General features: G+C 39.2%; 2 protein-coding genes across 5 annotated transcripts in view; both read right to left on the reverse strand.

Moving 5' to 3' along the window:
• Window positions 1-2304: 2304 nt before the first annotated feature.
• Window positions 2305-37568, reverse strand: LOC114026014 (tripartite motif-containing protein 14-like). Of its 3 annotated transcripts, none has more exons than XM_027839586.1 (6): window positions 37210-37568; window positions 30727-30822; window positions 18754-18987; window positions 12578-12740; window positions 10713-10805; window positions 2305-4243 (listed from the first exon to the last, which is right to left on the reverse strand). In XM_027839586.1, the coding sequence occupies exons 1-6, from the start codon at window positions 37564-37566 to the stop codon at window positions 3708-3710; spliced, it is 1479 nt and encodes a 492-aa protein (XP_027695387.1). In that variant the 5' UTR covers window positions 37567-37568; the 3' UTR covers window positions 2305-3707. The 3 variants fall into 3 exon arrangements, with proteins under 3 accessions (XP_027695387.1, XP_027695389.1, XP_027695390.1); XM_027839589.1 differs by having other exon boundaries at window positions 4088-4243; window positions 10708-10805; XM_027839588.1 differs by lacking the exon at window positions 18754-18987.
• Window positions 37569-43866: 6298 nt separating this feature from the next.
• Window positions 43867-72089, reverse strand: part of LOC114025981 (coronin-2A-like) — a 159734-nt gene continuing 131511 nt past the window's right edge. For both annotated transcript variants that reach the window (XM_027839532.1, XM_027839531.1), the window contains exons 6-12: window positions 71344-71460; window positions 63586-63690; window positions 62266-62362; window positions 53192-53304; window positions 50030-50120; window positions 47351-47628; window positions 43867-45932 (exon numbers count right to left, since the gene is read on the reverse strand). In XM_027839532.1, coding sequence (XP_027695333.1) covers window positions 45801-45932; window positions 47351-47628; window positions 50030-50120; window positions 53192-53304; window positions 62266-62362; window positions 63586-63690; window positions 71344-71460 — 933 coding nt within the window. In that variant the 3' untranslated portion in view covers window positions 43867-45800. The remainder of the gene's footprint in view (window positions 45933-47350; window positions 47629-50029; window positions 50121-53191; window positions 53305-62265; window positions 62363-63585; window positions 63691-71343; window positions 71461-72089) is intronic.

Here is a 72089-nt window from a genome sequence, read left to right on the forward strand (position 1 = left end):
GTGTTTATATAAAATCGAAAAGCTTTTACACAAACAAAATCAGTGCAATTAGAATTAGAAGAGAAATAGTTAACTGGGAAAAATATCTTGTTTCTCTGATAAAATAAAAGTCCAAACCTATCTAATTACAGGACAAGCATATCAGCTCAAAAAGAAAGCGAAGTCAGATGAGTTTCTCTGATAAAAGTATGGTGTCAAGGATACATAGGAAACTGATTCAAATTTATAAGAACAAGAATCATTTGTCAATAGACAAATGGTAAAAGGTTATAAATAGGCAGTTCTCAAAAGAACGAAAACAAGCTGTCAACAACCATATGAAAAAATGTATCAAATAACTAATAAGAGAAATGTAAATTAAAACCCTGGGGTTCCACCATACTCTTATCAGATGGGCAAAGATGACCAAAAAAGGAAACAAACTATTGTTGGAGGGCACATGGGAGATGGAAGATTAAGCACACCAATGAACCATTGTTGGAGCTGTGAACTGGTTTAGCTGTTGTAGAAAGCAACTTAAAAACCATAGCAAAAAAAAACCCATTAAATGGTGCCTATGCTTTGATTCAGCAATACGACTATTAGGCCTGTTCTTCAAAAAGATAAAAGAGGGTGCCAAGATCCCCACACCAAGACCACCCTCTCTTTTTGCTATTAGGAGACACCCTGTTTTCCAGAGCTAAGTCCCAGCAAACAAGCTTTGCCCTGAGCTTGGCATAACAACAACCCTTTGCTCTTGCCCTTTGGATGAACTCAGCTGCACCAAAATCCCAGAATTGTTTCACACCAGCACCAAGTGGTCTCTGAGCTCGGACAAGTACCTGCAGTACCCACATCCTGGTCATTAAGCCCTGCCATGAATCAAACTTGTCTCATTGTTGCTGTTACCCCTCATTGTCAGGGCTACAGCTTACTGAGTGGTCCGTAGCATATGTGTGGAGATTTGCCCACACCAAAGTGGGTCTTCTACTACAGGAGGGCCTGATACATGTGTCTAGTTTCCCTCTTCCAATGGAATAAAGAAAGCTTTTTGTTTGTGACCATTGTTAATTCTTTGACTTTATTTTGTTTTCTTTCTATTTGATTTTTCTGAGTTAACTGTGGTTGTAATAACCTGTGAGAGTTCTTTGATATTTTTAGCGTTAATAGCAGTTGTAAAACCCCTGTGACTCTTGGTTATTTGTTTTCAGGGCTGACAAGAGAAGGAACTCATATGTAAAAAATATTCATAGTGGCACTTTTGGTAGCAACAACAAACTTGAAACAAAGTGGGTACTCACCAGTTAGGTAATGACTGAACAAATTATGGTATGTGAATATAATGGAATATTATTGGACTGTAAGAAATGGTGAAAGGGATGGATTCAGATGATGATAACAGCTAGTTATGGAATGATACAGAGTGAAATGAGCAAAGCCTTGAGAACAATTTATACAATAACTACAACATTGTAAAGAAAAATAACTTTTAAAAGATTTAAATGCTCTGACCAATGCAGTGACCACACATTAGTCCACAGGCCAGAGAACAAAGCATGCTCCCCTTAGTGGAAGGAGGTACCCTAAAGTCTCCTGTGAAATTAGTTGTTACATTTGGGGACATCTTCCAGGATCTGAAGGGCTGATTCTCATCAACCGTGAACACTTAATCCTCTTTTGGGAGCCCCACATGTGTTTGGTGCTCATCTGACTTCGCTTTCTTTTTGAGCTGATATGCTTGTCCTGTAATTAGATGGGTTTGGACTTTTATTTGAAATGCCCTGTTAATGTGGAGAAAAATAGAGAATTCTACATTCTGTAGGGGACCTGTGGAGAAATTTTGTCTAGGCCTTTATTTGACTTGCTCTGTACACTGGTACGTGATCCACTGGGCAAACCGTTATCCCAACTGGGATTGTCCTATGTGGAAGAATTTTCACCCAAAGTGGTTTGGTTTCTCACTTGGGTGTGTGTGTGTGCATGTATGTATAGCGACCCATAGATTAGGAATCTAATCCCTACTAGGAGCGCTCCACATACTCTGGTTGCTAATTTGGGATTAGACTTTTCCTCTGAGAAGGAAAGCTCGCCTTTTCCTTTTCTTTTCTTTATTTTGTTTAGTTGTTTCAGTTTTTTCATTTTATTTGTGTTTTTCTTTCTTTTTTTTTTTGTATTGAGACAGGCTCTTTCTTGTAAGTGCTTGGCAGATGGCGAAACCTGCAATTTGGGCATCTTATATGGAGCTCTACAGTAACCTTAAGCCCCATGTGTGCAACTTCTCCACTTCAGAAAACTAAGGAAGATGACACATTAGGTTTCAAGACATAAGAAAGAATCATTTGCTTTATTGAATCAGGTCTTGCCATTTATTTGCCCAGGTCGGGAGTCCTGAATGAGTAAAGGTCAAAAGCCATTAAGTCCCTTATAGAAACTGTGCATCACAATAAAAAAAAATCGGTACACCTGCTTTCCTACGGGAGGGTTTCTTCTTAATTTTCCCTGATTCGCTCATCAGCTTGGCAGATCCCAGCATCCCTGATTAGAATGACCCATACCCAAGAGTCCTTTAACCTAGGACTAGTTACATTTTAGACTCTCTGTTTAGTTTCTAGTCTATAGTTACATAAACTACTGATAGTCCTGGTACAATATCATATTTCTGGTGTCTCCTTTTATCTACATAAGCAATTTGGTCAGCTGAATAAAAATCAGCATAAAGCAGCGAGATATCCATTCCAGGACCAAGGTTAAGCTAAGTACTCTGCACCCTAGGTCTAATAATTCAGGACTTCTTAAACTTTTTCCACTCAAGATCCCTTTAGCACTTCTTAAATTGTGGGTCAAAATCCCATATGGGGTTGGTACCCACAGTTTAGGAAACACATTATGGATTCAATATGCTGGGCCTAATCTCTTTTAATCCTTTTTCTTTGTTTTATCCCCTAACATTTCTACCAAGCATTAGCATTACCACCTAGTATAATAACATTACTGATAATGTTAGTAATATTTCTATTAGTTAGTTATAATAAATATTACTACCTAGCATTATCATTACTACCTAGTATAATAACATTACTAGTAATGTTAATGCTAATTGTTATTAGTATTACTACTATTTAATAGTAATAAACATTACTGCCTAGCATCCCTAGAGTTACTACCCTACTTGACATACCCATATGCCTATATAGCCTGGTTCCCTAAAGCAATGGCTTCAAACTTCATGTTTGTTATAAACATATCACAAAATCTATTTGTAACAATCCTACTCAAATCTTTTCTTTTCTTCCCGGAGACTTGTTCATCTGATTATATGTTTGATTGGACAAAAGGATGAAGGGTAGTAAAGAGTTGAAAAACAGCCAGTGGGTTTGAGGTACCTATTCTCAGGAAAGCACAGGGGATAGAATGCTGAACTTGGAGTTAGGAAGACCTGGCCTCAAATTTCTCCTCTAACACTTTAGCTGTGTGACCATGAGGAAGTCACTGGGTCTCAATTTCCTCATCTGTAAAATGGGGTAATGATATTGAGAGTCTCTGCCTCATAGGGTTCAAATGAAATAATGTTTACATAAACCACTTTGCAAACTTTAAAGTGTACAAATGCTAATGATCATTTTTATTGTTATCATCATAGCACCAGCCATATGTCTGCAAAGAGAGTCCCCTCCTGTATCCTTTATCCTTACACTGGGACCAATCATTTCCTGGGATTAGCGGGGGCCCTAGGGCAGTTTACGTATGGTTATTGATCCTTCCCATAGCCTCAGTGCTGGATAAAGTGGCTCTTGGAACCTTGAGTAAAATGTGTGTAAGTGTGTCACACCACATGTCATATCATAAAAAGAGAGAATTCCAGCCTCGTAATCCAGGAAAATTCCAATCCTTTCAGGATCATGATCTATTGGTATTCGTGTTCTTTCTCCATTATGAAATGCCCAGTATTCCATATCAAATCTTTTTAAACACCAAGATTCTCTATTAAACCCCAAACGACTAGCTTCAGAATTTCCTTTGCGTCCAATGGAAGAATAAGCCACCCCTATCCACCATCCTATCCCAGACTTGAGTAAGTCCACCTCCCAGTAATGACTCCCAGAGAAGAAAGAGTCCCGGCTCAGCACCTGCCACAGTTTATCAAACCTCTGGGGATTAAATAATTGAATCTTGCCAATCAAAACACAGGTCACAGTCAAACGGTCATCAGACAATCGCAGCCGGGAATGCATAGTGTCTGGTTCCAGGGTTGGGATTCTGGCATCTGTTTAAAAGACAACGCCCCAACAAATCATCCGTTCCTTCCAAAATACAGCAAAGCAACAATAACAACAACAACAACAACAACGACAAAATACCTGAATAATCAGAAATATTCCTAAAAGGATGTTCTGCTTAATTGTAAATTAATCTGATACTTGGTTTTGCTTCAAGCTGTGCTGAAAGCTTTTCTAAATTCTAGCAAGTTTTTTATGCTTCTGTTTTTTGTCAGTATATGAGAAAAATTTGTCTCTTCCTTCAATGAGTGAGAATCTTGAAATCATTACAGACATCATCATGAAGGGCTATGATCATTAAATGGGACTGTAGATGTAAATGGTATAGAAGTTGCTAGTCATCTTGCTTCCTACTCCTTACCTCCCCATCCCAGAGTACTTATACTATGCTTAGTGTTGGGTCTTACATATTGGGACATTAATAAGCTGGAGAGCACCCAGAAAAGGGATACTAGGACATTGAAAGTTCTTGTGATCATGTTAGATGAGGATTATTTGAAGGAACTAGAGGTATTTAACCTGAGAAGAAAAGCCTTGAGGATTGGAGGTGGGTGTGGGTAGGTAGGACGTTTAAAAGTCAATCCCATAGAAGATACTTTAGACTTGTGATGCTTGGCTCCAGAGGGCAGAACTAGGAATATAAGAGTAGGTTTTGAGCTGGAAGGGACCTCATGAATCTCTGGTTCAACCCTCTCATTTTAGAGATGAGGAAACTGAGGTCAGATTTGAACCCACATGCTCTGACTTCAGGGCCCATAATCCATCTACTTCACCAAGCTGTCTCTTCTTAACTGGTGAAAACTGTCAAAGCAAATTTAGGATCGATGTAAAGAAACATTTCCAACAGTTAGAGTGATCAAGAAATTGAATAGGGTGCTTTGGGAGGTAGTTGGGTTTCTTCTGGTTTATGGATGACCACTTTGAACAGATTTTCATGGAGGAGACACTTGGCCAGATACTAATTAGACTAGCTGGACTTTGAGGTTCTTTCCAACTCTGAGATTCTGCAAAATGAGAACAGACTAAAAAGACAAGTTTGGAAAGATGAAGGCTACATAGGAGGATATGAGGTTTCTTAATTCATAAATGTTATTCACCAAATCTTGGAATCATAGCCCAGAAGCAAAGATTCCTCTTCAAGCTAGGAAGAGATAAATTTAGAACACATAAAGGGAACCCTAACTTTATAGAACAAGTGTTCATTTATGGAATTTACTACACCAAGAGGTGGTGGTAAGAGCTGGGAAAAATATACAAAAAAAGTTTCAAAAGAAGGTGTTTGGAAAACTCAAACTCATGGAAAATCCATTCTAAGAGAAATAAGCATATTTAGGGATACCCCTAACTTCTTCAAGTTGACAATATTACATCACTTTATGTTTTTTTTTTTCCTAGACTGGATTTCATTTGATCGTCTCAACATCCTTGTGAGTTTACAGGATTCCTCCTCTTCCTCCTCACTATTATTATTAGGCTTGGAATTATGACTTCATTATTTCAGGAAACTCCATTGACTATTTTGCAACTTATTGTCTTAGAGAGTTGTTTGGTGGCGCTGAGAAGTTAAATGACTTGTCTAGGATCACATGATGTAGCAGAAGTAAGGCCTGACCTAAGCTCTTCCTAACTCTATCCACCATGTCCCAATGCCTCTTAAAGTGGTTATTACCATCCTCATTTTACAGTTTAAGAAACTGAGAATCAGTGAGGTTAAGTGAATTGACGAAGGTCACATAGGTAGATTTGGGACTCAAACTGAATTCTTCTGACTCCCATACTAGGCCTCTTTCTACTATACATACTGCTATCAGGGAGAAAAATAATGCTCTCTTTTTTGAGGGAGATTTCTTTCTTTCTTTCCTTCTCTTTCTTTTCTTTCTTTCTCTCTTTCTTTTCTAGAACTATATTTCATTGGCATAACAAACCTCTGCCAAGAAAATTCTTCCTAAGTTCAGATGGGCTTCTGCATTGCATTTATAGTCACGATGAGTTGCCTGTAGCATTGAAAGGTTAAGGGACTTGCCCAGGATCACACAGTCAATATATGCCAAAGGCAGGACTTTGAATCCAGGTCTTCATTACTCCACAACTGGCTCTCTAACCACACCACCACACTGCCCCTAATAATATCCTTTTATGGTTGTCCCTTGGTGTCACTGTGAGAGGTAGAATCTTGAGCTGGATGAGCCATGGATCTGACTCAGTGTATCATTTTTAAGGTTCTTAAAATATTAACCTGGGTATGTGTATCCTCTTAAGCAATTTTTCATACTTCATAAAAAGCAATTCAAAACATTCTGTCTCTGTCAGAGCTATGAAGATATATCTTCTCTTCCCTATGTCACTTATGAACTCTTCTCTTCAACTCCCTCCTACTTGGGAAAGACTGCATTAGTTCAAAGAATGAGTTCCTGCTTATCTTTCTCCTCCTTTTGATATCATCACACTCTGTAGGTACTCAGATACTTTTACGTGGAAGGCCTTCAGAAACTTGTAATGATTAACTGGAGCATGCATGAAGTTATATTTAAGTTCACTCACACTAATACCACCCCAAAGTGGATAACACAATGACATGGCAGAAAGAGCACTGGAAAGTGAATCTGGACACTTGAATTTAAGTCTTACTTCTGCCATTTGCTTATAGGATAACCTCAGGCAAATTCCTTGGCCTAAATTTCAGTCTCCTCATCAAATGAACTAGATCTCTAAGGTCCTTTATAGTTCTAATAATTATGATTCTATCCAGCATCCACATTTAGGCATCCATCCCCTGACTCTCACCCCATTTCAACCTATGTCAGTACGTTAAAAACTGGGCTAATATATCCTTTATTATTGTCATTTCATCATGTGGGCCAGAGTAATTACTAAGGATCATTTTATCTATTTCCTATGATGTCTTCGGAGAGATTTATGGCTTTTCTTGGGGCATGATTTGTATCTGTGCCCTGTGTATACTGTTTTTTGGAGGTAGAACTGGACCAATGATTTCATCAGTAGAGGGATTTTCCCCACAAGAAAATACACTCTACTAATGATAAGATTCTTCATCTTCCTTCTCTTTATTATTTTGAGGCCTGGACTTATGATTTCATTAGTTCAGAGAACTCCTGGTGGGGAAATTCTCTCTACCAATGCACATCAACTCTTATGCAATGTAAAGTACTGAGAAGTTAAGTGATTTGTTTTGGGTCACGTAACCAGTAAAGGTCAGAGGTCATCCTAACTCCCAGGCTGGCCCTCTATCTAGTGCTGCCCATTTGTAGTACAGGTACATAATGTTGTGCTGCCCATATATAGTATAGGAACATAAAAGGAAGGATTGTTATTGTTGCTAGATCTCCCTGTTTGTCTCAGGCTCTATGATACAAGGATGAAGTTGCAGGTTCTCTCAAACAGTAACCTTGGTAGGTACTCACAAGGGATATAAGAAATTACCTTAGGCCAAACAAGTATTGATAGATCTGTGACCTGCCTTTCTATAATAAGTGGTCAGGGGGACTGAATCTGAACATTATACAGTATTACCACATTCTCTTTCTCTGGGCGACTCAGCCCTGCTCTATGGATTTATTCTTACAAGACAGACTTGTTCAGTGATTATACCTAGTGTCCTTTACAATGATAGTATAACAAAGGATAGACAGAGGTATTGAAGAGCATAGCTGCAATCTGCCCTGTGAGGCTAAGCAGGAGAAATGTAATCCCTCTTCTACATGGCAGTCAATGCTTCAAATACTCAACAGCTATCAAAAGCTAAACTGCTAATCATTCCTCTGCCATATTGGTCTCTTTCTTCCATTAGTGAGTTGTTCCTTGGGGGCTTCATTTTGTGATGGGTCCAGGCCAGCCATGCTCCATTCCCCTCCTAATTGTGGTTCTGACTATTTGAACTTTGCCCCCATCTTTCTCCCCTCCCCTTGTGGGGTACCTTCTTCCTCCTACTCCCCACTTTCTTTTCAGTTCCCTTTTATGTGTTATCTTCACTAGAATGGAAGCTCCCTGAGAACAGGAATGGTCTTTCTTTTTGCTTATACTATATTCACATCTCCAGTGCCTGGCATGTAGTACTGTATTTCTTTCCTTTTTTAAATTTTTTTTTATTTTTTGGTGAGGCAATTGGGGTTAAGTGACTTGCTGAGGGTCACACAGCTAGTAAGTGTCAAATGTCTAGTCTGAGGTTGGATTTGAACTCAGGTCCTCCTGAGTATTTCACCACATAATCATCGCCACTTAATAATAGTCAAACCCTGTTTTTCCAGTCCAAAAACTGGTTTATAACCTTTTATCGTGTAATTGTCACATGGTATAATTTTGTTTGTCACGCCGCTTAACATTGTCACGTTGGGCAGACTCTTAAGGAGTCTAAACATGAGTAAGCAGTGGTTAGATTATAAGAATATAAACAGTGGCTAGATTTTAGGAATCTGAGCAGTGGCTAGATTATAAGAATCCCAGCTGTCACGCCGCTTAAGAGGTAAACAGAGCAGTAATGTATTCACCAGAGACATATGGATATGCATTTATCTCTTGCCCATTGTGAGCCCCACGCCTAGAATTCTCAGTGCAGGCTCATTGTCAGTATATTTCTGAAAGCCAGCTCACGTGGTTTGTTTAGAATGCTGCAGTACTAACGGTATTGTCACTTAACCTTGCTGTAGACGCCAAGGGAAGCAGGCAAAGCTGCCATGAGTAAGTCATGTGATATGGTAAGACTTGCATCTTTCCTCAGTAGCCAAACTGTACAGCTCATCTGCCAATGATGCAGTTTAGTAATAAATGATTTTTAAGTAATACTGGCACAATTTTTAAAAGCTTCACATAATGGTTGCACCCCACTTTTTTAAAAAATTGGCATAAAATCTGTGACGATCATGCGGTGAAATGTGTAAGTACTTGATAAGTGCTTGTGGCCTTGTTGTTTTACCAAAGCCTTTTCTTTTCCAGGTAAAAAATCCTCAGTTCATCAATTACTCTACTCTTGACCAGGCTCCAGAATCATAGAACTGTGTTTAGAAGGGAACTAAGAGTCCAAATTCTACCTGAAGCAACCCATAACCCATGAGGAAATATCCAACTAGTGGTCATACTGTGTCTGATTCTCATTTGAATGCCTCTAGTAACCTGTTATCTCCCTTGAGGCAGCTCATTTTGTTTCTGGACAAGTTCTCATTCTTAGAGATTTCCTTTACAGTATATTGACCTGAAAAATGCCTTCCTGTAATTTCTGTCGATTGTTCCCATTCTGCCATCTGTGGCCAAGCAAACTTAATGGCATCCTTCTTCCATATGATAACTCTTCAAATATTGAAGATGGCCATCATGCCGCTTCTTTGTCTTTCCTCTTTGCCTTCTTTTTTTGTCATGTCTTTTCTCTTCCAAGCTAAACTGGGGGGAGGGGGGGTGTTCTTTAGCCTGATGTCTCTCACCATGCTATCTCTTACCCCAAATGAGAAAAAGTATGAAATAGTGGAAAGAATACAATTCATTAATGAAAAGGTGTTTAAATCCTGGGCCTGACACACAGACACACACAGACACACACAGACACACACACACACACACACACACACACACACACATAGAGACAACCACTATTTTTATTCTCACTTTACAGATGAGGAATGGGAGCCTGCAAGAAGTTAAATGACTTGCCTAGGAGCAAAAAAAAATTAGGTATCTGAGGTGGGATCTGAACCTAGGTTTTCATACCTCCAAGTCTAGTGTTCATTTCTCTATGAGGCTTCCTTTCAGTCACGTAGCCTTTATTAGACTTTGGTCTCTTTATCTATGAAATGAGTTGGAATAGATAATCTATAATCTTAGAATACTATGAGATCAATTTTTCCAACTAACATATATGTACTATAATTTTGAATCATTCTTTATCTGGTTGCTGACCTATGAACATGATGCAGCTTATCAGTGTCTCCTCCAAACTGTGACCCTTAGAACTGGACACTTTCAGATGTGTTCTCCCCAGGGGAAAGTGGAATGAAATCATATCCCATATTCTAGACACTATGCTTCTATTTATACAGATTTCATTAGTTTTTTGGGGCTATTAGGCAGCACCACTAATTCAGATAGTACTTGATGTCCACCAAAAATACTTGGTGATCTTACATGGACTATTTTCACTCTCATCCTGTGCCTGCACAGTTGATTTTTAGAGCCTAAGTGCAGGACTTTGCATTTATCACTGCTAAATTTCATCTCAGACTTTAAAAATCCTTTGGGGCAGGGGTGTTGTGGTTCAACATTGTTGGACTTTACATGACTGACATTGATTGTAATGCTTTAAAATGCAACTAATATACTTTGTTTCGACAGGGAAAACATTTAAAAATAGTAAAAGGATACTCTGTCTCAATTTGTATGTACAAATAGAGTCATAGATTTATGCTAGTCTTACCATATTCTATGTTCCTTTATATACTAATGTTACCTTACATTTTAAGAAGAGTGAACGCTCAGGTGTGGGTGTTGTTTTCAGCAATGTACCAGGTTTTGACTGGGAAGATACAGAAAGCTGGCTGCAGGTATCTAGAAGAAATTGCAAGACACTTTTGTTATGTATCCAGAAAAACAACTCACCTGTTCTAGGTAGTTTGTAGTGGATTTGATTTTTTTTCTGATGTAAATTTTAACTTCACTGTATTATGGGTGACTGAGGAGGAAGTTAGGATGAGAAGAAATATTTACTGGTCCCAATACATGAAGGTAGTCTCAGTCTGTACCAGATGAAAGGTAGAGAGAGACTATTCTAGTCAAAAAGGAAGTCTTGGAAACTGGAACAAGAAGGAGTTAGGTAGGGCTGACAGTTCCTAAGAAATTCAAGTGCAAAAGAGTGTTTGGGCACATACAAAATAGCAAGATGCTGGGCATAGTGTTTTAGAGATGAGGTAGGGTCAGATAACAAGCTTTTGTTACAGGCAAATAAATTTAGGATCAATGGTATGAGTTAAGTCAGTGGTACCTGGGCCGTACTGATGCATGCTTTTGCACCTGATCAAGAAGAAATTACAAAAACAGGTGGTACAATCTCTCTTCTTTTCTCCTCTCCTTTCTTCTCCCTTGCTTTCCCCTCTCCACCCCCACCCCGTCTCTTTTCCTTTTCCTCTCTCTCCTCTCCTTCCCCATCTCTTCTCCTCTTCTTCCTCATCTCCTCTCCTCTCCTTTAGCATCTCCTTTCTTCTCTTCTCCTCTTCATTCTCCTATGTTCTACCATTTTCTTTCCTCTTCTTTTTTGTTTTTCTTTCCTCTCCCCTTCTCTTTCCTTTCCTTCTTTCCTCCCCTCCCCTCTCTGCCTCCTCTCCTCTTTCCTTCCTTTGTTCCTCCTTCACTCCTTTACTTACTATGTGTAGAACATTGTTAATTTTATTGAATACTCCAAAAGTACTTGGAACAGATCTATTTTTGCTTTTGAGTGTCTTATTGTTATATTATTTATTCTTCTGGAGACTTCTCACTTTCTTTTACCTCTCCCTCAAATGTTTATGTATTGTGTGCCTTTTATTTCTTCTTTCTTTATTCATTGTTTCAGTTGTCTTTTTCATTTTTCTGTCAAGTACTTTTCCCCAGGAGGATTTATTTAATTTCCCTTCGGGTTTTATCTTGTTGTTCTTTTACTTTGCTCACTAAAACCATTTCCAACAAACCAGAGAAAGAGCTGATCCCTAGTATACCAGATCCTTGCCCACTATTGGTGTTTCATAGGTTTATAAATACCAGAAGAATGTAAACCCCTTAAGGGCAGCATCTCTTTTCATTTTTGTCTGTATATCCCTGGTGTCACTTTATCAATACTTGTCAAACCAAATTGAATTTTAAAAGTAGAAGAAACCTAGATAACTAAATATTCTCTTTGCTCCAATTATCTAAACATTTCTACTTATGAAGGAGTATTAGTATTAGTATTTCCTTCTTTGGTAGGCCTCCATAAATGATCACTGAATGAATGAGCCACTGAGTGAGAAAGACAGGGAAAACAGCATGAGTAGGAACAAAGAGGATGGTAAGCAAAATAGTTGGGCTAGAGAAGAGGATTTCTTTAGAGGAGCAGTAGTCCGAATAAAGACAGTATGGGACCAGATTCTGAAGGGCCTTGAGTCAAGGTCAAGGGATATGAACTTTACCTTGTAAGTCTTTGAAATCACTGAACTTTTTTTTTGAGCAAAAGAATATCATGATGGAAAGCATTTTAGGAAGATTAGTTTGGCAGATTTATCTGGGCTAAAGAGACCTGGTGTGAGTCAGAAAGCAAAAGCATCCTGCATTGTCTGCAAAGAAATTAGGTTAAGTAAAAAATTACTTACCTTCTTTAAGGCGGACATCCAATGGCATCTGCAGAGTGGTAAAAACAGCTGTTGCTAAGTTCCTGTAATAGGTCTTAGCATGCTCAAACTTGACAGGTATTGGATGGAATAATTCTGTAGGAATCATCTGCTGCATCATTTCCTTTTCTGATGCTGTATATTCCTAAAGGTAACAAAATTGATTTTATGTTTGGTTTAAACAAATCTGTGAAAGGGGAAAGAATGTCACTGCCCTTTTTATGCCCACTTATAAAAAACTCAGAAGTCTATTCCCTCCACTGACTTTTAGGCTATTTAGCTTGGATTCCCTCCACTGAAGTCCTACTCTGGTGCCTCATAGTGGTATGGAAGTGATGTGGAAGTGACCCTATGTTCTAGAAAGCTATTCTAGGAGACCATTAGCATTGATAGGTCCTTCTAAGCTGGAAAGGCTTTGAGTAAGGGTACAGAATGTCTATCATTCAAATAGCAGTCTAGCTAAGTGTGATGAGGCTCCTTAATCTGTCAATAAACAAGCATTTATTAAGAGCTTACCATTCACCAGGTACTATACGAAATACTGGGTATACAAAGCCAAAATAAACAAAAACATTCCCTTCCCTCAAGGAGCTTACATTTTAAAGGGGGAGACAATATGTATAAATCAGAGTATTAAAAAAAATAGGAGTAGATAGAGTATAACTTTAGGAGGGGTTGGCAATACCAACTGGGGGAAGGGGGAAGAGGAGGGTCTAGGAAAGGCCTCCTAGAAGAAATGGTGCTAGAGGTAAGTCTTAAAGAAAGCCAAAGATTCCATGACTCGTAAGTTAGGAAGGCAGCATTCCATGCTAATGAGTATTTCTATAATGACAACTCTCAGAGATCCTCTACTAAAATGCAAAAGAGTTACTATCTGTGTCAATGAAGAGGCAGTGTCAGGTAATGGATAGAGTGCTAGAGTAGGAGACAGGCAATCTTGGGTTCAAATCCTGCCTTTGACACTTACTAGATGTAAGACCAAGGACAAGTTAACTAACCTCTATTTCTATATCTGTAAAATGGGAATAATAAAACTTTCAGTACTTACCACACAGAGCTGCTGAAAAGCTCAAATAAGATAAACTATGTAAAACTCTTTGTAAACCTTAAAGCTTTATCTAAATGTCAGCTACAGGAGCACTTACACCAAAGAAAGAAAAAGTCCTTGAAGCATTAGCTTGAAAATATTAGCATATGCCTACAAACAATATATTTTTTATACATGGCTACTTATATATTATATTTACATTTGTAAATATAATTGTATAATATTTATAAATATATTTATATTATGCTGTTTATATATGTCATATTTTTAACATAATAAAATTTATTTTTCCAAAATGCTCAATTTTACTGAAAAAAGTCTAGTCAAGGGCTCACATTTTTATAGTACTTTAAAGTTTATGAAACATTTTTCTTATAGCAACTCTATGAGAAATTGCCAATAACACTATCCCTATTTGAAAGATGAGGGATCTGAGGCCTAGAGAAAAGGAGTAACTTGCCCAGGGTCACAAGCTGACCTCAAGGTCAGCTCCGTTCCCAGCATATCATGTAGCTTGACAAAATGATAACTGAAAGGAATTAAAAAAATGAGAAAATAAGATGTATTAAGATAGCGTATAATCTACCTGCAACTATACACTTTCTGGCAGCTTGAAGAAAGGAAGTCTTGTCTATTCTGACCTGGAAAAACCACATTAATAATACTACATTCAGATCAGGACACAACATGATAAGAGGACCACTAATGAACTAGAGAACATCCAGAGAAGGGGCCTCAGAATAGTCAAAACCATGCCATGGCCAACAAACATTAATTTAGCATCTACCATACACTGTGCTAAGTACTAAGAATGATAGAATAACACCTAATCTGGTCTTGAGGAGAGTTCAGTCTGATGGAAAGGGATGACAACAATATAAACATAAAATTAGAATGTAATATTATATATGATATATCCATCTCTATAACTCTCTATCTATGAAATGTATAACATAAGGAGCAGTTGTGGGAATTGATCAAGTTTAGACCAGAGAAGATAATGAAAGGTTGTCAACTATCTTAAAGGCTGTCATATGGAAGAGGAAATTTGAGATACTCTGCTTATCCCCATAAGGGATAACTAGGACTAATTTTGACTCAATATAAAGAAGACTAATGGCTGTCCCCAAATGGAATGACAGACCTTTTGAGCTACTAAACCCTATATTACCAGAATTGTTCAAGCACAGGGTGCATGCCCACTTGAGAGTGTTGGTGTTGAGGGAGATTCCTATGTTGAATGAGAGGCCCAGTGAGATGACCTCAAAGGTTCCTTTTTTAAGGAAGGGCACTGTTGGAATATTAGAAGGATTTCCTAAAGATGGTCCTCCAGATATTCCATGTTGCAGATGATGCTCCCCTTTCAGCCCTAAATCTATGATCCTAGGATATATTTATTGAATCAAGCTCTTGAACACTGTAGGGTCTCTTAAATGAGATTCATAATCATTCCAGAGAGTTCAGCTTAATTATTCACACAGGAAAAATCAAGTGCATGAAGAATGACCAAGTGGATGGACAAGTTATCTGTCCATCAGTGCATATGTCTTGGATAGACACCGTGGACAAACAATCAGCAAGGCTCAGATCTGAAGAGCAAAGTGGGCAACACTGCCTTTGGGGTATGAAGCAATAACCTTTAATGACCCCAAGCTTCTCCCTGAGACAAAAGCCAATCTTTTTTTTTTCTTTTTGATGAGGCAATTTGGGGTTAAGTGACTTGCCCAGGGTCACTCAGCTAGTAAGTGTCAAATATCTGAGGTCAGATTTGAATTCAGGTCCTCCTGACTCCAAGGCCACAGCTCTATCCACTGTGGCACCTACCTGCCCCCCATCTTTTTAATAATGATATTCTTCAGGTGATTTTATATGGCTATGAAATACTACAGTGTCCAAAGAATTACAGTTGTAGGTCACCCAAAGGATAATGAAAAAGTACATGGTGGGTGTGAGTGGACTATAATATATTACCAATGAGGAGCTGCTGGAAGAAGTCATGATATCATTAAAGATATCATAGCTTTAGCCAGAATACCAAGGCTAGGGAAAGTGGGAAGCATGTGACTGAACTGGAGAAATGGCTTTCTTTCTTTTTTTTAATATAGTTGGAGCTCTTTGATTCAAAATTGATTTAACACTTAAAAAGAATAAAAAGTTTTTTCCCATTTGTCTAAAATTTGGCATAGATCTAGGAATATAGAAAAGTTATTAATTTTTTTCCCAACCCTTGGCAAGGCTAAGGTAATACACTATCAAGACTCTTAATGAGGAGAAAGTTTATTTTACAGAATATGACCTGAGTAGACTAAAAGTAGCAGAAAAGATTTAAGGACCCAGAAGTGTTCTGTGTTCTCTGTTTGATTTTTCTTCCTGGTGGGCAGAGGAAAAAGTGACACGACACCTATCTCTTTTTTTCTATCTGTATTTTCCAGTTTGTCTGTCTGTCTTTTCCTGTTTGTCTGTCGGTCTGTTTCTTTGGTCTGAAGCTAAGAAGCCTATGTGGTCTCATGTTAACTTAGGTCCCACTGGATACAGTATTGGCAATCTAATTCCATCCCATTTACAAAAATGCTAGCCTATCTATATTGTATCCTTAGGGGTTTTGTTGGTATTTTTTTTGTCCTGACCAATGATTTAATTGCTGTTGGGAACTTTGTGAGGAAGCTCTTGCTATCAATATAAGTCACTGGGGTCATCCACTTTGCAACTGACAGTCTTATAGAGTTGTCTGGGACAATGACTAGTTAAGTGACATGCCTAAGGTCACACAATCAGTGTCAGAGGCGGACCTTAAACCTAGGTCTTCCTGATTATGAGGTCAACTCTTTATACCTCATGCTTCTCATCTTTAGAGTTTCTGTTAAGAAATGTATTCTCAATTTGTAGAAGTTGTATTGTATAGATTTACATCTTTCTACTGAACTAGAAAACTATCTGAAAGTTTAAGTGCTAGATCCTTATGTGCACAAACTTTATGAGGTGGTGCAGTAGATAGAACACAGGAAATGGAGTCAGGAAGACCTGAGTTCTAATCTAGCCTCAGATACTTCCTAGCTGTGTGACCCTGAGCAAGTCACTTAACGCTGTTTGCCTCAGTTTCCTCATCCGCAAAATGTGCTGGAGAAGGAAATGGCAAACCACTCCAGTATCTTGGCCACGAAAACCCTAAATGGGGCCTTGAAGAGTGAGATACAACTGAACCGACTCAACAACATCAATCATCCTTAACTATTTCTTTCCAGTTCTTTTGAGAAAACCGGTCTTTGCTTCTTAACAGTTTCTAGAAATTTTTCTCCAGTGTACCTTGATATAGCAGGAGGGACAGAAGAGAGAGGAAACATAAGCATCAGGGTATAGTACATAGAAAACTGGCCTCAAAGCTAGGAAGACCTATGTTCAAATTCCTCCTCTGACACATACTGGCTGTGTGACTCTGGGCAAGTTGCTTAACCTCTAAGTACTCTAGGCAACTGAGATTAAAAATTGTGGAGAAAGTTTTGACCAGCACTGGTGATTTCACTGGGATAGGAAACTCTGGGCAAGGATACTCCCTCCACAGATGTAGATTAGCAACTGTTCTGCCATTTATAGTCTCTGAGAGTTGCCTGGGGCACTAAAGGGTTGCCCAGAGTCACACAGCTGGAAAGCGTCAGGGGCAGGTTTTGAACCCACATCCTCTTGACCCTGTGGTTAGCTCTCTATTCAGAACTCCATGCTGCACTACACATTCTTGTTGTTTAGTTGTTTCGGACATGTCCAACTCTTCATGACCCCATTTAGGGTTTTCTTGGCAAAGGTTCTGAAGTGATTTTACCACTGCCTTCTCCAGCTCATTTTACACATGAGGAAACTGAGGCAAACAGGGTGAAGTGACTTGCCCAGGGTCACACAGCTAGTAAGCTAGTAAGTCTGAAGTTGGATTTGAATTCAGGAAGATGAGTCTTTCCTATTTCAAGCCTAGTGCTCTATCCACTTCGCCACCTAGCTTCCTTGCACTACATATAGTAAGTGATACTATGTTTATTGAATTGAATGCTAGTTTGTGTAGCAGGCAATAAGTGTTTGTTGAAGTGAATTCGAGTTTGACTATACTAAACCAATTTTTTTTTACTTTTGGGTTTATCACCCCTGGATGAAGTTACTACAGACATTATAGACCTATGGAACTGTGAAAATAGACCCTGGAGATAGACAGATAACAACTACCAGGAGGTCTTTCTATCACCCTACTCCCTATTACTGCAAGTATAATTGAAAGTGATTCCATCATGCTGTCCTCACCACTATGGGGATGAAAAGAGGCTGATGAATTAAAATAAATGTACATTTGGAACAATTCTCTAGAAATTCTACCTTTGTGTGCACAGACATAGCAATAAGGCCAGAAAGGAGAGAAAATGTGAGTATGTATGCATGCTTTTAATAATTATTCACAATCCATTGACTCATTAATTTTTGGATTGTCTGTCTACTTTTAAGATAAACTATGCAGGGTATATGCTTATCTGTATGGGTAGATTAAATGCTACTTTTTTGTTCTGCTCCTTAAATTTTGTATGTTACGATTTCCTAAATACACTCCAGCAATGCAAAGGGGGGCAATTCGGTGACGCAGTGGATAGAAGACTGGGCTTCGAGTCAGGAAGATCTGAGTTCAAATCCAGCCTCAGAAACTTCCTTGCTGTGTGACCTTAACCTCTGTTTGCCACTGGAGAAAGAAATGATAAACCACTTCACTATTTTTGATGAGAAAATCCATAGACAGAGGTCCACAGAGTCATGAAGAGTAGGACACAACTGAAATGACTGAACAACAGCAAGGTGAAAAGTTCTGTCTTTTTACAATGTCTGGACCAATCTAAGCTTCCTTAGCAAATGATACTCTCCATTGTAAATGAAGTCTTATGCTGTATCCCAAACAACCCCATTTTCTCATTGTGGAGCAGAATCTGTGATTGAACTTGTGTGCACCAACACATGAATTGAGAAGAAAAAAAAGCAAAAAAGATATGGCTCTTCACGTACTTCAAATGCCACATATATATAGACACTAATCACCATGAACTAAGATTAGTGGTTGATGACTTCAGTGTAAGAAGTCTCTTGTTACCTGTAGCAACCGAATAGGATCTTGCTGTTGGTGTATTCTTTGGATCTTCCTGGAAAGGTTGTCTATGATGTTAATTCGTTCTTGACACAATTCCATTTGCTCATTATATGTTCTAAATGCCTGTTGGGTGTTTTTATCAACTAATTTCTTTGCAGCCATTTCCTCTTCATCAAGCAATAAACGCAGTTCAGTAAATTTTCCTGTTAGCCAGATTTTGGTAGCTTCAGAATGTTCCTAAAAATAAAATGATTTAAAAAAAATTCCAACTGATCATCCATTCCTCAATTATGTGTGTGTTGGGATAGGGATGGGGGAAGGGGTGTCGGGGGGAGTGAGATGGTAAATACTCCTCTGAAACATGGAGAATAAGAATATTCCCTGAGCCATTAAGTTCCCTTCTTTTAAAGAAAAGTATTTTCCCAATTACAAGTAAAGACAATTTTAAACATTAATTTTTTTTTAATTTAAAGTTCCAAATTCTCTCTCTCACTCCCTTCCTCACCTCTCCCCTCACTGAGACAGTGAACATTTTGATATAGGTTATACAGGTGCAATCATGCAAAACATATTTCCGTATTAGTCACATTGTGAAAGACATAGACCAAAAAAAGAACCATGAAAAAATAAAGTGAAAATAGTATGCTTTTATCAGAATTCAGACTCCACCAGTTCTTTCTCTGGAGGTGGATAGCATTTTTCATCATGAGTCCTTTGGGATTGTCTTGGACCACTGTGTTGCTGAGAACAGCTAGGTCATTTACAGTTGATCATCATACAATGTTGTTACTGTGTGGATATTCTCCTGGTTCTGCTTACTTCACTTTGTTTGTGGAGCTCTTTCCAGTTTTTCTGAAATCATCCTGTTCATCATTTCTTATAGCACAAAAGTATTCCATACCACAACTTGTTCAGCCATTCTTCAACTAATGGCTATCCCCTCAATGTACAATTCTTTGCCACCAGAAAAGAGCTGCTATAAATATTTTTGCACAAATAGGTCATTTTTCCCCCCTTCTTAAAAAATCTGTTTGGTAGTTGTGTTGCTGGATCAAAGAGTATGCACAGTTTAAAGCCCTTTGGGCATAATTCCAAATTGCTCTCCAGAATGGTTGGATCAGTTCACAACTCAACCAACAATGCATTAATGTCCCAATTTTCCCACACCTCCTCCAACATTTATCATTTTTATTTTCTGTCATTTTAGCCAATCTGATAGGTGTAAGGTGGTACCTCAGAGTTGTTTTAATTTGCATTTCTCTATTCAATAGTGATTTAGAGCATTTTTTCTTATGACTATAGATAGCTTTGATTTCTTCATCTGAAAACTGCCTGTTTATATCCTTTGACCATTTATCAACTGGGGAATGACTTGTACTCTTATAAATTTGACTCAGTTCTCTCTATATTTGAGAAATGAGGCCTTTATCAGAGATACTTGCTATAACAATTATTTTCCAGCTGTCTGCTTTCCTTCTTATTTTGGTTGCATTGGTTTTGTTCATGCAAAACCTTTTAAATTTGATATAATCAAAATTAGCCATTTTACATCTTGTAATGCTCTCCATCTCCTGCTTGGTTGTAAATTCTTCCCTTCTTCATAGATCTGACAGGTAAACTATTCCTTGCTCTCCTAATTTGTTTATGGTATCAACTATTTACATCTAAATCATGTACTCATTTTGATTTTATCTTCGTATACAGTGTAAGATGTTGGTCTTTACCTAGTTTCTTCCATAATGCTTTCCACAAATTCCCTTCTTAACAGGTGGCAAAGCAACCTCTATGGTCAGAAGGGTGGTAGAGATTCCCTTCTCAAGGGAAACAATTTCATCAGAGAGGGCCCAGACTACCTGGAGAACTGATCTACAATTACTTCTTTGAATCCCTCACTCTCCTTGACCTGCTATTCTTGTTGCACTAATTTTCAGCTCTGAACATTTCCTACCTTCCCCTTCCCAGTCTCATTTCTGGCTCCTGGACTTCTAAACCATGCTGTCTCATATTAGAACTTCCCCAGTGCCTGGGGCCTCTTCATCCTGGAAGACTCAACTATCCCTGTGGCCTTCTAAACATGGAGCACCCCACTCTATAAGACCTTCCCCCTTCTCCCATTGGTGAGTGCCTCCAGCAGCCTCCATTTTGTGGAGGTGCCCAGACTCATCTTTATTCCCCTTCTGGTTCTTTTCAGGTACCCTTTTCCTCCCCCTTCCCCTTTTCAGCTTCCTTTTGTGTGCTGTCTTCCCCCATTAGAATGTAAGCTCCTTGAAGGCAGGGACTATTTTTCTTTTTGCTTGTATTTGTTTCCTTAGTGCTTGCACAGTGCCTGGCATATTGGTATTGTTTAGTCATTTCAGTTTTGTCTGACTCTTTGTGACCCCATTTGGAGTTTTCTTGGCAAAAATACTACAGTGATTTGCCATTTCTTTCCCAGCCCATTTTACAGATGAGGAGCTGAGGCAAATCACCACCACAATCAGCAGTAGCAGATTCCTTTTATTCCCCTTCTGGTTCTGTTCAGGTACCTTTTTCCTTCCCTCCTCCCTTTTCAGCTCTCTTTTGTGTGATGTCTTACCATTGAGAGCAGGGACTATCTTTTTGCTTGCATTTTTATCCTTAGTACTTAGCACAGTGCCTGACAAATAGCAAGCCTTTAATAAATGCTTTCTTCCTCTTCTCCCTGCCTGCCTTCCTACTTGTCTAGTCTTGCTCCTAGGCTGCTCAGCCCCCAAATCAGGCCAATTTCATCCAAATTTATGCTTCACCTTTTCTGATGGGTTCTCATTGCTTCTTAGCAATCCTTTTATCCTACACTTAATGGTTTCCTATCTCATTTTGCACAGTGAATCTTCCTAAACTTTTCACTTCTCTTCAAATCTCAGCCCCTTTCTCTTCCCTATAACAATAGCTTATTACTTCACCTGTGTATATTACTGAGAAAAGTGAAGTCATCTTTTATGAACAACCTAATGATGCTGCCTTCAAACCTGAAAACTTCTCAAGGTCCTTCCTTCCTTCCTTCCTGTCTGAGAGTTAAGAGGTGTCTCTATTTCTGCTTAAGGATAACTATCCCATCTGTTCTAATGATGCTATCCCCTATCACACTCCTCTAGGATCTTGTTCTTTCAAGCATTTCTTATGAATTTTCAATTTCTCCCTTTCTAGTGACTCTTTCCTCTTCTGACCCCTCTGTGTTCAGATCTTCTCAATTCTCTTAAAAATATCTTTGGGCATTATGAACTTCACAAACATTCACAAATGTGAACATTTCCACATATAAAGAACAGAGAAAAGAGGATTGTATATAGAACAGTGTATCTCTATTTCCTACAGCTTTTAAAAGTATATAGTAAAGTAAATGCAGTAGTACCCACACTGTCCTGCTTTCTGAGTCCCCCTTGAAATGTCCTTCTGCTCTCTTCTGTTCATTTTCAATTTTCATCAATGACTTGATTTTTCCTATTCTTTTTTTTTTCAACATCATCATCTCTCTCTCCCCCCACAAAAAAATTGAAAGTTCTTCTTTGTAACAAATAGGTAGTCAACCAAAACAAATTCCCACATTGGTCATGTCGGAAAATGTAAGTCCTATCCTGTCACTATGTCCACCACCTCTCTACCAAGATTTGGGAAACATGTTTCCTCATCAGTCTTCTGGACTTGTGATTGATCATTGATTCATGTTCTTAAGACTTTCAAAGTTGTTTTCCTATACAATATTGTAATAATTGAATAAATTGTTCTACTGTTTCTACTCATTTAACTATACCTCAGTTCACACTAGTCTTCTCAAGTTTCTCTGAATCTACCCTTTGGTCGTCTTATGGCACAACAGTATTCCATTATAACCATATGTTGCAATTTGCCCAGCCATTCCTCATTTGATGGGTACACATTTGGTTTCTAGTTCTTTACTATAATAAGAGTGCTACTACAAATTCTTCTTATTTCTAAGAATAACTTCATTGATGCTTCTTATCCCACTGAGCTAACTGTAACCTCTCTCATTGCCAAACATCTTTAAAAAGTAGCCCAAATCTGGTGTCTCTGTTGCTTAGCTCCTGCTTACTTTCTAACCCCTTGCAATCTGGCTTCCTTTGCTAAAATTACTCCCTCACAATTCAGTAATGGGCTCTTTATTATAAAACCCAATGGTCTTTTTTTAGAATTATCCTTGATTTTCTTGCAGCATTTGACCTGCTACCTATCCCCTCTACTGCCATACCTTCCATTTCCTTGGCTTCTGCAATCCCTTTGCTCCTTTTGTACCTCTCAGACCACTTTTTTGTTTTTTTTTGCTGGTTCTTTTGGTTTATATCTGTAATTCCATTGGTGTAGGCAAATCCTTGTGAGGATCCTTCCTCTACCCAATGCAGATAAGTAACTGTTCTGCAATTTAGTTTAAGAGTTGCCTGTCAGCAACAGTGAGAAATAAAGTAGCTTGTCCAGGGTCAGAGGTAAAACTTGAATCCAAGTTTTCTTGACTCTGAGATAAGCTTTCTATCCACTAAGACATGCTGCCATTTTACTGGCTCATATTCTTCCAAAATTCTTCCACAAAGGACTTAACCAATGTAAAAAGTGAGTGGGTAGGGGGGGTTTCCTCTTAATTTTTTTTAGATATTACATATCTAAAGTCTTCTGAAATATATAGACTATCCATCTATTATCCATAGCTCTCCCAGCATGATGTTAACCTCCTTTGGTCATGTATCTCTTAGATGAAATCCTTTATACTTTTTCTTACACCTAAGTCATCATTGACAAAACACTGCAACTTATTTATGTCCACAACATGTCTCTTAGGTGCCCTGAATGTGATCTACCGTTGCTTGTCCTGGGAACATTAGTCAGCCCTTATTACTCTGTATCATTATCTAACCTTTTCACATGTTCCAAAGTATTTTCTGTTGCCTTTAAGAATTTCTTACACTGTAATACTGTAATATGCATTGCTTACTTGTGTAATCTTATCCCACTTAATTATAAGTTTATTGAAGTCAAGGACCACATCTTATTTATCTTTGTATTGTTTCCTCCTCAATGCCCACCTTGCTCTTCTCCATGTCCCCCAGTTCCTATCAGTGGTTAATGCAATGCACAGTGCATACTAGGCAGTTAATATGTGTTTGTCAAATGAATGGATGAAAGGCTTGTCTTCTTTCTTCAACTACATCATGTACTTCTAGAAGATAAGGATTGTAAATTTTCCCCCTCATTTCTTGTGTATACTTCCTTAGTATCAACGTTGGTGCTATGACTATAGGTGTTCAAAAAATCCTCATTGAATAAAAGAATACATGAATGAATGAATAATAGAAGAAAGTTTTAATGCCTATACTTGTTTGCCTTGAGGTTGTCCAGATCCATTCCTAGGGAAGAGGGCTTCCTAGTGCAAGAGATTCAGACTCTTAATTGCTGGTGGTTCTTAAAAAGAAGTCCTCTCTGATAGAAATCTATCTTCCAATTCAGAAAAGGTAAGTGGACTTTCCCTCCTCTGCCCCCCCCCCCCATGAAAGGGAGGCCATCAAAATCAAGCTAATTGCTGTGTAGCATAATCCTTGGCCCTATTGAATCCTCTCTTATGTTCTGCTATGTGCATGGAAATGTTCTTTTTTTTTCTTTCATCATTTTGTATTTAGATTCAAGATGAATAACAAAATTTAAAAAAACAATAAAAAAGAAAGACATGAACAAGAATCACATGGGATAAGAAGATATGGATGGATTATGATTGGCATTGATGAGGAAGCACCCACAACTAGGAGATCATAGATTTGTGGAAGGATCAGATTTAGAATTCAGTTCAATATTCTGTTTTGTGCATGTCTTTTTGGACCCTAACTCTGTCATCGATCATTTCAGTCTCCTAGTTTCATGTCATCTGCAAATTAAATAGATATGGCACCTATGTCATTATATAGGGATAGGGACTGAATGTGTGATTTCATTGGTATGAGTGAGCTCCCAGGTGAAAAAGCTCTTTTTATTAATGAAGGTCAGCGCCTCCTCTGAAACCTCCAGTCTTAGAGAGTTGCCTAGAACACTGAGAGCTTAGGTAACTTTCTGGAGTCACAGAGACAATATGTATCACAGGCAGGACTTGAACCCAGGTTTTCCTGATGTTAAAGCCAGTTCTCTATCCATAGTCAATAATAAGCATCAGAGGTGGGATTTGAATACAGGCCCTCTGACTCTGGAGCCAGTGCTTTTTCCACTGTAGTACTAACAAGAGACAAATTTATATAAAGTACTTTGCAAATATTAAACCTTTATACATAACACTTCTGATTATTATTTATCTCAGTTACTGATAGAAATGTTGAAGAGAACAGAGTGGAGGTTAGAGTATTAAGGCTATTGTTAAAACCTCCATAGAGATTGAAATTAATTCATTAATCAATATTCTTTGAATACAACCATTCTACAAGCTTTAAATCCATCCAAGTATAACCTCATACAGCCCACATTTCTCTGGCTTTTCCATAAAGATATTATAATAGACTATAAAATTCCTTTTTTTCTTTGTGAGGTGATTGGGGTTAAGTGACTTGCCCAGAGTCACACAGCTAGTAAATGTTATGTGTCTGAGTCAGGATTTGAACTAAGGTTCTCTTGACTCCAGGGCCAGTGCTCTATCCACTACGTCATCTAACTGCCCCTTACCAGATTCTTTTTTTAAAAAAAAATCCAAGTAACAGCACATCTGTGTCATTTCATTGATTGGTAGTACCTCATCAAAAAAAAAAAAGAAGGGTGGTTTGGCACTTTCTTTATGAATCCATGCTTGGGTCCTGCCCCTGCTATTTCTCCTTCATGTCAGGAATAGTTATGGGGGCAGCCAGGCAGGTGACTCAGTTACTTGAGTTACCCTCCATGAGGGGTTAGTTAAGTCTACAATCTGTTCTCAGTATCGAATAATAAAAGCAATATACTTATTAACACATGGAGCCTTAAATCAATAGAAACTATCCAAAGGCCAGAGGAACTTTGGGAGAGGCTAGCAGAGAGTTTATTCACAAAGCAGCAAGTCCAGGAGCTAAGTCTTTGATAGTCAACAGGAAGATTTGCAGAGCAGGTTCAAAGGGCCAGGTTAATTGATTTCAATAGCCTTTGACTTGGTCCTTTTTGCTATACTGTCCACACGGTCCTACCTCCCATCACTTGCCTGATGAGTAACATCTCTCAATGGAGGCAGAAAGAAAGCTGACTTCTAGGGTGTCACTGTTTACAAGAGCTTGTAAACCATCCTCTTGATAATAGAACTTTGCTAAGAATTGATATCAAGCTCATTGATCTATAGTCTCTGGAATTGACCTTCATTTTCTTTTTGAAAACTGGGACTTCTATTCACCTCTAGGGCTGTTAACACCTCTTATGTTCTCCAAGATAGCGTCTCAGAATCACACTCACAAATGTTTCCAGAACTTTGGAATGAGGGTAGTGTGGTGTGGTGGAAAAAATATTGGATCTGGAATCCCAGGACCTATATTTGAACCCCAGCTTTGCCATTTTCTACCTATGTAAGCTTGGACAAATTACTTATTTTTTCTGGACTTCAGTTTCCTCATCTGTAAAATTAGAAGGTTATGACCTCAAGTTCCTTCCTGTCCTTAATCTGTTATTGTTCATCCTTTCTTTTTTTTTTGGTGAGGCAATTGGATTAAGTGACTTGGCCAAGGTCATATAGTCAAGTGTCTGAGGCCAAATTTGAACTCAGGTCCTCCTGATTCCAAGGCCAGAGCTCTATCCACTGTGCCACCTACCTGCCCCTTGTCCTTTGCTCTTGAAAAGGACCAACAACATCAGGAGGGTGATGTCTTGACTTGCAAGTGAACTGGATTTAAATGAGGCAAGGCTGTGCAAAGTCACCAGTCTCATTCTCTCCTTCAGGGTCATCAGAGTACAGTGGCAAGACATAGGTGAGGCAGACTGGCTCTTAATTTATGATCTTATTATAATACATACCTCACTTCTCAAGCACTGGGTTTATATGGATTAGATTCAACCCTGGAGTACTTCACAAATCACTCTATTTGGCTTGTGCCCCACACCTAGGGTCTCCTTTACAAACATCAGAACTTGACTTGTTTTGTTCTCACCCAGGAAACATCAGAATATGTGTAGGTTTCTTTGTGTGTAGGTTTCTAAAGAAAAGGTTAAAGAGTCCCTAACTTCCATATAAATGCAGCATCTTATAATAATTCATATAAAGAATGAGCTTTATTTAACTGGATATATATATATCTATAATTATATATATATATACATATCTTCTATCTAAAACACAAAGTACTTACAGATAAATCCATGAATAATCAAAACAACTTGACTTCCTTTTCTAATTGGCACTCTTCTTTCCGAAGCATCCATATATTCCCATAGACTTATAGTAGCATCCTAAAGTTGAGGGGAAAGCACTGAGGGTGGAGGGAGGGGCAGAACACTGACCCCTTATCACCTTGATCTGCACAATATACTTATAACTCACAATACTAGTAAAGGGTGTGTTTGCTCCTCTGTATCATGGATCTGTCTCTCCCTGCTCTTTCCTCTTTGTTCTAGAGCTCCTCTATTTGGCCCAGAAATTTGATATCTTCCTGGAATTTCTTCTCTTTTACATATAAGCCTTGGTTCAAGAATTCTTCATTATTGTGAACTGATCCAAACATTCTGAAGAACAACTTAGAGCTATGCCCAAAGGGCTATAAAACTGTTCATACCCTTTGACCCAGCAATACCACTACTAAGTCTACATCCCAAAGAGATCAAAGAAAAGGGAAGAGAACTTATATACAAAAATATTTTGGCAGCTCTTTTTTTAGTGGCAAAGAATTGGAAATGAGGGGATGTTCATCAACTGGGGAATGTCTGAACAAGTTGTGGTATATGATTGTGGTGTAATACTATTGTGCTGTAAGAAATGACAAAGAGAATGGCTTCAGAAAAACCTGGGAAGATTTATATGAGCTGATGCAAAGTGAAGTGAGATGAATTAGGAGAACATTGTACAGAGTAACAGCAATATTGTAGTGATAATCGACTGTGAGAGACTTATCTACTCTGTTCAATACAATGATCCATGATAGTTTCAGAGGACTAAAAATGAAAAATGCTCTCCACCTCCAGAGAGAGAACTGATGAACTCTGAGTACAGACTGAAGCATATTTTTTCACTTTTTCTTGCTTTTTTTTCAACACTGCTAATGTGAAAATGTGTTTTTCAAGACTTTGTGAGTATCACGGGAATCAAACTTCTTGCCTTCTTGATGGCTAGGGAAGGGGGCAGAGGGAAGGAGAGAATTGGGAACTGAAAATAAAAATTATGAAAAACAAAGGATTTTGCATTGTCTAGGACCTGCTCCTCTAGAAAGCATTGTCAGAAACTCCTTTTTGTCCACAAAGCTTTGATTTGGTAATTTCTCTTTCCCTCTTCTTTAGTCTCCATGACTACCTCTGTCAGTTGCCATCTTTGAGGCTACATGTTACATGTTCTCTTCTCTCCTTCCCTCCCATCCCTGCTCTCCTGGACTCACATCTTTTCTCCTTTCTTCAGGTCATTTGATTCCCCAGAGAGGCCTTACAGAAGAATAGACTTTCTTATTAGGTAATTGAGTCCAAATCTTTTATGTGTAGCCTCCATACTCTCTGCATTTGTCAGCTGTGGTTCTTTTTGTCTCTGATGCATGATCAGTTTGCTAATTGTTTTTTCTTTTCTTTTTTTTAAAATGTCTTTATTATATGGAATGGCTCTCTGGGAGAGGTGAGGTGGAAAACACGACAGAAAATTTAGGTAATATAAAAACAAAAGATAGCAATAACTCAAAAAAAACTTGCTCCTCCTCACCAAATTCCTGAAGCATTTTTGTTGTATTGGCATCTTTTTAATTCGATAGGTTTGAAATGAGTCATCTTTGATTCTTCCGTCTTCTTCATCTTCCCCCTCCCCCCCAATTAGGCATCAAGTCCCTTTCTATCTTTTACATCTCTCTCACGTCCTGCCAAGGGCTTGATCTAGGCCCTTATCACCTCTCTCTTGGACTATATTGTAATAGCTTCTTAATTTTGATGTATATATGAGAAAGACTTCATTTGTGAACTCTTAAAATTGCATTTCCCTCTTCCAAGTCAAATGTTATCTTGCAGTCTCACAAATTGTTAGAGCTGGAAAGAACTTTGGAGATCAAGGATCACAGATCTGGAGTCAGAAGGAACCTCAGATACCATCTAATCTAATCTCCTCATTTTATAATGAGGAAGCTCAGGCCTAGATAGAGTATCTTGCATTAGTAAAAAGAGGCAGGAAATCACTATGTCAATGAAATCACAGGTTCAGACCCTATCTACCTACCTACCTATCTAACTATCTATCTAACTATCTACCTATATCCTATCTACTCCCCCATCTCCATGTCTCCATGTCTCTATCTACACACACACACACACACACACACACACACACACACACACATCTATCCCTATAGAAATGTCAGCTGGTGTCACCTCCTCACTTAAAAACCTTCAATAGCTCCTTTTGTTGTCGAGTAGTTTCAATCATGTCTAAGTCTTCATGACCCCATTTTTGCATTTTCTTGGCAAAGATACTAGAGTGGTTTGCCATGTGCTTCTCCACCTCATTTTACAGACAAGGAAACTGAGGCAAACAGGGATAAGTCCTTGCCTAGGGTCAAGAAGCTAGTAAATGTCTGAGGCTGGATTTGAACCCAGGAACATGAGCCTTCCTGATTCTAAGCCCCAGTGCTCCATATACCACCTAGCTGCCTTTCAATAGCTTCTTACTGTCTACCAGACAAAATTCAAATTCCTTAGATAGACATTAAAAGCTCTTTAGAATAATAAACATTTATATAATTCTCTAATGTTCATAATGTACTTTATACACATCTAATTTGAGCCTCACAAGAATACTATGGGATAGGTACTAGGCAGCTTGCCTATTGTGCAGCTAGAAAGTATAAAAGGCAGGTTTGGACCCCTGCTTTTCCTGACTCCATCCTTTCCAACTCTGCACCATGTGATCTTTCACAATGAGTCTCTATTAACTTTTCTAGTCTTATTTCCTGCTTGTCTCTTTCACATATACTGTGGCTAAATTGAATTACTGTGTTGCCTAATTGAATTACTATGTTGCCTAATTTCTTGGAATGTCCTCCCCAATCCCTTGCCTTCCTTCTGCCATTACTTCTTATACTAGTACATGACATACTACAGATTGCAAAATTTTCTAAGGATTAGGGTATGAATAGGGATTAGATCTGTGATTTATGTAGTATGAGGAGCTCCTGGGTGAGAAAAGTCGCTCTACCAATGCAGGTTGGCATCTTCTCTGCTAGATTCTCATAAAGAGTTGCCTAGTTCATTGAGGGTTTAAGTGAGTTATCCAACACCACTATGTCTGGTGTAGGATCCGGGCCAGGTCTCCATCCATGCTGCCTCTCTTTTGATGACGATACAATAAAATATACAAGCCTAAATATATACAAAATACAGGACATAATTAAATATTTAAGAATTCATAAGGCACATGAGAGTCTTGTAGTAAGTAGATTAGGTTATCATTATGAACATTAATTATCACTGCACCACGGTAATACAAGTTTCTACCATGGTGGATACAAGTTTCCATATGTTATTTACTTATGCTTCCTGACTTCCATCTGGTGAGCTTCAAAGAGTGCTTCATCTTGGGATAAGAATCTATGCAAACATACGTTTGAACAGGGGTGGAAGGGTTGACAAAATTGAATTTTTGACAATATTATTTTTTCTCCTTGGTGGCAACCGTTTAGCATCAGATCTGTTTTAAACAAACTGACGCCCAAACGGAACCATATTTCTGTGCCCAGACTAGAAGAATATTATCTTTCTTTAAGATAAGTCCTGTGGTTGCTGCCTCGAAGCATCTGTACAACAGTCAGTAAAAAAAAAAAAAAAAAAAAAAGGGCTTTCTCTTACCTCAAGCTCATTAGCAGCCTTATTTACTTTGTTGATGTTGCTGGCTTCCTGTTTCTTCTTCAGGGCTAGCTGCTTCAAACACTTTTGGATGTCTTTCTGTGTAAGATGTTTGAGAAAAACCACATTAGCACTCCTGAAACTTCAGAACTCTTCTGCCCTCTTACCAAAGCTTGCGCTGCTTGAGTGACAGAGTCTATGATTATCTCTGTCATTCCATCATAGGATCCGAGGTAAAAGAAATTTCAGAGACCACTGAGCCTAACCCTCTCATTGTACAGATGAGCAGACTGAAGCCTAGAGAGGTTGAATAACTTTCCTGGGGTCACACAGCTAGTAAATGTCTGAGAAAGACTTTGAATTTAAAGTCTTCCTGATTCCAAGTCAGCGCTCTGCCCGACTGCCTAAAATTTTAGTGAAGACTCTGGTCGTGTTCTTTCCAGATGACTTTGGCCTTTTCTATGGTTATCCTTCCCCATATCTTCATCCTTCCTATTCTTTAGTCTCCTTCTCTCAGCCCACTGTTCTCTTAATTTGAGAAATGCTGCCAAAATATCTTAGCCCAGGGGTGGGGAACCTGCAGCCTAGAGGCCACATGTGGCCCTCTAGGTTCTCAAGTGCAGCCCTTTGGCTGAATCCAAACTTAATAGAACAAAGGGGATTCAGTCAAAGGGCTGCACTTGAGACTCTAGAGGGCCACATGTGGCCTCAAGACCACAGGCTCCTCACCCCTGTCTTAGCCCATTGTTTTTACCACATCCTGTTTCTCTCCTCTAGCTTCTTTCTTCTCTCCCCGCCAGCTTTCAGACCAATCTTCACTGCCTGATTGCTTTTCTTTCCTTCTTCTCTGCCAAATCAAAATGAAGTGGACACTTTTATACAGTTCTCTTTTGCACAATATTCTATATTTTCTTACACATTTCACCCTCTACTTTCTTATTGCTAGGACTCTCATTCCAGCTATCATATACAATCTCCTTCTTCAATGTCCTAAATTTTCATCTTCTCTATGAAGCATTTGTTCTTATCTAAAGGGGAGCAATATGATGGATAATCCCCAATCACCTTCATAATTGCTATAATTCACAGACCCACTTAGGACTTAGGAGAAATCCTGTAGCCCAGAAAGATAATAGTAGCCACTGTAAAATACTAGCTGCCACACATAGAGAACAGTAGTTAGTGTCAGTTGCTGGTACATAGACCAGTGGTCACTACCCATCCATGTACAATACAGGGAAAAATAACTGCCACCACTCCATAGCTAATCTCCTACTCCTATCCCCCAGAAATTTTGTTGCTATTCCTCAGATGAGTTGAGATACCTGGGATCATCATTATTATAAACTGCTAGATCAAAAGGAGCAATGTGTAAGCAAAGAATTTTGGAGAGGTACAGAAGGAAGGTTTCGCCTTCTATATAGCAGTGAAAGGTGAAATTTTGAACTGTACATTTGTTAGTTCAACAAATATTTAAGGTCTATGATATGCACTGTACTGTAATACTTACTAACATTTACATGGTGCTTTGCACATATGATCATCACAACCCTGTGAGGTATTGGAGGACATATAGGCATTGTTATCTCCAATTTATAAATATGTATATTGAGCTCAGAAAGATTATGTGACTAGTTCATTGACACAAAGCTTGAAAACATAAGAGATAGGATTTGAATATGTCTCTCCTGATTTTAAATTTAGTATCCTTTCTACTATTTAATGCTGCTTTGAGTTCTGCCAAAATGAAAGTTTTATAATTTAAAAAAAATCTGTTAAGTGCCTACTGTATATTAAAATACTGTGCTAGACAATTAGCTCCACAGGAATAAAGTTTACATATACATGACAACCAATATTGCAACTGTTACATGTGGGTACTTTATGTGTGACTACAGAAGTATAGGCAGTAAGGTTCAGTAGACAGTGGTGGATTTCAGAGGACCTGGGTTTACATCTCACCCTGACCGTTTACAACCTTTGTGATCTTGGGCAAACCAATTAATTTTTTTGAGCCTCAGTTTTCTTCATCTGTAAATTGAGGGATTTGGACAAGATGATCTCTAAGGTTCCATCCAGCCCTAAGCCATGGTCTTAAGTTCAGAAATTGCGTAGTGATTTAAAACTTAGAATCTTCAAACTTAAAAAAAAATTTTTTCTTTGAAACTGTATGAAGGCAATGCTCCTTTTGTTCTCAGGGATGAAATGTGGAGCAACCTTTTGTGTAAACAATTCCTAACAATGAAAGGTGTTCCAGAGTAAAAAGGGCTGCCTTTGGTGGTGGTGAATTTCCCATCATTGGAGGTTTTCAAAGAGGAGGCAGGCTGATCATTTTTTAGGGGATATTTTAGAAGATCTCTTCCACCTCAGTGATTTTGTTGTTCTAAAATCACATCAACCAATCAATAAGAAAAGCATTTATGAAGCACATATTATATTCTGAGTATTGTTCTAGGAACTGGGAATACAAAGACAAAAATGAAACAGCTCCTGCCTTCAGAGAGCTTATATTCTATCGAGGGGAAAGAACATATGTATACATATGTATGTATGTATGTATACATATAAGCAAATACAAAATATATACAAAGTAATTACCAGGTAGGGTGGTAGGTAGTGCAGTGGATAGAGTTCGGCCTGGAGTCAGGAAGGCTCATCTTCCTGAGTTCAAATCCGGCCTCAGACACTTACTAGCTGTGTGCCTCTGGGCAAGTCACTTGACCCTGTTTGCCCTCAGTTTCCTCATCTGTAAAATGAGCTGGAGAAGGAAATGGCAAACCACTCCAGTACCTGGACCCCCAAATGGGGTCACAAAGAGTCAGACACTACTGAATATGATTCTACAACAACAAAAATTACCAGGTAGTTTTGGCAGGAACTGGGGAGACACTTGCTGGATAGGTTCAATATTGCAAATTAAGCTGTAATACTGCAATGAATCTAAAAGATCTTACTGATGTTGGCATTCCTTCCACTGGTGCAGATTGCAGCCCATCCAGACTTTCCCGTGAAGTGATTCTTGTTCAAGTTCTCCCCTTGTTCCTCTCTGTGCTTGAGGACTTCCTTCAGGTTATTTTAGATTTCACAAATATCATAAGATCAGAGATTTCAAGCTAGAAGGCACATTAGAGGTCATCTAGTCTCATTCCCTCATTTTACAAACCAGGAAAGTGAGGCGTAGAAGGGTTAAGTAAGTTGTCTGACGTCACACAGGAAGCATGTGGTAGAGTCAGGGTTTGAATCCATGTTCTCTTACTCCAAACACAGGACTCTTTGTGCCAGACCACCACATTCTTGCTGTACAGCTGTTTCCCCCTCACTTTCACTATGTACCGCTCCTCCCTCTCCTTTGCCTTTCATTTCCTCGATAATACCACTTCATCTACTTCTTGCATGTAAGTCATTGTTAGAAATATGCTGTAGCCAACTAGTGTTCACCTTAAACCTCTCCCTCAACCTTCCTGCCACTCTCAACCCCGTATTTTCAGAGTGTACACTGGGAACTGTGGAGATCACAAGGAATTATAAGGCATAATATTTACTCCCTACCCCCAAGCAACTCACAGTCTAGTTAGGAATGCAAAATTACTATACATGAAACAGTAGAATAAAAGCCCACTGAAGGCAGATTGTTTCATTTTTATTTTTACATATCCTGTGTCTGGGGCAGCTAGGTGGCATAGTGGATAGAGTGCAGGGCCTGGAATCAGGAAGACTAATCTTCCTGAGTTCAAATTTGGCCTCAGACACTTACTTAGCTGTGTGATCCTGGGCAAGTCACTTAACCTGTTTGTCTCAGTTTCCTCATCTGTAAAATGAGCTGGAGAAGGAAATGGCAAACCACTCCAGTATCTTTGCCCAGAAAACTCCAAATGAAGTCATGAAGAGTTGTACATGACTGAAAAAATGACTGAACAACCGAACTCTGTACCTAGCACTACATGGACTTAATAAGTATTTGTTGAATTGAACTGACTTATAAAGTAATGGAAGAACTATATCCCAGGTTACTGAATTGCTGAGTGTCTGTGATCTCTGAAAGACTATGGAGAAGAGGAGAGATAGGATAGAATTGGAAAAGGGACAACTCTGTCTTGATATTCTCCCCCTCCTTCTCCCCCAAAGGAAGAGTCTGCAAACTGTAAGCCAGTGATTTTGATTTCGATTCCTGACAATCAATCAATCATTCAGCATTTATTAAGAACTTCTTAGGTGCAAGCATAATGTATTTTTAATAATGTATTATTAAAGCACTTCTAGGGTTATATCCCAAAGAGATCACACAAAAGGGAAAAGGACCTACATGGACAAAAATATTCATAGCAGCTCTTTTTGTGGTGGCAAAGAGTTGGAAATTGAGAGGATGCCCATCAATTGGGGAATGGCTGAGCAAGTTGTGGCGTATGAATGTAATGGAATACTATTGCGCTATAAGAAACGATGAACAGGCTGACTTCAGAAAAATCTGGAAAGACTTGTATGGTCTGAGTGAAGTGAGCAGAACTAAGAGAACGTTGTACACAATAACAGCCACGTTGTGTGATGACTAATATTGATAAACTTAACCCTTCCTGGCAATACAAGGGTCTAAGACATCTCCAGAGGCCTTGTGATGGAAAATGCTATCCATATCCAAAGAAGGAACTATGGAAGTCGAATTGCTATTTTTTTTTCTCTTCTGTTGAGTTTTGTTTCCTCTTTCTGATGGTTCCTCATATTGGTTTTAATTTTTACTTACAACATCACTAATGTGAAAATATGTTTAATATGAATGTAAATGCATAGCCTATGTCAGATTGTGCACCATCTTGGGGAAGGTGGTGGGGAGGAAAGGGGAGAAAAAATTTTAAACTCAAAAGCATATGGAAGTGATTATTGATAAATCAAAAAAATTAATAAAAAAAAGAAAAAAAAGAAAAAAAAAGAAGCAAGACTTAAACCCCACCCCCCAAAAATAATGTATTATTAAAGGAGTGGTTAGTGACTATCTAGAAAAAAAAGCAGCCATCACAAAGATTGCTATTGTGATGCAATAGTAGAAAGGGGATGGATTTGAAGTCAGTGGATTTGGAGTGACTTTGGGCAAATCATTCCCCCTCCCTTAACCTTGGTTTCCTCATCTGTAAAATGAAGATGCTGGACTAGATGACCTCTAATGGGCATTCCAGCTCTAAATTGATGATCTTATGTATATAAACCAAGGGCTATGTGACACAGTGGAGATTCCAAAATAGGATGGAAATCATTGGGGGAGGGGAGGGCTGAGTCATTGCCCAGGGCTTCATAGAGCCTTTAAGATTTGGGCAGAGCTTTGGAGGATGCTCCAAACATCCTCCAAAACAACATTTTACTGAGTTAGGCTGGGTGTAGGAAATTATCTTTGTAGCAAGCAAGAGGCTGGGGACAGGAGTGGGGGAAGGGGGTAAATATTACTACTCCCTCCTTGCTCCTCCAAAAAAAGATAGCATGTCCCAAAAATCTCTTCGCTGCCCTAGAGTTTAAATACCATTTAGACAAGTTGATGGTGTACTCTGGCACAGGCAGGTTTAGTTGGTGTGTGTCCTGGCAACCTTACAAAGATTGGGAAATAATAAGAGTTGCTTCCTGTACCCAACTGTCTCTACACCTGCCTCCATGTCTTTCTTTGTACATGGTGCCCTTTATTTCTTGGAATGCTTTCCCTTCCCATCCCTGCCTTTTGGAATCCAAATTTCTTTCCCTTCAACTCCCAGCTCATTTGGGGTAGGGTTCACTCTGATCTCTCCAGTTGTAGTACTCTCCTCCTCAAATTTCTTTGGATTTAATTTATTATGTACATTTTGTATTTACTTATCCCTCACTTTCTCTCTCCCTTTTGCCCTCACTGTGAAATGTATGTCCTTTAGGGACAAGTACTGTTTTCTTCATTTGTTTTTTTTTTTTTTTTTGTCTTCATGTCTTCCTAGCACTGTGTCTGATGCACTAGGGCCTGTTGAAATGAATTAAGCTCACACTTATGCAGCGTTTTTGAAGGTTTACAAAGCACTTCCCTCTCAATGAGGCAGGTAGTGTAAGTATGATTATCCCCATTTCACAGATGAGGGGAAACTGAGAATCACAAGGGTTAAGTGGCTTGAGCAAGGTCACACAGTTAGTAAGTATCAGAGTCTGCATTCAAATCCTAGTTTCCTGACTTCAAAACCAGCATTGATTTCACTGCCCCACACTGATTTAACAAAGCCAGAAGGAATTTTCCCATCATACAGAATGACTAGTTTCCCACCACCTTCGATTTCTCACCCAACAGAAATATTCTTGGCAGGAGGACCATTTGGAGCTATCCAAAAAGGGCAGGGGAGAGTGGGGTAAAGGGAAGGAGTTTCTTCCATTCCCAGACTTGCAGTAGGAAAAAAGGGGAAGACGCAGTTGGTGACCTGTGACCTCGCCGCTCTGGGGAACTTGTCTGCCCCCTTCTTCCCCTACGGGGCCCCATCCAGCTCCGCTTACCTGCTTGAAGCTCACTTCCTCGTGGACAAAGCGCACGGGATGGCCTCGGTGCGAACCCACCAGTGGACACAGGGCGCACACACAGCGTCTGCAGCGGCTGCAGAACAGCTCGACCGTCCGGTTGCGGTGCTCTGAACATAACCAAATGGGCGCCAGCTCGGGCCCCGCGCGCCCCTGGTCCTCCTCTTCAGCGGCGGCTGCTGCTGCTCGGTCCTCTGCATCTTCTGGGCGCCCGCAACAGCCCCCGGGCTTTCGCTGCTCCTCATGCTGTGCGGTATTTCTCACTTCCCGGGCCTCGAAGATTTCCCAGGGTACCGGGTCCGCCGCAGCTGCTGCCGAAGGAGCAGCCATAGCCATCTGCCCCGGGGAGGAGCAAAACGAGGAAACGAAACTTTTGCAACCGCAAAACCTCGTTATATCAGAGCAAAGGGCGGAGGAGAGAGGCAGGAGCCAGACTTGCAGATCTTTGAAGGCTGCTTAACCTTTTTTTTTCTCTTCATTTTTTTTTTTAAGGCAATTGGGGTTAAGTGACTTGCCCAAGGTCACGCAGCTAGTAAGTGTCAAGTGTTTGGTCTGAGATCGGATTTGAACTCAGGTCCTCCAGACTTCACGGCCGGTGTTCTATCCATTGTGCCATCTAGCTGCCACGCTGCTTAAGCTTTAAACTTTTCTTTCCTTCTTATCTTTCCTTCCTTCCTTCCTTCTTTTCTCTTTTTCTTTCTTCCTTCTTTCCTTCCTTCTCTTTTTTCTTAAAGTAGAACTAATAGTTCTATTTTTTGAATTTTAATATTTTATTTTCCCAATTACATGTAAAAACTACTGTTTAACCTTCCTCTTTTAAAAATTTGAGTTCCAAATTCTCTCCTACCCTCCCTCCTCCATCGTTGAGAAGGCAAGCAGTTTGATAAAGGTTATACATGTGCAGTCATGCAAAACATATTTCCATATTAGTCATGTTGTGAAAGAAAACACAGACAAAAAAACCCACAAGAAAAATAAAGTAAAAACACACACACACACACACATACACACCAGTATGTTTCTATCTGCATTCAGACTCCATCAGTTCTTTCTCTGGAGGTGGGTAGTATTTTTCATCATAGGTCCTTCAGAATTGTCTTGGATCTTTGTATTGCTGAGAATAGCTGTCATTCACAGTTGATTATTCTACTACAACGTTCTCCTAGTTCTGCTCACTTCACTTTGTATCAGTTCACGTAAGTCTTTCCAGGTTTTTCTGAGAGCATTCTGCTCATAATTTCTTATAGCACAATAGCATTCCGTCGCAATCATATATCACAACTTGTTCAGCTATTCCCCAGTCAATAGGCATACCCTCAATTTCCAATTCTTGGCCACCACAAGAAGTAAGCTATGTTTTCTATTTGTAGGTATATGAAGACTCATTATTATAGCTCAGATAAATAGATGGGAGGAAGCCACACCTCAAATCTATATGGCTTGGAGTCTCACTATCCAAGTCCAATTCAGTTGAATAAATATTCATTTAGCATCTACTCTGGATAAGGAAGATGCTGCTGTCCTAGGTGCTGTAAGCTCTGAAAACAAATGACCAAAAATTCACAGAAGTTATGCAACCACTGCCAACTCACACACACACACACATACATACATATACACCTGTACCAGAGAGCTCACACAGATTATCACAACCCCAGTTAACTCTGAAAATATCAAAGAGCCCACTTAGATTATCATAACCACAGTAACTCTAAGAAGCAAAATAAAATAAAAACAAAACCAAAGAGCTAACAGTAGTCTTAAGCAAAAAGCTTTCTTTATTCCATTGGAGGAAGGAAACTAGACACATGTGCTGGAATCTCCTCTAGTAGGAGACCCACTTTAGAGCAAATCTCAGTACATATAGTGTTTCCTAAGTGAGGTGTAGCCCTGACAATGAAAGATGACAACAACAATGAGACAAGTTTGATTCATAGCAGGGTTTCATGACCAGAACATGGGTCTTGCAGGTGCTTGTCTGAACTCAGGGATCACCTGGTGCTGGTGTGAAACAATTCTGGGATTTTGCTGTGACTCAGTTCATATACAGGGTGAGTGCCAAAGGTTGTTGTTACACCAACCTAAGGGTACAGCTTTCTTGCTGGGCCTTAGCTCTGGAAAATGGGGTGTCTCCTAATAGTAAAAAGAGAGGAGTAAAAAGAGAGGGGTGATCTTAGCATGGGGATTCTGACAGTGCTGAGGAGAGGAAGATGGAAAAAGACACTTTTCCTTGTTTAGAAGGAGCTTTCATTCTATTGTCCCCCACCCCCACTCCAGTCCTACAGAGCTAAGCAGGGTAAGGAAGGAGAGAGCCCTTCTCCCATTGGAGCAGGAACCAGGGCCACAGAGCTGATTGGCACCTGTCTTAAGTCTTGGAAGACAAAAATTCAGAGAGAGGGAGCTGAGGAGGGACTTCATATTTGGACCTTGTGGTTGGCTGAGGTGAAAAGGAAGGTTAAGATGATTGAAGATGTTGATGAACTGTGAGGCCTGGATGTTTGAAAGAATATCAGCATTTTTATTGAAGTCCCCCAGTATGAAGGCAGCAGTAGAAGACAGTCAGCCAAGTACTGAATTCCTTGAGAAATGAGGGAGAATGACTGAGATGCCCATAAATGATGGCAATAAGGATTTAGATGGGGTGATATAGACAGAGTGAATCTCAAACGATGAGATATTTGAAGAATGATGGGGATGGAGAGAAGGATAAGAAATGGCAGTTAGGTGAGAGAAGTATGTTGACTCCTCCTGGCCACATGTCTTCAGGTGAATGGGAGAAGGAACACAGCCCTAGAGAGAGGAAGTTCTTTCTAGGTTATTTTTGTTGTTGTTCAGTTGTGATTGACTCTTCATAACCCAATTTGAGGTTCTTCTGGAAAAGATACTGGAGGGCTTACCATTTCCTTTTCCAGTTCATTTTATAGATGAGGAAACTGAGGCAAACAGGGTTAAGTGACTTGCTCTGGGTCATAAAGCTATTAAGTGTCTGAGGTCACATTTGAACTCAGGTCTTCCTGATTCTGGGTCTGGTGCTCTATCCACTGCACCATCTAGCTGCCCTACAGGTTATTTTTTAGAATAATCATAATGATAACCATAATGGAATACTTAAAAAGAGCCATATTTTTTGAAAATCGGCATTTAAAAAATCCCTTCACTAATGAAGATCATAGCCTTTCTTCACGTTAGTAGTTTCATGAGTTGCTGTCTCCCTCCATCCCCCACTCACATTCATCATTTAGTAGCTAGCTTTCCATTGATGAGCCTCCACACATTTAGCTTGACAGGTCCTTGCTCAAAAGACACAGTCCATTTCTGGGGTCATACTCGAAGCTTTTGTAGCTTGGTAAGACTGCCAAAAGCTTGCACCCTACTAGCACAGACTTTGAGAACAGGGTCAATTTCATTTCATACTGAGATACTAAAGTAGGATGTTAGTAGGGATATGTGTGTGTGTGTGTGTGTGTGTGTGTGTGTGTGTGTACTGCATCTGTGATTACATTGACATAAGGAACTCTTGGTTGGGAAAATCCCTCCATTAATACAGATCAACAATTCATTTGTAACTTATAGTATTACAGTTGCCTGGGGGACCTGAAAGATTAAATGATTTACTCATTGTCACACAGCTAGTATGCATCAAAGTTGGTACTTGAATTCCGGTCTTCCTGATTCCAAAGGCAGTCCCTATTCCCTAGGCCCTGCCTCCAAAAAACTGAGGAGTTAAATGATTTTCCTAGAGTCATTGAGCCAGTGTGAGTCAGATACAGGACTTGAATTCAGCCAGGTTTTCTTAACACTAAGGCCAGCTCTCTATCCCCTATGCCAGGCTGCTTAGCGGATAACATATGGCATAGTTACATCATGATCTTGGTCATTCACCTTTAGATATACTTTAGTTTGTCAATATCTTCTTTTAAACATGTGGTACCCAGAGCTGAACAAATGTGATTTTCCCTGGGCAGTTTTGCCTGAGAGACCTGACATGATAGGGACATGCTTTTGGGGAAAGGATGGGGGGGGTAGTATGCTTCCTTTCTACTTCAACTGTTTCCCTCTTTCCCTTTCACTCTGTAGTCCACTGGATCTGCTGTGCCTTCCTCCTAGGCTTTGCTTTTTCTTTAAAGCCAAACGTAGTGATATGTATGAGGTTAATGAATGAATGAATGAATAAAACATTTACCAAGTGCTTGTTATGTGCAAAGCACATGCTAAGAACTGGAGATACATATGGAAGATTTCATCTGTAAGTCAGATGGAAAAGTCTCATGGTCCTTAGGAGGTGGGGCAGCTAGATTGCACAGTGGATAGTGCACCAGGCCTGGAGTCAGAAAGACCTGAGTTCAAATCTGACCTCAGACACTTCCTAGCTGTGTGATCCTGGGCAAGTCACTTAACCTCGTTTGCCTCAGTTTCATCCTTGGTAAATAGGCCGGAGAAGGGAATAGCAAACCACTCCACAATATTTGCCAAGAAAATGCCAAAAGGGATCATGAAGAGTTGGACACAAGTGAAATGACTCAACAATAACCTTAGGATGCAACAGCAAAGCAGATATTAATACCTCTTCTTTAATGTCATTTTCATTTATAAAACAATATCAGTTTCTGAGGTGCAACTATTTGACAATGCCAAGGACTTTGAGGCAAGCACTTGCTTTCTTTTTGATGAGGCAATTGGGTTAAGTGACTTGCCTGGGGTCACACAGCTAGCAAGTGTCAAGTGTCTGAGGTCAGATTTGAGCTCAGGTCCTCCTGACTCCAAGGCTAGAGCTCCACCCACTGCACCACTTAGCTGCCCAGAGGAACTTTCTTTTTGGGTCTTTAGTAGCTGTGGTTGTAACACCTACAGGAATAGCTGCAGAGGTGGCCATCCACAGAGGTAACCTTTCTCCTAGTGTGACTGTCTTCTGACTGCTATTCCCCTAGTCCTCTGGGCCACAGCCACTGCCAGGATACCCTCCTCACAACTGCATTTGCTCCAGCCTCAATAACTCCAAGCTATGGTTCTGCCAGTGAAGGAGATTTTGGGTAAGAAACCTATTAAGACAATGCTTTCTGTGAAGCATGAAAACTTACTAGAGATTCTGGGGGAAAACCACTTTTGAGCCACATTCCTCTCCTTGAGTGTGAATCACAGGGAAAATTGCCCGTCTACTTCACAAAAGCCTTCTCCAAGAAAATCTTCTACCAAATCGTTTCCCTGGAACATTTCTTTTGCAAATGTAACTAGGTTTCCAACTAAGCCTGAAGTGTTTTTGCAGGTTGTTTGTGAGAGGGACAAAGGAGGCTGACTACCTCACTGCATACTGTGTAAGGGATTTACTGAGTTGGAGCCAGATATTCTTCTGGGAGAGACACATGTGGTTCCAGAAGCTCTTTGGGAGAGATAAAAGGAGAGAGAAGCTACAGATATGTAGTGGGAGTTGGCTCCTCAAAATATCGGTGCTTTCAAACTTACTTCCCTGGAGACTGCTAGAATAGACCTCCTTGGAGAGAAGAGTCTTGTCTCTAGGATGAGCTGAGACATTTTTCTCACTCTCAGATGAGAAGCTCATTCATTCACTTTTGTGTTGTTGCTGTTGTTTTTTCTGATCTACTATTCTAATCTTCAGAGAATCTTCAATTTCTGGTTGCTGTTTTGCTTGAATAAGTGGTTTTGCTCTCTATTTGTTCTTTGTGTAACCAGTGTTTGGAGGGAAGAAGCTAAGTTGGCAAGCGTGAGCTAAGGATTATCCTCTCCCTTAAGAGTGACCAGGAAAGTGGCTTTCCTTCTGAGCCATGAAACATTGTATTTCTTAGACCGGAGATATTTGAGGGGGGGCAGCAGATAGATATAATTCTAGCCTGATATCCCTCTCAGAGGCTGGGAAAAGGAGCACCCAGCCTTGTGGTGCTACTGGGTTCTCTTCCATAGGCAAGGAGGATCCTTGACTCTCCTCCCACCAGAGGTGGGTCAACTACCAGATGTATCTGTCCATGTCACCCACAAGTAGCATTTATACATTCAAACAACTCATGTGGGGCATAAATACCTTACACAGATAATGACAAGCCTACAGTCTGAGTCCTGAAATCTTCATTTCCATGAGGCTCAAGATTGACATTCTGTTTGGCAGGCAGCACCAAACTGGCAGACTTTTCCCAAACGGCAACTCACTTGAAGGCAAAGTAGGGCAAAAGAGATGCTACTTTCCGTTACCAGTGTGAATTGTTTTTCAGGTTTAAACATCTGTTTCTATTAAAAAGAAATGGAACATAGCAGCTTACATATAATACACAAGGGCAGCTTCCACCAGCAGGCTAAAGGTTTTGTTGGGTGATCCACATGCATTTACATGGGTATACCAGTAGGTGTAGTAGTACCTAGTAGGAAGAGGCCACACCATCTCTGTAAATGAAAGATTGGCCAACTCGCAGCAGATCCCACTCCTTTAATCTTCTTGGTTTTTTGCTTTAAGCAAATTGAATATATACTATTTATTTAAAAAATACTACGTATTAAAAAGTAAAAGTCTAGGCAGTTATTTATTATTTTGTTACATTTGTTTTTCATTGCACAATTCCACAACATCTATTTTTTTCTTTTACAAAGATATAAGGAATTTAAGAAATGATGATAAAATGATCATTCAAATAGTTTGGGGCACAGTTTAATAAAGCATAAACCAATTTTTGTCATTTGATCTCCTGTATCACATGTTTTTGAACAAATTCAAAGTAGGATTGTGGGCAAGGGGAGTGGAGGAAATATGTTTAGAACTCAATATTTATACAGAGGTATTCTTCCAAAGATTATACTCAGGTGCTGATTCAATAGTTGTTGTTCATGGAATAGTAAATCATTAAACAAACTATTATTGTTTCAAGTACATAGATCAGTGAGCACTCTACTAATTGGTTGGGCACTGTGGATATGACTAATTTTAGTCTTATCAGGTCACATACATAAACAAAAATACAATTAAAAAAAGACTGGTTAAAAAAATATTGAGTAAAAATTACCTGTCCCTTTCCCTAGCTGTCAAATAATTTAAATAATTTATTCTAGACATAAAAAAAAGAAAATGAAAAAAAAACTTTCTGTCTACCTCAGAGAAGCCACATACTATTTTTAAACATGAAATTTTGGTCACTGATATATGAGTTTTACTTGAGAAGATAGTAGTTGACATGTTTAAAACATAGTACATCACGGATTTCTGCTCCCCCAATAATCAACTATGATTCATTCTTTTCCTCAGTGCAGTAAGGCATATTTTGCAGACAATGCTTGTATAAAAATAAGTTCCAGCATTTTAAAGTATTTACAGGATAGAGTGTTGCTCAGGTGAGAAAAGCATGCCTAAGGAGTTGTGGCCTAGTGAAAAGACAGACACGGTGAGCCCCAGCCTCTCATGATATGGGAGACATGCAGATTTAAAATACAACCAGATAGGGCATTCTATACCCACTGTATACCCTTGATTGCTCAGAGTGGAGCAGTGGGAAAGACATGAGCAGCAATGCCTCATGGCAGTCTTGATGCTCATAACTCATTTGGATCTTGTCCATCACATCCTATTTTTGCGATGGCTTATAGAATATCTGTGAGGGTGAACTGTATAGAGTCCCCATCATGATCCATAAAGCCAGGTTTTCAAAGAGTAATAGTAGCCCTGCAATGATAGTGAGTAAATACTCATCCCTGACCCATTGGTTAAGTGACTTTTATTCCCAATAATCCTTAGTCTGTTGCTGGGCTATTGTACCAAGGAGACTTATAGTCTTTATTATCTTTTTGGATTTGATTATCTGCATTCTGGGACTAGAACTAGAACCTGAACCATACATCTACTGGGAATTAATCTCTTCAATTTCTATGAAAAATCTCTATAATTGACTTGCTATTCAGTTTAATCTGAGTACATTTGACAAGGTCTCTTATTTCCAGGGGGAAAAAAAAGAGATTTATTTAAATCTATCTGTTCACCTTATAGGGGCAATATGGTAAAATAGATTGAGTGCCAGGCTTGGAGTCCATAAGACCTGTGGTCAAGTCCTATCCCTGATACTTACTGATTGTGTGATCCTGGGCAAGTCATTTAGCTATATGCTCCTCAGGTAACTCCCTAGGAATTTTCTACTAAGGGCTGTGGCCGGTATCAGTGGAAGGAATCCCCTTGAGATCCTTCTCTTACTTGGGTATAGTGGTATGCTGAGAGCTCTCTCTCTCTCTCTCTCTCTCTCTCTCTGTGATTTTAGCTACTACTAGACATTCTTCTTCTTGAGATGCCATAGCGCTTTTTGCTTTTGCTTCTATGGACTATTTTTTAAAAGAGAGATAGATAATGAACTGAAGGCCAAAGTATTATTTAAAATGATTTGATTCAAAAACCTCTATGAAAAGAAGGCAAGTAGAAAATTGGGTACTATTGACCACTGGCATTTTTCAATGAATTAAATTTTTGTTTTCCCACAAAAATATAAAAACAGTAGTTATTTTTATGAGATTCGGAGTTTGGTTTTGATATTTGTCTGGGAGTTGCTCTGGGTTCGGAGGGTCAGGAAAACAGTTTCTTTCTCTCCCTCTCAGTATGTGCCTGAGCTCATGTGTATATTTTTAATCTCCAGTTCCAGCTGTTTGACTTGAACTTCTCTCTGGTTTACCAGCTCTCGAAGTCTCCGAATTTCTTCTTGCTGTCGATAGAACATGTGCAGCAGCTGGAAAACAACAGATGAGTTAATTTGATCCATTATGGTTGCAGTCTAAAAACTGAGGGGTAAGTGCATCAAGCATCAGCAGAACAGTAGGTAAGCTCTGGGTATGAGGGAATTGCTAGCTTTTACTGAAATGCTTTATCCTTTATTATTTCCTGTCTCTACCCCCACTTCCACCCCTACATTTTTTAAGTCATTGTGTTAATATGGCTTGGATCTAAAGGGACATTTTTATGATGTATAGCTATTTCATAGCTGTTCTTAAATGAAGGAATCTCACTTCTTCAGTTATTGAGCCACAAAAGGATTGGTCAATACTTGGTTTCCCTTCCAGTGGGTGGACTGACCAACTCCCACTCTCTGTAGAAAGGCTTGAAGTGATGGTAACAGGGGCAGGGGTAGGGACAGTATATAGAGCATCTGGAATAGTTTATTGACCAACCCTTTGAGTGAACCCCCATCTATCTGCTTCTTTACCTTCTTGGTGCATTGGGAAATGTGGGGATTTGTCAAAGGAGAAAGGGAGAAGAAAAAAAAAAAGGGATGATAAGGTATGGTTTGAAAGGTCTTCTTTCCAAAGAAATTTATAGTCACTTGTAAGAAGGAAAGTGAACTTAAAGTGAACCCAAAGAGCTGCTAACCCTCTAAATATTGTACTCTTTCCAAAGGGGCCATTCTAGAAGCCATTATAAATAATTTGGCTTATTGAATTGGCTAACAAAAAAAAAGAAAACCTTGATTTTTATAGATTTTTATAAATACATTTTTATAGATTATTTTGGGTAACCTATGGTTACAGCAAACAGTAAGAACTAGGGGTCAAAGGCAGGGAAACCTGAGTATTTGAAATATAAGCAGGTGCCAGACAGTTTTAAACAAAGTTACATAAATATTGGTAATCAATAAACTGGGGCTTCTGGCTTCCATTTCTGAAAGTGGCATGGACATCATGCTGGGTCTTAGTTTTACCATCTGTATAATGGAATTAAAATGCTTGTGATTCATTGAGCTGTTGGGAGGCCTAATTTTTTCAAAATATTTGTAAAGTCAATTGAATTTAAGAATGAGGCTTTCCAGTAAAGGTAAGCAACCTGAGGTCTCCACTAGTGGCATTCTCTTTTTCCTGAACCATCATATATACCTCTTAATAGTTACATCTTTTTCCTCCTTTGACCTTCACATTCTCTTTCCTTCTACCTCTTCCTCTAGCTTTCTTCTTTCATCTTCTCCCCAAGCCATGTATTACCTCTTAACCTTCTTGTGCTTTTCTCCTTCCTTCCCTTCTCTCCCTTACCCTTTTTTATTCCCTTGCCTATGTCTGGACCTCACAAACAGCATTGTTTATTCCTTTCTAGAGCGGATCCCTATCTTAGGCATCCAGAGAAGCCCATTCCCAATGATTGGTTGTCACATAATCTTACCTCATTTTCTGTTTTTGGTGGAGGACATTCAAATGGATCAAAGCCATTTGAAAGCCAAGCTTTCCTGTCCTCTTGTAATTGATCCATTCCTTTTCTCGATTCTCTCTCATCCTGGAACCTGTATGGCATCTTGGCATCCTCAAACGCTGTTTTCCTTTCTATCCTGTCTTGATACCTATTTGATTCCAGAGGCACAGAATTGGGTAGCGTCCTTTCAGGAAACTTTCGTTGAGAGTTTACAAGGTCAGACCCTGGTCGCAGAGATATCAGCAATGGCCCTGGGAGACAAATAAAGTGACGGTGAGCATACCGTTCACACATCTTTACCGACACATAGAGGCAGGCAATGGGTAAGCTTCAAAGGTTTAGAGCCGTGGTGTCAAACTCAAACAGAAATCCATACATGAGGATTCCTGCGTGACGCATACTGACTTAGTTTTTGTTGCATTGTACTTATTTATTTTGTTAAATATTTCCCAATTACATTTTCATCTGGTTCTGGCCACAATCAGGGCCTCATGGCTGCTGGGTATTTGGCACTTCCATTTAAGAGGAATGATACAATTTAGGCTGGTGTTTCCCAAAGAATAGCTTGCCAGTGGGTTGCTCCCAAATGGTGAGATGTGCTTTGTTTGTGTCAGGGTGGGATTCCAGTGCAGCAGAGGAAAGAAGAAAGAAATTCTGAGGGATGTTATCACCAAACACTCACTAACAACATTAGCTATAGGTAGGTAACAACACTACTGTTGCAATGCCCTTTGATGAAGAGGGGATTTTACATTAACAAATAGGAATGGATGGTGGAACAAATATTGGACTTGAAGTCTGGGTTTATCTCTCAGTTCCACTACTTACTAGCTGCGTGACTGTGAGTACATGGCTTTGGACCAGGATGTGTTCATTATCTTACTCTGTTTCTGGGTCCCTCTGACATTCAAGCTATACAACCAATTTTCCAGACATGATATTGCTGATGATATTTTTACCAAAAGGTACAAAATGAACTAAATGTTTCCTTTACAAGGACTCTATGAGTTCTAAATACATTTAAAACAAAATCTTTCATTATTAGTTCAATTAAGATAATAGAGATATGACCCTTTAGATCCAATGACTAGATCAGTGGTCTCCAGACTTTTTTGATTGCACAGAAAACATTTTTGGAGCCTATATCACCAACAAGTGCATGTTTACCTATTTGTAAATAAATAAATAAACAAGGCTGAGATTCATAAGTTCTTTACACTATTGTATATACAAGTACTACTATATTATTATGTAATATATTATATGATAATTATATAATTATTATATCATATAAAAGATATATTATATTTTAATATAATTATTATATAATATATAAATATATTTATATATTATTTATTATATATTAAAAACTGATACAAATAGATGTTTTAAAAGGATGAAATAAAGATGAAATCATATTTTGATCTAGAGTCAATAGGGATCTACTAGAGTTTACTGAGTAGGGGAATGATATGGCCAGATCTAGAGTTTACTGAGTGGGGGAATGATGTGGCCAGATCTACATCTTAGGAACTCACTTTGACAGTTGTGTGTAGAATGGATTGAAGAGGAGAGAAAAGAGACAGGGAGACCAATCAGAATGTTATTGCATTAGTACAGCCAAGACGTGAGAGTCCTTATCTACGGGGAGGGGGTGGCTATTGAGAAGACAGAAGGGGGACAGATGTGAAAGATGTGGTGGTAGAAATGATAAGATCTGGCAGCTCGTTGAATATGTGGGGTGAGGGAGTGTGAGGCAACCAGGAAGGCATCAAGTTTGTGAACTCGGGTGACAGGAACACTTTTCTTCATAGAGAAATTTAGAAGAGTTGGGTGTTGGGGAAAAGATGATGTAATTGTTTGGATGTGGACAATGTGGGAATTTGTTTTAGTTGGTTATGCATATTTTTATAATGATTCTCTTTTTTATGTTGGAGGATGGGGAAGAGAGAAAGGCTTGTTAATTGAAAAATGAACAAAGAAAAAAAATCCTTTTTGTTTGGAAAAAACCACAAAAGATAATGTAATAAATTCTTCAATGAAGATCACAACCCATTTGAAAAGGGGAGGGAAGTGAGGCTCATTGTAACCCATCTGAAACTGGGGTAGGTATCAGACGGGTTGCAGAGACAACCCTCAGAGTCATCTGTCACAGCCACAAAATAATGTGGGGAAAAGAGAGTGGGCACATTATGTCAGTAGGTGGTGCAGTAGATAGAATGTTGGGCTTGGAATCAGGAAGACTCATCTTCCTGAGTTCAAATTTGGCCTCAGACACTTACTTAGCTGTGTGACGCTGGACAAGTTATTTAACCTTTTTTTTTTTTTTTGTCCCAGTTCTTCATTTGTAAAATGAACTAGAGAAGGAAGGAAATAGCAAACCATCCCAGTATCCTTGCCAAGAAAACCCCAAATTGGGTCACAAAGAGTCGTACATGACTAAAATGACTAAACAATAACAACAATAATTGTTTGGGAAATGACGAGGTAAAGAAAAATGCTTCATGTCAGCTTTGGGTCCAATAATTCACTAGACCTTGACTAAAGGCACCATATTTCACAATATTTTTCAACTGAAGCCACAGTAGGCCAATTGAGTGATTTTTATTGTTGTTGCACAAGAAGACAAATATCTGTCTTTGAAATCCTGACCTTTATTCATTCCACTCAGCCATTCCTGTGCTGTTAGAGCTGGCTGGACTCCAGCTGTCAAGGGGTAGATGTCTTCTTGGTAGGATTCCGACTACAAAGACAAACAAAAAGATGTAATATGGTCAAGGCAATGATAACCTAATGAAGTTGTTACTGCTGACCGATAATTATATGTGGCTTAAGAAGTACTTTCATTTTTCTGATATGCAAATTAATAAGGTTAGACTGATTTTTTAATGTTGAGGTTCTCTAATACATACGTCCTATGATAGGCCAATATTCAATCCTGATGTTTCACCTTACATGCAGCAAATCAACAAAATGACAAAATATGATCAATAGATAATGTTGGGAGGGTTGTGAAAAGAGATATATAATCATGCATAGTTGGTGGAATTGTGAATTGTTACAACCAATTTGGAAAGCAATTTGGAATTAAAGTGACTAAAATGTCTACACCCTTTGACCTAAAGATTCTACTGTTAGGCATATTTACAAATGAGGCCATTAATTAAAGTTCTCATATACTCAAAATATTTATAGCAACACTTGGACCTCAGTTTCCTCATCTGGGGAGTTGACTTAGATGACTTCTGAAGTCTTGGTGCTGGAAAGTTCCAAATCTATGATCCTTTCAATAAACTGGTTTAGAAATTATGGGACCCTTGTGGGGAACTGACTCCTTCTTAGAATTTGTGACAGCAGATAGGAATGCCAGGCATAGTCTAATATTCGTCTTGAACTTTTGGAGAACACATTTCAAAGGTTTCAGAAAAAGGATAGCTAAGATGCAGTGGCCTAAGATTCTAGATAAGAAATCACTTCATCAGTGTTAGGAAGCTTTCAAGATAATTCTGAAGACACAAAGAGAATTCCAATGAGGAAGAAAGGAACGGAGGAGAATTCTAAGAAGAACATCTGTGCAAAGATGACTCCTCAACCAACTTAGATTTTAAAGGACATTCAAAAGATGGCAGCAAGGACAGGTTAACAAACCATGAATTTCAGAACTTGGCAAGTGCTTTTAAAATATTCTCAGGAGTCCTAAAACTCAGAGTGGTTTGAAGCTGGAAGAATGATAAGGATAACAAAAAGGGTAGGCAAAATTTCATCATATGGAAAAAAAGGAAGATAAAAAAAGGGACAAGATTGCTGCTCATGGTGAATGGGATGACGGAAAGTGACTGAGTGAAGGTGGAGCAGCTTCTGTGTTCTCTGTCAAGGAAAAGAATATTTTTTTTTTAACTGAAAAGAGAATTGATACTAAAGATAAATGGAAATTTTAAAAAGCTAAGAGTGAATTGATACTCAAGATAAGCAGGATAGGATGAGAGTGCTAAGTGGACCTTGACAAGGTCAAATCTCTAGGCCAAGATGAACAATAAACAAAAGTTCTGAAAGAATCCTGAATGGAACTGCTGTCAGTGACCTTTGAATGGAGAATGGTGCCACGGGGACTGGACTGGAGAAGGGCAAATGTTGTCCTGAATTTTGAAAAGAAAATAAGAGTGTAATCTGAAAACTGTAGGGAAGTGAACTTGACTTTAATTCCTCACAAAAATTTAGAATTCTATTAATTTTATAATGAACATATCTGGTGAATAATGAACATTCAGAAAAGGAAGCAGTGAACACAAAAGACCAGAATGGTTTCATTAAGAATAGTCCATGCCACTTAAAAGAATACATAGAAGAAAACAGAATAAGATTCAGAGGGAGATACAAACAAATGAGATAGCTTTGAAATCAGCGTTTTCCACCTACCTCCTCACAGAGGTGCAGATTGAGATTTTTTTTTGACATGGTCAGAATTTGTTTTGTTTGATTATACATGTTGTAAAAGTTTTTTTTTTCTTTCTTTCAAATGGAGGGGGAGGAAGATGGGAGGGAGAGAAGATGGATTTTCATTAATTAAAAAAATTTAATTAAGAAATAAAATATTGAATTTATTATATACTTCAAAAAAGGAAATAAGCAAGATGGAATGGAGATTCAGCTTCATATGAAATTCTCTTTTTCTTTTCTTTGTATGTAGATGTGTTCATGCTTATTAATGTTGGCCAAATTTAGATAACAAAAACAAGAGTATAGTCTATGCCAAACTAACTCTCTCTCTCTCTCTCCCTGTCTCCCTCTTCCTTTCTCTCTCTCCTTGTCTCCCTCTTCCTTTCCCTCCCTCCCTCCCTCTCTCTCTCTTTTTTTTCTTTCTCTCTTTCTCCCCTCTCCCCAGCTTCCCACCCCTGCTTTAGAATACTTTAGATTATCTCTTACCTAGTTTTAGCAAAGAATTCTACAAATTCTCTCATGTTATTATTGTGGACAAGATAGAGAGCTAAAGAACATTACAGTTATGTGGATGTGGAACTGAATGGCTGGGCCCAAAGAGTTATCATGAATGGGTTGAGGAAAACTTTAAAGAAGGTGGCAAGGAGAGCCACAAGGATTTGTCCTTGTGCTGCTTAATATTTTCATAAATTACCTAGAGAAGGGCAAACATGGCATTCTTATCAAATTTTCAGCTGACACAAAATTAGAAGGGACAGCTAATTCTTTGGGTGATAGAGTTGGGAACCAAAAAATAACAGAGTAGAATATTGAGCCAACTCTAATGAGATGAAGTTTAATGGGAATAATGGTAATGTCTTAAACTTGGGTTCAAAAATCAACTTGGCAGGTACAAGATGAGGAGGTGTAGAAATAATAATTCATTTGAAAAAGATCTTAGGGGTGCTGGAGGGATGGAGGGAGTTTGGTGGACTGTAAGCTTATCAAAAGCCAGCAGTGTGATATGACAGACAAAAAAGCTAAGATGGTCCTAGACATCATTAAGAAAAGTATATTCAGAACAATGGAGGTAATAGTCTCATTGTACTCTATCCTGTTTGGATCGTGTCTGCCATATTGTTTTTAGTTTTGAGAGCTGCATTTTAAGAGGGATGTGAAAAATCTGGAGAACATCCAAAGGAGGACAACCAGTATGGTAAACGCTCTTGAAATTATGCTACATAAGGATCTGGAAGCAATGAGAACACTCTTCATGCCAGCATAGAAGCAGAGGTATATGGGCCATTCACTCCGATGGCATAATGAAATATTTTCATAGGTGGTGTGCTATGGTTGATCTCTCTTCCCTGTAATAGCTTAGTTATGGAAGCCACTTACCCGCCGAGGGACAATCATTGATATAGGCTCGATGAGACCTTTGGTTGTTATCAGTTTGTAGAATCTGAATATCTCACAGGAAGATACATCCAGACCCCTCTTTGGCATGATTCCTAATGGAAAGATCCAAGAGAAAGAAGAGATCATGGGAAATGACTAATACTTGAACAGTGGTCCACTGGGCTCTACATGGACATAGCTCTCATGGGCAAAGTCTGTGTTCTAGCTGCCTTTGTATCCCTAGAAACTGGCATACCACTTTGTTCATGGGTGCTAAATAAATATCTGTCAAACTGTTGTTTAGTTGCAATTAAATTGTATACTTCCTATTTAGTGAGTATGTACCTGAAAATTCAATCAATGGCTTTTCTTCCTCTCCTCCCCCTCCTCTACTCAGGATACTATTTGCTATCTTTGTGAGGTAGGCCATGAAAATGATCACAGTATTCCTATTTTTCTGAGGATGGGGATAAAGAATTATGTACAGTTGAAATGATAAATGTGTACCCCAAAGATATATCACCAACACTGGCAAACTAAACCCAGAGTATCTGGTCATAGATCATGCTTTGGGATCCAAGGTGTCTTAGGATAATGGGCTGGAAAGACTCTTAGAAAAAGTGTGGTCTGGAGGACCAAAGTTTAACTTATGCCTCTGCTCCTGACTCCCAGTTCATTGGTTAAATCATGATTAGCTCATGAACTTGATTTTTGTCCTTCACATCAGTATTAGTCAGACAGGAGGGAAAATAGCTTCTCTGCTAGGCTCAATTCTAATATGTCTTAATAGATATAGTTTAGGACCTCTAAAGAAGCAAAAGTTTTTCTAAAAAAAGTCCTCTTTTCCATCTCTGTTAATGGTACCACCCCTCTTCTAGATTTTCTATTCTAGAAACCTTGGTTTCATCTTTCATTCATTCCCTTCCTTCATCTCCTATATCTCATAAGTCACCAAATTCGATTTTTTCTTGCTTCAAAATGCCTTTCGGTTTTACTCCTCCTCTCCATTTCCACTACTACCTCACTAATCTAGGCTTTTATCACCTTGCATAAGAATTACAGCAATAGTCTCTTAGTCTCCCTCACTTAATCTATCCCTCCTTTTAATCCATCATTGCCTGAATCTTCTCTGGCTGACTATGGCCTGCTGCATCAAATACATGAACTCCTCTACCTGACTTTCAAGGCCCTCCATTATCTGACTCTATCTGATATTTTTAAAGATCCATCATTTCACTTTCTCAATGTGAGTGAATTATCCTCTGATGTAGATCACAGCCTTTCCATGCCTCATCCATTTGTGGCTAATACAAGTTTACTGCCTGGTGGCCAGCCTTACAATGATGAGGTCTCTGAAGTTAGGTTGACCAATCCTCCAATGACTGTTAGCATGGTCTACCACCAGTTTGTGTATACTCTAAGTCTTCTCAGCTTGGTTCAGACCTACTAGAATGTGTCATCTGTGGATATAATTTTTAGGGATGCAAAGACACCACCATAAAATGGCATAATGAAGTAGAATCTTATGGGAGCAACAATAATTTGTATAGAACATTCTAATTTATGAAGGACTCATTATTAGATTTGACCCTGTCAACAGTCATGTATGGTAAGACAAATATTATTTCTACTTTACAGAGAAGGAAAGTGAGGTTCAAATAGACTAAATATCTTGCCAGTGAGTGGCAGCTACTGGGATTTTTTTATCTTCTGACTCTAAATCTAGTGCTCTTTCCACTAAACCATATTTATTAACATTCAACACATCAGCATAATGAGGACTATGTTATAATCTTCATAACATCCTTGGTCATATAAAGGGAAAAAATGTTTAATAGAGGGTGAATTTCTATCTAGTAAGCAGTAGAGTTGGGATTTGGAGGCAGCTAGGTGGCACAGTGGATAGAGTGCTGCGCTGTTCAAATCTAGCCTTGGACACTTACTAGTTTTGGGACCCTGGGCAAGTCACTTAGCCCCATTTACCTCAGTTCCTCAACTGTAAAATGAGCTGGAGAAGGAGATGGCAAACCACTCCAGTATCTTTGCCAAGAAAACCCCAAATGGGGTCATGAAGAGTTGGGCATGACTGAAACAACTGAACAACAACATAAGAGTTGGGATTCAAATCCAAGTCTTCAGGTGCCAAGTCCAGTGGTTCTTCCATTAATTACATCGTATTACTGTACAAGTCTTACTTCTCCTCCACAGATTTTTCTGATTATTTCAGTAAAAGTAATTTTTCCCTCTGAAGACCTATTGTACTCACAATCAATATCATATAGTTTAGCATTTGATTCTCTTGATTGTTCTATATAAATCAAATTTTAATAAGTTCCTGCTTACGTGCCATTGACTGTGCTAATCTTACCTACTATTCAACCCTAGACTGGCAAGGCCATTTACAACAGAGTATATATCCATGTTTCTTTAGTTTTTTCCCATAGACTGAAGCATATGGTTGGATACATAAAATAACAAGCCTTCAGTAACCACTTGTTGGTTGATTGACTTTGCTCTTGAAGCTGCTTCAAACCATGCCATGTGTTTCTGCATAAACAGTGGGAGAAGAGTCATCCAAGTTCTTTGAGACATTGTTGACCCTTTCAGACATTTGCTCCAAAAAAAAACCAAAAAAAAAAACCCAACCCCTTCACATGGTGATCTCATCAGCTCCCATGGATTTAATTACCATCTCTATATTGATGAGTCTCAAATCTACCTGTTCTTCTCTAACCTCTCTGTTGAACTCTTGCATCTCCACCTACCTTTCAGATAACTCAGACTGGATGTCCAGTTTAACATTTTAATTTCAGTTCTTCATCTTTTAATTTTCATTTCTTCATCATTCAGTTCTGTTTTAATCCTTAAACAAATTCATCTTTGATTCCTGAAGCAAAGGTTTTTCATGGCACTTGGAAAAGTTCTGAGCTATGTGTTTGTGAGGCAATGACTTTGGGTTTTTAGGAATTTATTTTGGAAGTTGATGCTGTGCCTAGTGTACATTTCAGTTGTTCTAATACCAGACTTCTTAACATGGAAGCTAGGAACTTGGTTTTTTAAATATTTGTATGTATTTTATTTTATACATTTAAAAACTTTTTTTTTTCTGAATAGGGATCCATAGGCTTCACCAGACTGCCCAAAGGAGTCCATGATACAAAAAAAGTTAAGACCCTCTGTTAAGGGGTTGGGCTTCTAACTGACTTTCTTTTTGTTTATTTAAAGAAGGATATGTTAGGTTTAGTAGAATCAAGACTTTTAGGCAAATTAGTTCTCCAGAAATCCCATGAATTTCTTTGGGTACAATCACTAATTTCTGAGTCTCCTTTTTTCTTTTTGGCATCAACTAGCTGGGGATCACAGAGCTAGTAAAAGTCTAAGGCCAGATTTAAACTCAGGTCCTCCTTACTCCAGGGCCAGGGCTGTATCCACTGCATCACCTAGCTGTCTTTTTTGTGTTTTCTTTCAAAGAAAAACCCCTCTGTCCAAGTAGTAACTATGTCTAGAAGAAGAGGCCAGGGGAACTTTGGTGGTAGTCAGCTGCTTTCTCTCCTCTTGCTTCTTACACATAAACAACCTCATCACTCCACAGAAACTGTTCTCTCCAAAGTTACAAATGATTTTTTAATGGCCAAATTTAGTGATCTTTTCTCAATCCTTATTCTTGACCTCTCTGCAGCCTTTGGAACTGTTGATCACTCTCTTTTTGATACTCTCTTCTCTCTAAGTTTTTGGAATACCATTCTTTTCTAGTTCTCCTCCTACCTATCTGACCACTCTTTATCGGCCTCTTTTGCCGGATTCTCAGCCAGGTCATTTGCTCTAGCTGGAGGTATCTCACAGAGTTCTTTCCTGGGTGTTCTGTCTATGTACTTCTTCACATGGTGATCTCATCAGCTCCCATGGATTTAATTACCATCTCTATATTGATGTCTCAAATCTACCTGTCCTTCTCTAACCTCTCTGCTGAACTCTTGTATCTCCACCTACCTTTCAGATAACTCAGACTGGATGTCCAGTTTAACATTTTAAACTTGATATGTCCCAAACTGAACTTATTATCTTTCCCCTTAACCCCTCCTCCCCTCCTCACTCCCTTACTACCATCAAGGGGCAACACCAACCTCAGTCCTTTAGGCTCACAATCTAGGTATCATCCTTCAATCCTCACCTCTTCTCCCCCCCCACCCCTGTTCCTTATCCAATCTGGTGCCAAGGCTCGTGGATTTCATCTGCAACATCTCTTGAATACGCCTCTTTCTCTTCTCTGATACTACCCCAACCTTGGCACAGGCTCTCATCACCTCACACTTTGGCTATTGCAATACCTGTTGGTGGGTCTGCCTTCCCTAAGTCTCTCCCCACTCCAAACCATCCTCTATTCAACCACCAAAATGATTTTCCTAAAGCACAGGTCTGATCACGTCACCTTCCTACAAAATAAGCTCCAGTCACCTCTAAGATCAAATAAAAATTCCTCTGGCATTCAAAGCCCTTCATAACCTACGTTCTTAGCCCCTCCCCCCCACTTCCCACCAAGTCTTCCAGTCTTCTTACTCTTACTCTGTACTCTCTCTATTTGTGATATTGGTCTTCTTGCTATCCACGAAGGAGATATTCCATCTCTCAGTTCTGGGCATTTTCTCTGGCTTTTCCCCATTCCTGGAATGTTGTCCCCTTTCATCTCTGCCTACTGGCTTTCTTAAAGTCCCAACTTTACAGGCAGCCTTGCACAATAGCTCTCAATTCTAGTGTCTTTCCTCTTTTAATTATTTCCTGTTTATCCTGTACATAGCTTGTTCATATTTATTTGTTTTTTTTTTTGTCTCCCCCATTAGACTGTGAGCTCTCTGATTGTCTTTGGTCTCTTGTTTTGCCTCTTTTTTGCATCCCTAGCACTTAGCAGGATCCCTAATACCTAGTAGGCACTTAATAAATGTTTATTGACTGATTGACTTTGTACAAGACATTTGGATGGGGAGCAGGGAGTTTGGAACATGAACATTAAGTATATGAATCATGGCTTTGGGGGTGAAGGTCCTCTCTTCTTCCCCATTTTTTCTTTGTCTCTTCTTTTTCTCATTTTTCTTCTTGCCTTTCCTTTCTCCTGTCTTTCTTTTTTCCTCCCTCTCCCTCTCTTTTGGTCCAACTCTGTTCCTCTGTCTTCCCTCCCTACCTTCTCTCTCTCTCTCTCTCTGTCTCTCTCTCTCCCCCTCCTCACTGTGTCAAAGGAATGGAAGACCAGCCTCCACAATCCTGAGTAGTAGAAGAATGATAAGGGTTAATTTTAACTTCTCCCCTTGCCCCCTCCCTGGACCTCTCTGGCTTTCAAAGAACCTGTCTAGGACTTTTCAGGTAGTGGGAAGAGCCACCTTCATCAGAGTTACCCTACCCCCTTGCCTTCCCTCAAACTATTTGCCCACAGGATGTGGATGAGATAGGAACCAACAATTCTATTCCTCCTGATGAGATGGAGGACCACAAGGCTTTACCATTTGCTGTGCCTGTATGCTTTGTGGTCCCTAGACATTGTCAGCTCAGTCACCTAACCCAAGGACTTCTGGGCTTAGCCATCCTTCTCACTGCTATGTCCTTAGTATTTCTGAGCCTTTCTCTCTGCCCTGCAGTTGATGGTTCAGTTTCTGATACTGAACTGATATAATTTAATAGTGGAAATGATATTAAAGAAGTTACATTAGCATTTTCTTTGCTAAGGACCACGGGACCTTTTCATCCAACTTGTATTTAAAACCTCTTATACGTGTTATACCTACCATTAGAATATAAGCTCCTTGACAGCAAGAATTCTCTCTCCTTTTCTATCTGTACTGTAAGTGCTTAGCCCAGTGTTTGGTATATAATGAATGCTTCATGTATTTTCATTCATTCATTCATTCATGCATTCATTCATTCATTCTAAAAAGAGCTCTGGACTAGGATTTAGAAGATCTGAGTCCTAGTCCTGGCTCTGCCATTAACTAAATGTGGGATTTTGGGGTGTCATTTAATCTCTCTAGGATTTACTTGTATTATATGTAAACTAAGGTGCTTGACTGGATGATTTTTGAGGTTGGTAATAATGTCAATTCATAATTTTTTCCTCAATTCTTCCATTTTGTGCCTTCTTTATAGATATCTTGAAAATCTTTCTCTCAATGATTTCAAAATGACTTTGTCTCCAAAGTGGTCAAAAACACTCCTGATTCACATTCTTATCTGCTCATTTTTATAAGAATCATTCCAGGATCATAGATTTAGATCTGGAAGAGACCTTAGAGGTCATTAAGTTTAATCTCCTCATTTTGTAGATGAAGAAAGCCAAAAAAAAAAAAAAAAGGTTAAGTAACCTGCCCAAGGACACACAGCTAGTTAAGTGTCTAAAGCAAGCTTTGAACATATGTCTTTCTGACTGTAGGTCTAACATTTTATTTATGACATCACACTGACTTTCTACAAACATATAAGGGTGCCCTTGGAAGGAAAAAAAAAGAAAAGGAAAGAAGCAGGCTTCTGCAAATTGTTCATTATTAAAGATTGTGTCTTCAGACAGACAACTGACTAAAAGGTATAGCCCACAAGATCCCTCAGGGTTCCTTGTTTGTTCATTGTTAAAGCATTTGATTCAGTAGTGCAAAATGCTGTCTTAAAGGTTCTCCCCTAGTAATGTATCACTCAAGCATATTTGAGGATATATAATACAATTGATGTAGCTATTGTTAAACCATCCTCAGTATCAAGAGAAGAACAAAACAAGCAGATAGTGTGCACCCCACATAATTGTCACTGTCAGGAGGATGTCTGGTGTAGAATTCAAATGGATTAAGAATTCCCTAGAGAGAATGAGGTCCTCCAGCTAACTGGAGGAAGTGGGCTGGCCATATAGTGAGAGTGAGGGAAAACAGACTGAGTCTCATACCCAGGGAATGTTAGAAGACCTAGCAGACAGCCTTTGGCCCATTGGGTGGATCCTCAATAAAGGATCTATGGGAGGACATGGACAAGAATTACACAGGATGAGCACGTATGGTACCCAGGAAAGTGTAACCTGTATTGACAAGATCACTGAGATATTGAAAAACTGTGGACTGAAAAGGCCTTTGTGGCCTGTCCTGAGAGCCTAGTCATAAGGGAAATATTGTTTTCATAGGAAAATGTATTCTGAGGTCCAAATGCAATTCATATGTTACCTAGGAAGATAAAGAATTAACCTGTTAGCACCTGTTCATACTTATTGGACAAGGAGACGAGGGCCCTGGGAGACAGACACAGGACAGATAGATGTTAAGAGGAAGAGTCTCAAAGTTTCAGAGCCTAAGGTATTGGGATCAGAGAAGAGTGAGAAACCATGATAACATGAAGCTAGGACAGTAGGAGAACGCTGAAAACATTATAATTATATTCCATGCATATCTTTTTTATGTCATTTTTATGTACAAATTCCTAGTTAATTACCAACTCTACTAAACTTGAAGGTCTACTTCACAGAGGCAATAGTTATGCATTTAAAATTCCATTGTCTGAGTTGCCATGAGAGGCTGCAGAGATTTACTGGAAAAAACATTGGGCTAGGAGTCAGGGGACCCCCAGGTCTGCCACTAAGTAGCTATTCATATTGCCTAGAAGAAAGGGAAGCAATGGCCTCCTCGATTCTGAACTGTCCAGATAATAACAATATATGATAATAATAATAGCTAACATTTATATAGCATTTACTATGTGTCAGACCATGCTAAGTATTTTACAAATATTATCTCACTTGATTCTCATACAAATCTTGGAGGTAGTTGCTATTATTATCCCCAGTTTACAGATAGTAAACTAAGGCAAACAGAGGTTAAGTGATTTGCCCAGAGTTACACAGCTAGTAAGTGTCTGAGGTCATATTTGTACTCAGTTCTTCCTGATTCCAGGCCCAGTGGTCTAGCCAGTGCCCCACATAGATAACAGATGAAGTATTGTTTCAGTTTACAGTACTACATTTTAAGCGAGACATTGACACTTTGGGGCAGGTCTAGAGGAAGGTGACTGGGCTAGTGAGGATATGCAAAATCATGTCATTTTAGGATTAATTAAAGGAACTGGAGATGTTTCGCCTGCAGAAGAATATAGTGGAGTATGTGCGTGTATAAGGATATCGCTATCTTCAAATTCCTGAAGGATTGTCATAGGGAATAGAAATTATACTTAGTTTATGTGGTTCTATAGGTTAGAACTGCAAAGTTCTAAGTAGGCAGATTTCAGCTCAGTAGAAGGAAGAACTTTCTCACAATTAGAGCTAGCCAAATGATGGAAGAAGTCATGGCACAGAGGCTCCAAGATCCGGCCTTGAAGCCACAAAGGCCTGGGTTCAATTTCTGCCTCTGACACATACTGTGTGACCAGTTAAATTACTTAACTTCTCAGAACCCCTGGCAATTCTATGAGACTACAAGTTCCAAAGAAATTGCCAAACTGCATTGGTAGAGGATATTTCCACATGTGGAAATTTTCTATATCTGTGAAATCTTGTCTAGTTCCTATCCCAATAATAAGACTGCCTTGTGTGAGGCAGTGAATTCCCCATCACTAAGATATATAATCAGAGGCTGGATGACTATTTATTAGGGATTTTGAAGAAAGAACTCAAGGTTCACATACATGTGGTACTAAAGAACCTTGGAGATCCCTTCTAATTTTAAGATTCTGTGATCCCATCAATTTATGACCATTTGTAAATCATATTATATCCCTGGGCCTCAGGCTTACTATTTATAAAATAAAGAGATTAAATTTTATAACCTTATTTTCTTATCATAGGAATATTTTATGATTTATACCTCATACCTAAAGTATCCTCACAAAATTGTCTTGTGCATTATCAATTTAAATTGAGTGTTTTGAGCTACTTAATAATAATGATGATGATGATGATAAGAACATTTAGGCAGGAGAAGATAAATGATCACTCCAGACACATGGTCACAATCGGTCTTCTTAAGAGGTAGGTACTGCTTTGAAAGTCAGTGAATAAAGTCTGTAACATCAATCCAAACAGAAAATCATGTATCTAAGCAATGTGCCTCTTCCATACTCACCGATTCCCTTTTGAGGGAGATAGGAACGATATTCTGTAAGATAGTTCAAGTGTGGTTTGTCTGCACTAATTTCATAGTATCGAATGTTCCCATCACCCTGTGAAAGAGAAGAAAAAAGAACAAGGAGATATGTTGGTCTCTCATTTGGTCTGGAACAATACAAATAAAACAACTGCATTTATTTTTATGTTCAGTTGAAAACTAAAACGCCCTGGAAAATCATAAAATTGAAAGAATAAAGATTTAAAATTCTTTTATTTTCTGTTCCTACTCCTACTTCTCAGTAGCCCTTTCTCTTTTTGGGTAGAGTCCAGGTATTGTGGCATTTAACAAAAAGTAGTTGCTTCCAAATTTTTAGATATCTTTCCCTTTCTCTAGTGCTTGCATGTCAGAGATAGGATAATAGTTGTGGTAGGGTTGGTGTGTATGGTGATAAAGCACAATTCAAGAAATTGCGTGTGTGTGTGTGTGTGTGTGTGTGTGTGTATGTGTGTATGTAATAGCAGATAACAAAAGGGAAAGCAAGGAGTTGTGACCTTTTTTTTTTTGGTTAAAACATCTTTTAAAGTTTAGATAAGAAGATCAAAGATTTTTGATCTTAGAAGGGGTATAGTTGGAAGGGATCTTAGAAGTCATATAGTTGAACATCCTCAGCTTACAAGTGAGGAAAATGCACTTTATAGAATTTAAGTGAACTTATTCATAGTCACATAGGTAGTAAGTGTCAGAGGCAGGATTTGAATCCAGGTCTTTTGAATCCATATCCACTGTACTCCACTTTCTACTGTACCATACAGTCTCTCTGAGCCTATGAATCTCTTACTCTGCAACTCATTATGGTATGGATGTGACCCTGGAAGCAATACCAGTAGGAAGCTATGTCCTACCAAGCTAGAAATGCCCTTTTTTTGGGGGGGGGGAGGTTGTTGTAATGAGCTGTGTATCTGATGTCCAAGGAAAATTCTGGCTAAGTTCACTGAGTCTATTGTAGCTGAACCTGAGTCATGGATATTTTTCATCCCAGCAACTCATGAAGGTTCTATATTAAGGTACTGAGGAGTTATGATCTGCATTTTAGAAACTGGTTATACATATTGATGAAGTATAGCCATCAGTTTAAAAGCTTGATGTTTAAAATGCATCTCTATAATTTTTTTTTATTTCTCCAGTCTAAAAACATTTATAGCTTCAGGTCAATGATGAAATAAAGAATTCAGTACTCAATTTTATATTCCCCTTCTCCTCCACCTAAGAAGTTCACTACTGTACTATTGCATATTTAGAAGCCTTAGTTTTAATTCTCATAGTTGCAAAGCTTACCTTGCCCACCACATAGAGCATATTGGTGTCTGAATCATAGAAGGGGAATAATACCCCAGAAGAGCCATCTAGGTCCTCTTCAATTAAAGGCACAGAAAGGTCATCCTGTCCAGGGAAGAAGAAATGAAAAAAGGCTGTTCAGTTACTCTTTTGGTTGAAAAACCAATGTATCCCAGCCCAGACTACACAATGTACCAGGAAAATCTCTAAATTCTCCAGGACTAACTGTTCCCCCATTTGCAGCATCAATAAACAAGATTCATAGAGCCCAGGAGGAATGGTTTGGAAGCCAGGGAGAAGTAGAAATAAAGAAGAAGAGAAGGAGGCAGTCTTTAAGTTGATAAATTTTAAGAAATAAGGACCTTTGGTAGTAAAAGTATAGTAGACTAATAAAATTTTTTCCAAAGGCCAGAAGTTTGGGAAACATTACCATAAAACACTTTTCCTTGTTCTAATGTTTTGATGCTTTCATCTTATTGATCCATAAAGTTACAGAACATTAGATCTGGAAGGCACTTGCGAGATAATCTAGTGAAGTCCAACCCCATCATTTTTATAGATGAGGAAACTCAAGCCCTAATAAGTGAAATGATATTCCCAAGGTCATATAGTAGATTAGCACCAAAAATAGGAGTGGTACTTGGGTTTTTTAATTACATTGCTCCTCTAAGAACAATCAAACAACTTATTCTCAGTTTGGAAGAATCTTCAAAAAGCATGGGTGCTGCCTTCTGCATCATGGATCTCCCATGGTGGGACTGGATCTTTGGCACTCCCAACCAAAACATATTCCCCAAAGCACAATTATATCAATGACTTTGCTCAGAATTGCACCCTACATTTCAAAACAATAATGAGTGTGGTTGGGTTGGAGGGGAAAGAAGTAAGACTTCATCCCTGTCAAAATCTCATGAAATGAGAACAGAAATGAGTTAATTCTTATAGCTGGGGTATTGTAGGAAGTAAAAGACATATAAGACAGATAAAGGGGAAAGCAAAGGTCAGTGACCACTGGCAAAGGAATGGCTAAGAAAGCTCTCCATCCTAGTAATAGGATTTAATTTAATTTGGGTAAGCAAAACTTACAGCAAACACTTGCCCTATACACATGAATGTTTGGGTACTACATCTGCAGTTCTTGTGTGAGCCATTGCGCTGGTGTTATTTGAAGTGATAGGGAAATTACAAATCTAAAAATGAAAGTGAGTCCTGGTTTGTGTAGCCAAAGAAACTATCTGTTACCATAAAAGAGATAGGAAATGGTAAGTTTGGGGCAAATATTTTGAATATTTTTTGGGAAAGCACTCTCTTATTGAGGAAAAAGAGGGTTTGAATCTGAAGTGATTAGTATTATTTGTCTTCACTGATCAAGCTCAACAAATAATACATAACCCTCCAATTCCCTTTGCCTATGGGGACAGAACCACAGTTTGGAATACTCAAGCTGGAAAGGACAGAGCATATGGCACATTTTCTGGATGGTGATCCAGGAGGAATAGTATGAGATATCTCAGAATGGCTGTCTTGTTTGGAGTTCATATGAGTTGGTGTGGAGCCTTTAGCTCAGTGCTTTTGGGAACGGGCTTTAGTTGGGATTCACCAGGGGTAAGGATGGCCAGGAGAGGTCAGGCCAAGGTCTATGAATCCCAGAGTTTGGCCATTTTGAATTGGCCTGGGTCCTTGTTTTGACTGTACAGAGCCAGGGTACTTTTTATGTTGGTGTAGGCAGTTTATCCTCCATATTAATGGAAGACCAAGAAAATATTCATCTTATGACCAGGCTTAGAGGAGTCAGACTGACATATCTCTTTGATTCTCCTGTAACACCAAGAGCCTGTGTCCAAAGGAGAGCTGTGTCCAACTGTATTCATGTGTTGCAAAACACCTTCAAGGGTTGGATCAGGGAGGCTATAACCCAGATCAGGTGACCTCATATACAGCTTGGCAGAGAAGAGTGACCCAGGAAACCTCTAAGTTTGCTTGTAAACAAAGCTAAACCCTTGGGCAAAATATACCTAAAGAACACACAGAGATTCAGAACAGAACATACACCTACCTCAAAGGGTTGTTGCAAGAATCAAAGGAGGTAATATAAGAAAACCATTTGGTAAACCTTAAAATTGTTATTAAGGAGCAGCTTTAGATTGAGGATGGATAGCTCCTGAAGGTGGCTGAAGAGCAATGGTGGAAACAAGAGAAAGAGTCTGTGGGTCCAAGATATGGTGGGAGTGAAGGCTCAGACTAAGCAGGAAACATTGATGGGACATTTTGGAAGGAGAGAAATTTACCCTCTTAATCCAATATGTTGAATTCACAACATGAGAGGGGAGGAAGGGGAAAAAGAGAGAGAGAGACATAATGGTAGACTAATAGGTCAGAACTAAGAGCAATGACAGAAAGATTAAACTTGATAGCAATGATGGAAAGATTAAATTTGATACAGGGGGAGAAAATCTCCTGAATAATTAAAGCTATCCAGAGGTGGAATGGGCTGCCTCAGGATTCCCCATTACTAATGGTCTTCAAGCAAAAGCTGAATGACTCTGTTGGAAATATGATAGAAGGAATTCTTAAGGTATTGGTTGGAATCTTAATAGTTGGTATCTGAGATCCATTCCAACTCTGACATTCTATGACTCTGAAAAGGCAGCAGCTGTATAGGCAAAGTGAAGAGGGTTCAAAACAGTCCAAAGTGGTGAATTATGCTATGGGATATATAGGAATATCAGGGAATTCTCCTGATCCTGGTGATCAGTAAAGTAGGATTATTAGAAAGATAGACCCTGGATAGAGTTTGGGATGAAAGATAGAGTTAGAAATATAGGAAGATGTTGGAAGGGTTAGTGTTTGGTTTAAGTGACTCTGAGGAATGGGAGGGAGAGAGAGAGAGAGAGAACGAGCAATTAATTATTGACAGAATTGTATAAAGTGCTGTGAGTGTTAGCTTATGTGTTTAGGAATTTAAGAGTTTACTAGGCAATGTGAGGGTAACTTTTGAGGAATATGGGTATCAAATTTACCCCCTAGCCCAGGGACCCAGTTATGTGTTGGGAGTCAATGAGATTTAAGGTATGGAAGCATGGGAACAGTAGCTTCTAGGGTCAGACAGAGGCAGGCATCTCTTACCTACATAGGTGGTTAGAAACCTGTGGTTGGGTGAGTCTGGGTCCTCGTGCCAACACCCATGGGGTGATACTGGTGTAGCACCCAAATTGACACTCATGTTCACAGGTTGGTCCCTAGGTGTATGACTACAACTAAGGTTCAATGAATTCTGTGGGTCTACAATCCTAAAACTATAGCTTCCAAGCCTCTGTTGCTGTGAGTATCTTCAACAATCAACCAATAGACACAATTAGTTTGAAGCAAAGAAATTTACTTACATGGTGTTGTAACAACAGTAGCTAAAAATAATTTCCCCATAAACCTGATGCACAGTGTCCCAGAAATACATGAGATGTCAGTGGGTACAGTAGACACATAATAAGAGCATACTGGTTGTGAGGCACACACATAGTGGAGATAAGTGACCAAGGCCACTCATGACCCTGATTCTGTGGGGCCCCAATATCTTTTCTCATCTGATGGCATCCTCACACTATGCCCCACTGGGTACAGTGTCTCCACTGGACAGGTCACTCCTATTGGCTCCTTATTCCTCCTCATCTTTGTAACTCAGCTACCAACTGCCAGAATTAATTCTCTTTTGAATCCACGGCTGGCTTTCTTCTCTGCTGCAAGTGGTCACATTTCCTCTGGGCTGTTTCCTGCTTTGATTCTTTTTCTCTCTGCTCCATACTGAATTCTATGTCTCCAGCTGGTCACGTAGCTCTACCGTAAGATACCATGACCAGCAACACTGGGGTGGGGGTGGGGGAAGAGGAGGGAAGAAAGAGAGAAATCTCTTCTCTCCTGAAATTCAGTGTCAAGGCATGATCCCCTAATAAGAGCTGGATTTTTCTTCCAAGGTTAGGTTTCTTTTCTGTTGTGAGGGAGCACACTCTTTAAAGCTTTACTGAGTGACTCACTGCTGATCCTTTGCTAGCCAGTAGCTAACTGCCCTCTAACCTTATCAAAGAGAATTTCTTCCACCTCATAAAGAGGTAGTAAAGTGAAAATGTTTCTTTGCCCTTTCCTGAATCTCTCAACATCTGTTGCCCTCCCTCCCAAATAATCTTGTAATTAACAACTTTGTGTTTATCTGCATTTATTCATTTCATATTTATACTGTATATACCTTTGTGTGCAATTATTGTCTCATCCATTAGAATGTGCTTATCTATGTACTTGTTGTCCTCCCCTTTAGAATGTAAGCTCTTCACAAGTAGGATTATTTCATTCTTTGCATTTGTATCTCCACTGGCACATAGTATGTGCTTAATAAATTTGATTTATTAGAATATGTTTTGTAGTCCCATCACATATTCTGAGGCCAGTTATAAGACTGAACACTTTCTTAGCTTGGTGCTCTAACTTGGAATCAAGTGAGTTTAAGGAAAGCTGTCAGCACCATGGCCAGAGGAAGCATCTGGCTTGATCCACACTGAGTAGGGGTAAAAGCCAGGGATTTGGTTCAGCTGAGCTGTGCTGTGGAAACATGCTGAGATGACATTACCACAGCTACCACATTGGTGCAGGTCCTCATCACCTTCTGTCTGGACTATTGCAATAACCTCTTAATTAGTCTCTTCTCCACATCTCTTCCATCTCCAATTCGGCCTTGGCATAGCTGCCGCAGTGATGCTCCCAAAGCACAGGTCCCACTATGTCACTCCTCTGCTCTAAATGTTTCAGGGGCTTGCTGCTTCCTCTAGTATCACACACAGACTCTTCTGCTTGACAAGTAAAGCTCTCCACAACCAGAATCCAGCCTACTTTTCTAGGCTTATTGTACATTATTAAAACACCCTACAATCTGCCCAACCTAGCCCACTTGCCTTTCCCTCGTCCACAATGCTCCACATCCTCTCTGGCTCTTTGATTTTGCACGGGATGTGCTCCATGCCTGAAATCCACTCAGTCCTTACCTCTACCTCTTGGAATTCCTAGTTCCTCTTAAAACCCAATTTAAATTTTTAAAATTAAATTTACTCGAGACTTACCTGATTCTTCCAGGTTACTAATGCCCCTTTGAAATGACTATAGATTTGATTATATGTGTACATGTTGTCACCACTCCAGAATGGTAGCTCCTTGAGGGCAGCAACTATTTTGGGTTTTTTATTTCTGTATCCCTAGCATCCAGCCTAGTGCTTAGTAAATGTTTCTTGATTGATCGATTAATTTTTTTTTTTGGTGAGTTGAGAGATGAAGAGACTACTGAAACTGTCTATCTATTCTAACCCTTTCATCTTATGGGTGAGGAAACAGAGACCTAGGGAGATTAAGTGATTTTCCCAGTGTCATACAGGGTAATAAGCATCAAAGAAGAGATTTGAGTTTGGGTCTTCTGATTCCAGAGCCAGTGTTCTGTGCCACACTAATTTATGTTTAGTAAGGAGGAAGGAGGAGGCAGCCAGGTGGCATAGCGGATAGAGTGCCAGACTGGAGTGAAGAAGACTCATCTTCTGAGTTCAAATCCAGCCTCAGATACTTACTAGCTGTGTGACCCTGGACAAGTCACTTAACACTGTTTGCCTCAGTTTCTTCATGTGTAAAATGAGTTGGAGAAGGAAATGGCAAATCACTCCAGTATCTCTACCAAGAAAACCCCAAATGGGATCATGAAGAGTTGGACATGACTGAAAAATGACTAAACCAAGAAGGAAAGGCTATTACAAGTTGACAGTAGGTGTTCTTTTGGCCTCAAGGTGGTTTAGGTTGTCTATATAGTGAAAGTAAGACCTAAGCCAGGATCTAGGGCTTGAGTAGGGGACTTTACCATATGATCTATATTTCTAGAGGGGAAAATTCCCTCACTTGGACTTGACTCAGTGATTCTTTCCTATTGCTCTAATTTGCAAGGAGATAGCCAAGGAAGAGAGTATGTGTCTGTGTGTCCTTTCCTTGGGTGTTCTGTAGAAGCATTATTAGCATCTCTGGGTGGCAATTACAATATGAACTAGCCTGCGTTGAGTCTCTCCCTACTCCAGTCTATCTTCCACTCAACTGCCAAATTTACCTTCCTAAAGCACAGGTCTCACCATGTCACTTCCCTATTCAATAAACTGCAGCATCTCCCTATCACCTCTAGGATCAAAGCTCTTCAAAACCTGGCCTCTTCCTACCTTTCCAGTCTCTTTATGCCTCTCTTCCCCCCTCCCCCCATCCCCACAAACATACTTTGCGATCCAGGGACACTGGACTCCCATCAGACATTCCATCTCCTGGAAATTTTCACTTGCTGCCCTTCTGCCTGGAATCCTCTTCCTCCTTACCCCTACTTCCTGCCTTCCCTGGCTTTGTTCAAGTCCAGTTAAAATCCTACCTTCTATAAGAAGCCTTTTCTGATCCCCCTTAATTTGAGCATCTTTCCTTTGTTGATTATTTCCAGTTTATACTATATATAGAGCTTGTCTGTACATAGTTGTTTGCATGTTGTCTCCTCCATTAAACTGGCAGCTCCTTGAGAGCAAGGACTGGCTTTTGCCTTTCTTTATATCCCTGGCACTTAGCACCGTGCCTGGCACACAGCAAGTGCTTAAGAAATGCTTGTTGACTGGCTGTCAGAGAGTCAGTTTTCTGTAAGGGCCATGTTTGTTATAAGAAGGTCATTCAAGAATAGTCTTCTAGAGGCCACCCCAGATGAATTCATGATAGGGCACTTATTCGAGTCTCTGCCTTATAACCTTAACAGCATGCTTGAGGCCTCAAATGGAAAATTTCACTGAGAAATAGTTTGTGGTCACTCAAAAATATTGAGCCTAGTAAGATACAGTAAGGTTTATAGAGACATTTGAAGAAACACATAAACTAACTAATGGAATTATAGTAATGTGTCATCGTAACACAGGTCTTTATTCCATGAATTCAGATATATGCTTCTGAACACAATCACACATATGTCATACCACACCCCTGGTATTTATCCTTTCCCCAGGTACCAGGATAAGAAAAGGGTTCCACTGCATTTATTTCCCTTAAACTAGGACATAGATGCTATCATGGTTTCACACACACACACACACACACACACACACACACACACACACACGTATATATATTTCTATATACATACACACATGTACACGTATGTATACGTATACACATGTATGTATGTGTGTGCACACATATATGTACATGTGTGTATAAATAACCATGGTTTTATAGATGTTTGTGTTTGTCTATATATGTATATATGTATATATACATATATATGTATATGTGTATTTGTGTATATATGCACATACACACAGAGTGGAGCAACATGTGTAGCCATATAGAGATATAGCCTCAGGTCTGCAAGTTGAGTATTCACTGGAGGAGAAGGAAATTCTCTCTCTGATGAGTAGCACTCATGGCTACTCTTCTGGCCATCTTGCAGCCCAAGCTAGGGTGGAGGGAACAAGCCAACTGTCTAGCTCTAATCTCTCTCTCTTGATCCTTTCTCTACTTTGTAGGGAAGAGGTGACTGGCGACTGAGCAGGAGAAGCGGACAGAGAGAAGAATAACTAGAATTAGGGTTGGGGTTGGAGTCAATAAAAGGAAGACATCTTAGTGGGAAGCAACAAATGATATAAAAAGAGGAATGAGACAGGTCTTAGGAGTGGCAGCGGGGTCCTTGCTCTGACCCTCAGTTTTGAAAGTTGACCGACTCACCTCATTCCATAGTGCAATTTGCCTGTTGTTCCATCTGGACGTTCCAGTGGACAGCAGTTTTTTCATGTTTCCTAGAAACAGCACTTTGTTGGCTCTGTGAGACTTGTAGCTTGCTTCCTAGAAGAAGACACACAGTATATGAGCACCAGGACATGATTTGAGTGGATCAGTGATTCCCCTCCTCTCAGAAAAAGTGGTAGGATGGAGTAAGTTACAACTTTGTGGAATATGCTGGTAGAGGATTTCTGAAGACGATCTGAAGATCTTCTGTGTAATTGTTCTCTGAGAATTGTTTGAGGAAGCTTAAGGAGATTACAATCCACATGGAAATCCATGAACATGAAGGTGGAGAGCATCTGAGTGAGAATAAAACTAGAACTATTATAAACTCTCTGTCCTGAAATTTCTTAATACAGGTCATGAAACTGGCTTAGAGATGATGAATAGTAGAGATGGGAAATTAAGTTATTTTTATACTCAAGGTATTTTTAAGCTTTGAGTGTACACGGATTGTTCTTCAGGATACGTGGAATCCTAGAATGAGAGAAATCTCAACGTCAGATGAATCCAACCCCTATCTGAAATACCACAAAGTTGGGAGGCAGGTATCACTCCAACAATGATAGGATATCAGAATTCCAAATGGTTGAGAAGCTCTGCTAAATATCTTAAACTATGTGCAAAATATTGGCTTATATACATAAACAGGTTGCCCTAGATTTGTAAGGAAAAAAAATGGAAAATTG

The sequence above is a fragment of the Vombatus ursinus genome, unplaced genomic scaffold, assembly GCF_900497805.2.
Source record: "Vombatus ursinus unplaced genomic scaffold, bare-nosed wombat genome assembly UNPS02014832.1, whole genome shotgun sequence".
NCBI lineage: Eukaryota > Metazoa > Chordata > Mammalia > Diprotodontia > Vombatidae > Vombatus > Vombatus ursinus.

Bases quoted from the DNA above. Each gene is read 5' to 3' on its own strand.
- LOC114026014 (XM_027839586.1), bottom strand. From the start codon at position 37,566: ATGGCTATGGCTGCTCCTTCGGCAGCAGCTGCGGCGGACCCGGTACCC. The intron at 18,988-30,726 runs GTAAGAGAAAGC...TTTTATTTTTAG, and splicing joins AGGCTGCTAATGAGCTTGAG to GAACATTCTGAAGCTACCAA. The intron at 4,244-10,712 runs GTAAGGTAACAT...TCTTTTAAACAG, and splicing joins GCGTTCACTCTTCTTAAAAT to ATGCCAGAATCCCAACCCTG.